The sequence below is a fragment of the Populus alba genome, chromosome 15 (assembly GCF_005239225.2).
Source record: "Populus alba chromosome 15, ASM523922v2, whole genome shotgun sequence".
NCBI classification, from domain to species: Eukaryota; Viridiplantae; Streptophyta; class Magnoliopsida; order Malpighiales; family Salicaceae; genus Populus; species Populus alba.
Window position 1 is genome coordinate 13,152,923 of NC_133298.1, and position 71,129 is coordinate 13,224,051.

General features: G+C 32.9%; 8 protein-coding genes across 9 annotated transcripts in view; 5 read left to right on the forward strand and 3 right to left on the reverse strand.

The window, feature by feature from the left end:
- The first annotated feature begins 51 nt into the window (after positions 1-51).
- Positions 52-4,081, forward strand: LOC118033481 (protein NUCLEAR FUSION DEFECTIVE 4). 2 transcript variants are annotated; one of them, XM_035038487.2, is made up of 3 exons: positions 52-674; positions 2,398-3,637; positions 3,766-4,081. In XM_035038487.2, exons 1-2 carry the CDS (start codon positions 201-203, stop codon positions 3,565-3,567), a joined length of 1,644 nt encoding a protein of 547 aa, XP_034894378.1. In that variant the 5' UTR covers positions 52-200; the 3' UTR covers positions 3,568-3,637; positions 3,766-4,081. The 2 variants fall into 2 exon arrangements, with proteins under 2 accessions (XP_034894378.1, XP_034894376.1); XM_035038485.2 differs by having other exon boundaries at positions 54-674; positions 3,777-4,081.
- Positions 4,082-12,649: 8,568 nt separating this feature from the next.
- Positions 12,650-17,591, forward strand: LOC118033480 (HIPL1 protein). Its single transcript, XM_035038484.2, has 7 exons — positions 12,650-13,124; positions 13,234-13,391; positions 14,152-14,955; positions 15,033-15,252; positions 15,715-15,893; positions 16,443-16,684; positions 16,957-17,591. Exons 1-7 carry the CDS (start codon positions 13,028-13,030, stop codon positions 17,351-17,353), a joined length of 2,097 nt encoding a protein of 698 aa, XP_034894375.1. The 5' UTR covers positions 12,650-13,027; the 3' UTR covers positions 17,354-17,591.
- A 7,067-nt stretch (positions 17,592-24,658) lies between these two features.
- LOC118033478 (DDT domain-containing protein DDR4) lies at positions 24,659-33,783 on the forward strand. Its single transcript, XM_035038482.2, has 12 exons — positions 24,659-25,623; positions 25,702-25,812; positions 28,145-28,231; positions 28,337-28,374; positions 28,484-28,565; positions 29,729-29,835; positions 30,034-30,193; positions 31,427-31,519; positions 31,684-31,807; positions 32,233-32,275; positions 32,397-32,585; positions 32,665-33,783. Exons 1-12 carry the CDS (start codon positions 25,255-25,257, stop codon positions 33,407-33,409), a joined length of 2,148 nt encoding a protein of 715 aa, XP_034894373.1. The 5' UTR covers positions 24,659-25,254; the 3' UTR covers positions 33,410-33,783.
- Positions 33,784-34,066: 283 nt separating this feature from the next.
- On the reverse strand, positions 34,067-35,928 carry LOC118033479 (AAA-ATPase ASD, mitochondrial). Its single transcript, XM_035038483.2, has one exon. It carries the CDS (start codon positions 35,680-35,682, stop codon positions 34,171-34,173), a length of 1,512 nt encoding a protein of 503 aa, XP_034894374.1. The 5' UTR covers positions 35,683-35,928; the 3' UTR covers positions 34,067-34,170.
- A 1,509-nt stretch (positions 35,929-37,437) lies between these two features.
- LOC118033477 (transcription initiation factor IIB) lies at positions 37,438-42,304 on the reverse strand. Its single transcript, XM_035038481.2, has 7 exons — positions 41,685-42,304; positions 41,225-41,249; positions 39,999-40,128; positions 39,755-39,885; positions 39,502-39,590; positions 37,915-37,991; positions 37,438-37,848 (listed from the first exon to the last, which is right to left on the reverse strand). The coding sequence occupies exons 1-7, from the start codon at positions 42,104-42,106 to the stop codon at positions 37,718-37,720; spliced, it is 1,005 nt and encodes a 334-aa protein (XP_034894372.1). The 5' UTR covers positions 42,107-42,304; the 3' UTR covers positions 37,438-37,717.
- A 7,926-nt stretch (positions 42,305-50,230) lies between these two features.
- Positions 50,231-54,151, reverse strand: LOC118033476 (hydroxyproline O-galactosyltransferase GALT6). The gene is made up of 7 exons (XM_035038480.2): positions 53,071-54,151; positions 52,402-52,640; positions 52,028-52,318; positions 51,798-51,926; positions 51,540-51,713; positions 50,941-51,048; positions 50,231-50,852 (listed from the first exon to the last, which is right to left on the reverse strand). Exons 1-7 carry the CDS (start codon positions 53,942-53,944, stop codon positions 50,643-50,645), a joined length of 2,025 nt encoding a protein of 674 aa, XP_034894371.1. The 5' UTR covers positions 53,945-54,151; the 3' UTR covers positions 50,231-50,642.
- A 10,720-nt stretch (positions 54,152-64,871) lies between these two features.
- On the forward strand, positions 64,872-66,822 carry LOC118033475 (transcription factor MYB53). The gene is made up of 3 exons (XM_035038478.1): positions 64,872-65,004; positions 65,123-65,252; positions 65,934-66,822. Exons 1-3 carry the CDS (start codon positions 64,872-64,874, stop codon positions 66,820-66,822), a joined length of 1,152 nt encoding a protein of 383 aa, XP_034894369.1.
- Positions 66,823-70,687: 3,865 nt separating this feature from the next.
- LOC118033474 (uncharacterized) overlaps positions 70,688-71,129 on the forward strand; it is a 1,510-nt gene continuing 1,068 nt past the window's right edge. The window contains exon 1 of the mRNA XM_035038477.2: positions 70,688-71,129. This exon is cut by the window's right edge and continues 456 nt beyond it. Coding sequence (XP_034894368.1) covers positions 70,782-71,129 — 348 coding nt within the window. The 5' untranslated portion in view covers positions 70,688-70,781.

Genomic DNA, 71,129 nt, shown 5'->3' on the forward strand with positions numbered 1-71,129 from the left:
TTTTTTTTTTTTTTTTTTTAGTTTGGTATAATAAAAAAAAATATTTTTAAAATTAAAAAACAAACTTTTCCAAGTAAATAGGTAAACAGCTTGTTTTTTAGATTTGATGATCATCAGCTTTTAAAAGAAAAGCTTGCTAACACAGCCTCACATAGATATAGAAAAGCTTTAAACTCAGTGAGAAGAAGAAGAAGAAGAAGATGAAGATGGAAATTGTAAACACAAAATGGATAGCCACGGTTGCAAGCATATGGATTCAAAGCAGCGTTGGTGCGTCCTACACCTTCGGTATCTACTCTTCCATCCTCAAATCCTCTCAAGGCTACGACCAATCAACTCTTGACACCGTCTCCGTCTTCAAAGACATCGGTGCCAACGCAGGCATCCTCTCCGGTCTCCTTTACTCCGCTTTCACTATGCAAAATAACCGAAGAAGATTGGGTGTGTTTGCTGGACCGTGTGTTGTCCTCTTGGCCGGGGCAATCCAGAGCTTCTTGGGGTATTTCGTGATATGGGCATCTGTTGTTGGGTTGATTCGCCGGCTTCCGGTGGCGGTGATGTGTTTCTTCACGTGGATGGCTGCTCACGCGCAGACGTTTTCTAATACGACGAATGTGGTGAGTGGAGTTCACAATTTCGGAGATTATGGTGGGACCATCGTCGGGATCATGAAGGTTTGTCTCTTATTACCATTTTCTTGCTTCTTCTCCTGTTTTTTCGTTTTGACTGCGTTTTGGGTTTTGTTTTTTATGTTCTTTTTTGTTTGCTTATTAATCATTTTTATTTTCTTGTTTGTTAATTCAATTAATAATACAGGATTTATGTTTTTATTTTATCTATCTATCTATTCTATCTATTTTACTTATATTCTTATTTTTATTTTTAGTTAGTGGAGTAGATGGGTTAATATTTTATTTTTTGTTTTTATTGACATAGAAGGTTATTGATATATTTAATTAAATGTTTGTCTAAATTTTTTAATTTATAATTAAATTCTAAAAAATATATTTTAAAAATTTATATATTTTTTTTTTTATATAAAAAATTATTAACCGACAGTGAAATGCTGTTCAATCAACTAGTAACATATAGTAAAAATAACCTTAGGAGCTAGAAAATGGTGCTCACATTTATTTGTTTACGGGTGTCCGTCGCTTTCCCTTGATGTACTTTGATTGATTCATGGCTGCATTCACTACACGCCAACATTAGCCGATGGAATCAATTTTAATTAAAATCTAGCGATGATAATGCTACTTTTTTATATTTTATTTTATAAAAATAACAATTTGAATGAAGATATGAATAAAGATTTTTTAAGAAATCAAGGACATAATTGATATTAAAAAAATGTTTAACCGGTTTAACTTGTCTCAATTAAAGCATTTTATATTTCAATAGTTTTTAAAATAAAAATAAAAATAAGTGTCAACTCAAGAGTTGTTTGTATGAATTATCATTTTTCATTATAACAATCCCGCACTTGAAATTTTCTTTTGCCTTTATTTTTTTTTCTTTTTAGAGAAACACTTAAAACTTCTTAAATCATATATGAACACAACAACAAATGATGAATGTACAAGGAAAAAGGCACCTTAAATCAAAAGGGATAAAACTATTACCTAGATAAGAGAGAATCATGCATAACTTTGAGGGGTTGGAGTTTAATGGATCAGATTTTGAATTTTTTTTAAATATTATAATTTTAAAATTATTAAAAATTTATATAGTTATTAATTTTAAAGTGTCAGAAAATTAGTTGAAATATACACATATAGACGGTTAAAAAAAATAAAAAGGAGGAGGGAATGATGCTTGCTTGCTTTTTTTTCTTTCTTTCTTTCACATCACATCATTTAAAGATGCTAACTTGCACTGCATTGCATTTATTCTTTACGCCAAGCAATATCTGGACTCGTTTTCATGACACGTTGTGACGTGTCCATATGGCAAAAACGATCAAGGAATACATCTGCTCTTCTGATTTTTTCGTTAGGATTTGGTCCGTGGCTCAATATCATGAGACTTGACTTGCTCATATTCTAATACTTAGTTTCCTTTTGAATTTACCCCTATTTTAAATCTCGATAGATCTATTAAATCTCGATTATTTAACTTATTAGAGTAATTTTAATGTATTAATACATTTTCAATTGAAAATGTTTTTTATAAAATCACACACTGTGCATAGGAACTTGCTGTCCTCTAAACTTGCTGGACGACGACATTGTATGTAAGATTCAAGTGTGTGGTTTTCTATGCTCCCGAATGTGTTGTCCTCTTCGATGTAATATTCCTGAATCTGCATTTGCAGATTACTCTCTTTTTCAATGTTGTGCTCGAAGCATGCCATGCTCTACTGTTTCATGTAATTTACCATTTAAACTTCCTGTCCAGGGCTTTCTTGGTTTGAGTGGAGCAATACTAATCCAATTCTACCAAACAGTGTGCAATGGTGATCCTGGCACTTTCCTTCTTCTTCTTGCGCTGACGCCAGCTCTAGTCTCGCTCTTGTTTATGAGTTTGGTACGAAACTATGACACAAATACAAAAGACGACAAGAAGTACTTGAATGCTTTCTCTGCAGTTTCTCTGATTATTGCAGCTTATCTCACAATCATCATAATTCTGGAAAACATCATTAGTCTGTCATCGTTGGCGCGCATAATTACGTTCACAGTCTTGCTGCTTCTAGTTGCCTCACCTCTTGGAATTGCAGTCAGAGCCCATCGAGAGGACGCTGATAGGTACGCACAAGCGTTACTGGAACAGAGGGGTAGCAAAGTGATATCTTCTGAGATCTGTAAAGCAGAGGATTCTATAGAATATCATGAACTTCCTAGTGAAGAAGGTCAACCAAAGGCTGTTTCTGACGACGAAAGGCTGTCAGATGAAGGAAACATAAATCTCTTGCAAGCCTTATGTAGAGTGAACTTCTGGTTGTTATTTATCGCCATGTTTTGTGGCTTAGGTTCTGGACTTGCTATGATAAACAACATCAGTCAAATAGGAGAATCTCTGGGTTACACAGCCACTGAAAGAAATTCTTTGGTTTCATTGCTGAGTATATGGAACTTTCTTGGCCGTTTTGGAGCTGGCTTTGTGTCGGATATTTTCTTGCACAGAGGTGGTTGGGCAAGACCACTGTTTGTCGCTGTTACTCTAGCAATCATGACCATTGGCCATGTAATTGTTGCTGTTGGTTTTTCCAAGAACTTGTACCTGGGTTCGGTACTGGTTGGTGTTGCTTACGGTTCACTGTGGTCATTGATGCCTACCATAACTTCTGAGATATTTGGGGTGGGGCACATGGGGACTATATTCAACACCATTGCCATAGCAAGTCCCGTTGGATCTTATACGTTCTCTGTAAGAGTCATCGGGTTCATTTACGATAAATTAGGAAGCGGTGAAGATAATACATGCTTCGGCAGTCGATGCTTCATGTTATCTTTTATGATCATGGCATCTGTTGCTTTCTTTGGAGTTCTTGTTGCTCTCCTATTGTTCTTTCGGACCAGGAGGTTCTATAAGTTGGTCGTGTTCAGGCGTCTGCAAAATTTGTAGAGACCTTAAGAGGTGAAGGTGGAAGGTTTTGTGAGCCAGAATGTATGTTACAGGCAATTTTCTTGTTCAGGTTGGTGTGCATGCCAATGTGCAGTCCGTTTAATATTTTGGTTTCTTATTTATTTTTATTTTATTTTTGAGTGTTTGATTTCTTTCTTTCCTTTCTTACCTTTTTTTTATGGTTCTTGGTTGATTGAGCATGATTTCAGGAGCATCATTCTACTGATGAAACTCATATGTGATACGATCAAATCAGAGAAATTTTCAGCTTAATGTCAAAGATAAGAGGACAACCAGATCTCCCTGTAATCACAACAGCATCAGCATAATCACACGTATATGATCATCATTCCAGCTTAATTAATGTCCTGATTGCTGTATGATTCTCTATCGTATTATAGCTGTTTAATTTCTATCGTATAGCTATTTTGATCTCAAATGCTTTGTATTTATTCAAGTTCTGCAAGGATAAAAATCATGCCTTTTGGCCTTAATATTATACTTTATTTGTTCACTTTCTTTTCTGTTCATGGAATCAGAGCCTTGCTATCTTATAATAGCCTATCTTTTCCTTACTCCAATCTCCCTCCTCTTATGCAAATCCAAAAAGTAACAAACCTAGAATTCACAATAAAAAAAAAGTTATAAAGTTAAAATGAGATTGATAGAAAAATAATTATTTAAATACAAAAAGTGAAGTTATTGGATAAAAAGATCTTAATTTATTGATTATAAAGAATCAAGAACCAAAAATATAAAAATAAATACTATAAAAATAGTTATCTTTAATAAGTTTTGAAGAGTTTGATAAAGAATTAAAAGTATGAGCAACTTTGTACATACACAATATATTTATACTAAATATGTATATGGCATATATATATATATATATATATAAACTAAATAACTCTATTTATACTAAGATAAAATGTTTTGAACAGGGCTGAAAAACAACAATAGAATTCTAAATAAAAATAAAATAAATATTTTTATCTTGTTAGCCCATAACAATTAATCTAACTCTATAGGAAATAAACATTTAGAATCTTCTAGAAAAATTCAGCATGATCCAATTATCAAAACAAAATTATGCTGTTAACATAAAACTTTATCTTAAAAAAAAATAAGCCCAAAATCATCTCTAATATCATTGAATGATGAATAAACCTTCCCAAAAAGGAAACCCACAAAATAAATGGAAACACAAGTTGTTACCGCTTCTCCCCATGTTGTTAAGGCTGCAAAATCTCTAACGTTCTTGAATAATAAACAAACCTTGCCAAAAAAACAATTTATAAAAATAAAAGAAAGCACAAATTGTTATCGCCTCTTCTTATGTTACTAAAGCTACGAAATGCTTTCAACCAAATAAGGATCTCCTTTCTTTGCATGAATTACATTAATTAAAGCTTGTTCATCCTTTGTTAAAGTCTATAAGCTAGATTTAGCCTAAATATCCTGAATAAACCCATTAAGTGCCTCTTCATTCTTTTTAGCCGTTGACCTTTTAATTAGTCCAATCAACTCCTGTAATGGGTCTTGTGGTAATGCTTATTGATTGTCATCATTCCTCATCTTTGCAAAAGAATTAGTCAAATTAACAATAGAAATACCATTAATAGGTAATACATCCACATAATCATGCAACAAAAAATCAACGACACTATTTTTCATAATCTTGTTAGTATAAAAAACTACAACACTCTTTCTTGTATAAAAGCTTTCATGCTTCTTTGTTTTTCCTTAAACACTTTTTCTTTTCTTTTCTTGACAAGTGGCTTATCTTTTTTTTTTTCTCTCATGTTGACCACTCTATTTTTGTAAGTTAACTCTATTGAAATATCCTAAAAATTCAAATTCCTAATTGGAATAACTTCACTCCCATGTATGGAAACAAGCACACGAACTTCTTAGCCATGGATTCCATCGAAGCTTATATCCTTGATTATTGGAACAACTTTTGGATCATAACCTTCACCAAGGTGTTCATTGTAGTCTATTTTGATAACAATTACAACTTGTACATCATCAAATGTCAGGTTCCTATAGGTTATATATTAAACATATCCATTTTTTCTAGGGGCAATCTTGATCTGAATTGCACACCTTAAGCTCCATACGAGGAGGTTCTCCACATTAATATTTGATACCCCACTTGAGGTCTCATTGCTAATTTATATGTTGATGCTGACCATAAAATGAACTACAAGATTACATATGAGAATATTAATTAAAGGTTGTCCATATGCAATTCCATACCGATCCCATTTACCTTTTATTGCAATTGCATCATCCCCTACACTTATGTAACGGTCTTCAATTACAATATCCTTGCACAAATTAAGACCAATTCCATCGGTATTTAGGGATTTAAATATGGGAGCCTTAATTTTTACATCCATAATTGTTATATTCTTGCAGTCATACAGATGAAGTGTCCAAAATGAGAAATTATGTAGAGTTAAGTTTGTAAACATAATGTCACGTGACCATATTATCTACAGAAAGACCCTCTTAGTGTTATTAAATAGATTTTAGGGACACTTCCTTCACCATGTTTGACCTTATCCATTTATAGTACCATTGTATCCTGTTATAATAACATCTCTAAGGTTTTTTTAACCATGAATTAAACTTCTATACTAAGGTCTAAGATGCTCTCTTCTATATCCATATGAAGGCAATAAAGGTATTAAAGGCTAATACTTCTCATCCTTGCTAATTTTTTAGATACAAACAATTAAAAAAACAACACACAAACAAGTAACAACCTAAGAAAACTAAAATCAAATTGATAGAAATTCGATCCAATAATTACCTAAACTAAAAAAATCAAAGTAATTTAATCAAAAACCCCAATCCTTTAATCATAAAGAATCAAGAACTAGAAATTCAAGTATGAATGTCACAAATATAGTTAATTTTTACTTCCCTATATTAATTCAACCGCTAAAATCTATAAGGTTTATGATGCTTTGTAGTATTCAAATTAAATTTCCTAACAAGTGTAGTATAACTACTATATACATATATTATGTGTATGAAAAACTTTTTTTGTTGTTCCATCATCATATTTAACCTGAGCATTCAATGCTTGCCTAATCACAAGCGATCCACCCTCAACTAGATACTTTACATCATCATCATCACCAACATCTTTAAGTGGGGAAAGCATCTTGTCATTATTGCTATCACATTCATATTCAATTCTTTTTATAATGATGTAATATCATAACCCTCTTGTTTGGATATGGAGACGTTATGTGAGTTATTCTCAAACATTGAAAACATATAATATCATGATTATAAGGTGTTTGGGTATTAGACTTATCTTTAGTATTAGTGAAATGAATTTTAAACTTGCGATGTACTGCCATTCATTTTAAGTTGTCTTTCCACCTTTGTAGTTATGTTCAATATATCTTTTAACTTCATATAGTGCTGCAATTCCACTATATTCGCTATCGTGCAATTCAAACCATTCAAGAACCTGACTATAGTAGCTTCTTTATCCCCACTATATTAGCCTAAATCATAGTTACTTTCATCTCTTTATGGTAGTCCTTTACACTTTTAGAACCATGAGTTAGGCTTTGCAATTTCTAATATAAATCCCGTTAATAGTGACTTGGAAAAAATCTCTACCTTATAATTTCCTTCATCTTATCCCATATGTTAATAGTTCTCTAATGATTTCTCCTCTTACTCAAAATAAGTTGATCCCACCAAACTATAACATAATCAGTAAATTTAACTATAAAAAATTTTATCCTTTTCTTTTTCGAGTACTTGTGACAATCAAATATCAACTCCATCTTATTCTTTTATTCTAAATAAGCTTTAGGATCATCTCTCCTATCATAACCTAATTTTTGACAACATAAATTCACAAAAAAAAAATGAAACGAATGAAGAAAAATTAAGATTTAGGTCAAGACAAAACAAATTGGAAGTCTTGAGGATTTAATCAGGGTGGAATTATAAGTTTGGAAGCTAATTTTAGTTAAAAAAAAAAAAGAAAGATTTGATAAAATTGGAGACTTAATTAAATTTTCAATTAGTTTAATTAATGAAATCATGAGCTTGATTGAAGATTTGAGAAGATTGTGGACTTAATTAAACTTTGAATTAGTTTAATTGGTGAAACTATGAGCTTAATTGAAAGAATTGAGAAGGCCGAGAAGATTGAGAACTTAATTAAACTTTGAATTAGTTTAATTAATGAAATTATGAGTTTAATTGAAAGAATTGACAAGTTTAGAGACTTAATTAAACTTTGATTTGATTTAATTAATGATATCAGGAGTTTAATTAAAGAATTGATAAGTTTGAAAACTTAATTGAGCTTACAATCAGTTTAATTAATGAAATCAAGGGTTTAATTAAAAAATATTAAAATTCATAGCTAATTTAGGTCCAAAATGCATGAAATTAAAGTACAAGGATCCTTTTATAAAAGGCACCGCAATACAGGGGTCCAACTATAATTTGCCTAGGGGCCGGATTAAAAGCATATCGAGACGTGGAGGACCAAATTGAAAATGGCCATTCCTACCCAAAGTGACGCCGTTTCAGAGTCACTGTACGTCTTCTTCTTCGTCTTAGACAGGAGAAAGTTCGCCTGCTGAAAAATTCAGGCCAGGCGTTCGCCGCCCTCAGTCCAGGTCTTGACCAAATGGTTTTCTATTCAGTCCCATTCCAGCCAACTTTCCTCCACCACCGTGAGGCACCAGGGAGCTGAAGAAACCGCCACCAACAGTCCAGCAATGGCCAGACTGTTGGTGTCCAGATCCAACAAGAACATAAAGACCCAAATTTCTTATCTCCACACAGGGATCAGAATCCTGGGGAGATAAGGATAAATCCACACCAGAAACGCTTATAAAAGGCGGGAAAAAAAGAAAGAAAGGGGGAGAACAAATGAGAGAGCACTAGACGAGAGAGAGAGAAAGAGAGAGAGCGAAAAAGGGGCAGAAAGACGAGATAAAAACAAACAGAGGGCAAGAAACCGAAAGCAGAAGGAGAACCCCAGCAACGAGCATCAGCACCATTCTTTCGTGCAAAGCTCTAGCAAGAACTCCAGCAGCAGGTAAGCTTTCGTCTTTCCCTCCCTTGCAATTTAATTACATAGCTACTGTGGCAGGCGTGCGTGGAAAATTCACGCACGCTTGCAGATAGTCACCGGATTACGGGTTGAACTAATAATTGGGCCAGGCTGGATTGGCTGGATCGGCTCATGCCAGTCCATACAGCTAGACTGTATCAAGCTCATAAAAAAAAATACTTTACTGTTGGGCTAGGTTTGGGTCTAGGCCCAGCCAACTCAAATTGTTTTTTTTAAAGATATGTTTGGCAAAACACTTTCTTCTGTCTTACCCATATACTTTATTACCTTTTTATCTTGATATCTAGCCAAATAAACCCTTGAAAAATTCAAAAAAAATTTGAAGAACTTCTTTGATTTATTTATGGACCCTACGTGTTTTGTTTTGTTTTTTTCTCTTTCCTAGGTTACTCTTTAAAACTTCATGCTTTTACTTGTTTTGATATCCCCATGAATAAATATTCACTTCTAAGCATGTAAATACTTGTCAAATTATTTTTCTTTTAAAAAATATTTGATCACTCAATTTGTGTGTCACTCCATAATCAATTTTAAAATTTATTTCTTCCTTTATTAAAAATGTATTTGGCAAGCAATTCTTCTCTCTATACTCAATCTTCACCGGTTCCTCTCTTTATTTGCTAAACACCTCTCTCACAAATAACTACCATGGACTTCGCACTTTTCAATTCAAAAAGAACTTATCCTTCACACACCTTTATCAATTATACTTCGACATCTTATTGCTCTAAAATCAATAAAACCACATTTTAACCACCTATATTAAGTAATGTTTTTGCTTTGTCTCTGCTCTAGCTGCCACCGATTCCACTTTAACTCATGAAATAATTCTCTCCCTTATCATTCTTTATATTTGTTTCCTTTATCTCATCCCTCTTATATTGCTAAGAAAGCATAAAACAATATTTTGAAATCTAGAAAACTTCTCTCTCTCTCTCTCCATCAATACCTTCTATTCACCCTAATCAAATTTTTTTAAAAAAAGAGGAGAGAGAAAAATATTGATTTTTCACATTCAAGAAACAAACAAAACTCAATCTTAATGTTCATAGGTTAATCTTTCTAGGAGGAGATCCATTAGGGTGTTTGGAAATTTTATCTTGCTAAAAATATAGAAAGTTTGAAAATATACATTTTTCATTTTGATTTTTATTTTTTTGACTGATTGAAGGGTCTTTTGGGGTTAGAAATTGTTTTAATGTGGGTTTAATAATATTCATCAGGGTTTTTCAAGTGAAAAAAATATTGAAAATGAGTTCTTAGGGTTTTAAAACTTGAACCCCGACTTTTCAACAATTAGAGGTTATTGGAATCTAAACTAGTAGTTGACACTTTGTTCGCCAACATGGACAACATGTATATTTGTTTTTAAGAAAAATAGAGTAAATAATGAGTTAATCGTCCTTAAAAAAAAATAAAAATCCAAGCACACATATTTGACCTCCAAGACCTAGTTGTTTGGCCTCTTTCTATAGCCCTAGCCCTTGAGGTCCTTTTATTTTCATAAATTATTGCTTTCAAATTTTGATTGAAATGCACTTTAAATAAAATAATTAAAATAATAGCTAAATTATTAGTCTTTTTTCCATGGTTTTTGAATAACACTATAGATTTTCATGTTAATATGAGCAATTATATTTTTAATTATTATATATACCAAATATATGGAATTTTTTTTTTTAAGAATATGCTTTTTATAATTATTTCAAAATTTTAAAACTTTTATGAACCTTTATTTTAATTTTCATTTCTTTTTTTCTCATAAAAAGATATGTTATATTAAAAAAGATCGTTAAACAAAATGTATCTTTTTCTTTGAAATCTAAATTCGTACAAATATCTACTTTAAATTGTAAAAAAAACTAAATAAAAAGATATATTGAAAACTGACCCTCGGCATCACATTGATAAATAACTAAGTCATATATATATATATATATATGTGCGCGCGCGCACGTGATTTACAAATATAAAAAATAAAAATTGTATAATAGTTTTTATGGTATATAATGTAATCTATACATTAAATAACATTGTAGATATATAATCTTGTAAAATATTTTTATATATATAAAACCCATGTATTTTTTGGATTTCTAAAATTCCAAAATAAAATTTTGTACACCAAAAAAATCTAATTAGTTAAATGTGTTTTCTAAAATTTGTATATGTGTTTTTTTTTTTTTTGTCTAAATATGTTTTTTTATTAACGAGGGTATTCAGGTTAACTTGCGCGCGCCTCGGTTAATCTTGTAAGCCCTAAAGTTAATGATCATGTAAGTTTTTAGTAATTATGAGTTTTGTAGGACTTGAATTAGTGATAAAATAAATTTAAAGTTTGATTAATTATTTAAGATTTTTTGGTTTAAATATTTTGATTTGAGTTTAGATGGATATAAAAATATTATGTTGAATTTTTCTGGTTGAGATTTATCAAAAGCCTTTAACTCCTTCCTTTCCTCCAATTGCTTTATTTCATCTCAGCCGTATGAACCTGTCTGATGCATGCTGTTGAGCCCTTGGCTAGTGGACACAACCAGTGATTTATACGCTGTTTATTATTATTTTTTAAAAAACATACTTTTTAAAAGAAAAAAAAAAAAAAAAAAAACATACTTTTTAAAAGAAAAACAAAAAAGAACACGTCTTGGTGATTAGTCTAGTTGCAAGACAAACCTCATTTCTTTGAATACAAAACATCCCCACTGCGCAAAACCCAGCTTCTTTTAAAGGTGTTTTATTTTTTTAAAAAAATAGACTGCTTCTTCTAATTTTTTATGATTTTCATATGTTAATATAAAAAAAAAATAAAAATAAAAAATATTTTAATAAATTTTCATTGTCTACGCAGTTAAAGCTACTTTTTGACTAAACAAGTTTTAAAAATTATTAGACCATGACCCATTTATTATTCAATTATTTCACGGCAGGTAATGTCGTCCAGCATTGATGATGAGCATGTGATGATACACTCCTCCCTTTTTTCTTTTATACACTCCTCCCATTTATTATTCAACAAGTGGGATGAGTGAGCATATCTCATTTATTAACCCATAATATTTCTTGTCTTTTCCTTTATTTATTTATTTATATGGGTGTTGGGGCAGTTTACACGCATCACGATTAATCCACGACCTACTGAACATCCTGCAAACCTAGTGAGTATATAAGACACCGTACGACCTACTGAACATTCTGCAAACCTAGTGAGCATATAAGACACCATGGGGTTATAAACATGTATAATAAAATTTGAATCTTGATGCAGAAAAAGGGAACAAGCCCATTTCACCACTAAACCAAGACCTCAAGTGCCTTTATAGTAGACTCATTGCACATGCAAGGACTTATTTTATGGCATCATTGCACATGCATAGTGGACTCTTTCCTTGTTGGCTTCTCTTTTGAACGGTTTTATTTTATTTCTTCATACAAATAATTAATGGTTAGCTAGGAAATTAGATCTGTGACTTTACCCTTATTTGTTTTTATTTTTTAAAAGTAATTTTAAAAAATTAAAATTTTTATTATTTTTTTACTTTGAATTAATACTTTTTTGGTATTTTTAAATTATTTTGATATACTAATGTCAATAATAATTTTTTTTTTTAAAATAAAATATTTTACTATATTTTCAAATAAAAATTATTTTTAAAAAATGATTCTTTTACAAGCGACAAAGAGGACTTTGTTGGCTTCTCTTTTTGGACAGACATTGAACTCAACAAGAAGTACATTAGTATTAATTAGTCCGCAAGACATGGCAATGCTGAATCTTATTTACACTCTTGTTTTTTATTTAATTTTTTTTTATAAAGTTAAATTTTTTATTTTTATTTTAAATTAATTTTTTATATATATTTTTAAATTATTTTAATATATTTTTAAATAAAAATTATTTTAAAAAATAATTGCTAAAAAACAGTATAAAACACTCCGGTATCATGGCCATTTTAAAGATAAGGTAGACAGGGAGTCAACCGTGTAAACCCGCTCAATTACTTATGAAATATTGAGTCCGTGAAGCTGCTTAGACAATGTCAAAAGCTCCTCAATTGGGAACTCTAGTGCACGATCAACGAGAGATGAATTAACAACTAATTTGAGAAGGAAAAAAAAACATGACAAGGATTTCCCTTCTGGAAGCTGACTTTAAGGACAATGAAAGGCAGAGCAGTTTGTAGTGGGCAGAGCGTTGAGAACCCAGAAAAGCTTTTTGTCCCTCTAAATTATGTCAACACAAGACTTTTGCTTCCTAAGATGTTCCTGGAATAGATAAGAAGGGAGAAGCTTGTAGTGTGGCGATCTGTTTTCCTCTCTTTTCTGTTTGTTGTGATGGGAGCAGTTACTGCTATTTCCTTCCTGTTCTTGAGCTTGCTGCTGCTGCTGCTTCCTGATCCTTCTTTATCTCTTCCCTTGTGCACTGATTCAAGTGAGTTTTGGTCCTGTAGTGTTTAGTTATTTCAGTTTGTACTTGGAAACTTTATTGGCTTGTTTGTCATTTTCTTTGTCTTTTTGTTGATTTTTTTTGCGGGTTATAGGGGCGCCCTTTACCTTGAACACCACTCTGAGTTTTTGTCCTTACAATGGGAGCAGCTGCTGCAATTCCACACATGATTTACAGTTACAGAAGCAATTTCAAGCCATGAACATCTCTGATGCTGCCTGTGCCTCACTTTTGAAATCCATCCTTTGTGCTGTAAGGCTTTTGTTTCACTTTTAATTTCGGTAGAGGCTGTGTGTGTATCGGGGCATTTGTTACTTGATAATGACTTCACATGCTATCTCGGGGCTTGTTTCGTTTGTGTTTTCATTTTCTATCCACCTTGTTTTCATATATAAAGTCTTGTATGTTTATGTATTGAATTTGTATTGGACGCTGTTTGCTGGATTTGTTTCCGTATGAATTGCTGATAATCCACAGGATTGCTCTCTTACCTGAACCCAGATAGGTTTGTGCATGGTTGTTGGTTAGAAGAGTGTTAGCAGCTTCAATCTTTATGGTTTTTCTTGGCATAAACTAATTGTCAGAGCACTCTCTTTTAATGGGCCATGCATTAAAATGTCCAAAATCAATCTATCCTACTTCCGATTATGACCACTGACGATTTCATACTGTTAAGGATTCCGACACAAGCTCCTTGTCATGGTTGCAAAAGAGATGCATAGATAGCCCCCACATATTTTGCTTATGGACTCAAATGCCACTTGGAGGACAAAACAAAAATGAACTTCTCCGGAAGCTCTCCCAGTCAATTTGTGATCTATTTCATAACGCCCTGTTATATCTTTTGCACATAACAATGCTCTGGACTTCTCATTTTCATTTTAGAGACAGCATAGATCTTGCTCATTCATGGTGAAGTGTTTCTTCTAATTCCAATCTAGATGGTCTCCACACAATTATCTAATTTGAAGAACTCTTACATTGTGATTGATTTTGCTATCATGGTTTACAGAGATGCGATCCATATTCAGCCGAGTTATTTACTGTGAGCTCTGTACCAAGGCCAGTTGCTGTTCTCTGCAATTCTACTGTTTCAGCAAATTCATCGCAGTCTAGCCAAGCAGCAAAGGACTTCTGCTCTAATGTATGGGATACATGTCAAAATGCAAATGTATTGAATTCCCCCTTCGCACCTTCCTTAAGAGGTCAACCTGGATTGCCAGCAAATTCTAGTTTCAACAAATTGAATGTTGTCTGGCAGTCAAAAGCCGACTTCTGCAATGCATTTGGTGGAGCATCTACGGATGAATCAGTATGTTATGCTGGTGAACCCGTTACACTCAATAATAACACTGAAACACCAAGTGACGATCCACATGGCTTGTGCCTTGAGAAAATTGGGAATGGATCTTACCTCAGTATGGTTGCGCATCCAGATGGATCTAACCGTGCTTTCTTCTCGAGCCAACAGGGTAAGATTTGGTTGGCGACTATTCCTGAACAAGGATCAGGGGAGACATTGGGCTTTGACGAGTCCAGTCCTTTTATTGATCTAACAGATGAAGTGTATTTTAATACTGAATTTGGAATGATGGGGATGGCATTTCATCCAAACTTTGCACAAAATGGTCGGTTCTTTGCATCGTTTAATTGTGATAAGGTGAAGTGGCCAGGATGTACCGGTAGATGTTCATGCAACTCAGATGTCAATTGTGATCCTTCAAAACTACCTCCTGACAATGGTGCCCAACCATGCCAATATCAAACTGTTATTGCAGAGTATACAGCTAATGACACCGCAAGCAAGGCTTCCTTGGTATACATCTTCTTACACAGGAATTTATATTCATATTTTTGGTCCATGATCATGACTGAGTTTTGATATTTTTCCAGGGAACAACTGCGAAACCCTTGGAAGTAAGAAGGATATTTACAATGGGCCTTCCATTTACATCTCATCATGGAGGACAGATTCTCTTTGGACCTAGTGATGGGTATTTATACTTCATGATGGGAGATGGGGGTGGTGCAGGTGGTGATCCTTACAATTTTTCACAAAACAAGAAATCATTGCTTGGAAAGATCATGCGGCTTGATGTTGATAACATACCAAGTGAGTGTCTGAAGAGAGCTACTTTTTTAACGACTTCCTTGAAGATTTGAGTTAATAACAATCTGATGCATCTCATACAATCCTTGCCATCAAAATTGCTTGTAATCCAATTTTCTCATCTCAGTTCGTGACCTTCATAAACTTTGAATTGTAAACTCATTGTTGCCTGGCTTGCCTCAGGGCAACTAGTAAGGTTAGAAGTGCAGGTAAAGCCCTTGGTCTTGTTTTTCCTTTTTGGAACGTAGAGAAATCTTGTAAAAAATTTCTTCTCTCATGCATCTGTTTGATCCATTCGGAAAGGATAAATGAAAAGACTTTGAGAATTTCAAAATTGAAGCTATGGAGTTCATAGAAATGAGGCTCCTGTTTTCTTTTCACCCTTTTCAGCAAAGTGGTGGATTGTGAGGCCGAGTTGCATTGCTGAAAGAATTAACTATCTTGTTTCTTTTCATGGACTTGCAGGTGCTGCAGAAATAGATAAACTTAATCTATGGGGAAACTACTCCATCCCCAAAGATAATCCATTTAGTGAAGATAGTGATTTGCAACCAGAAATATGGGCTTTAGGCGTAAGGAATCCCTGGCGCTGTAGCTTTGATTCAGAAAGACCTTCCTACTTCATGTGTGCAGATGTTGGCCAGGTTTGTGATGCATTTTTCTTCCAAAATATTTTGACAAACAGTTTATATATATAAAGTAATTTTCTTGAATCCGATGACTGCAATTTTCTTCTCTCTTTGCTTTCCTGTGCCCTGGCTGAAGTAGTAAGAGTGGCAGCAAAGGGTATTATTTCCATGAAGGTTATTCACCTTGCTGGAAAAGCTGAGGTCCCTTGTATATCAATTAAGCCTTCGAAATAATAATTTTTAAAAAAAAAAACATTGGATTTTCCTCCATGCTTTAAAAGAGAATTTAGAAACCCTGCATGCTAGCTTGTTCTTCAAGATAATCATTCTTTACCCCATCTCACGAGCAGCAAATGAAGCAGAAACAGCATCAGGTTTATATTGAACTTTGTTGCAAAAAGACTTCAAAATTCTTATGAAGAATGGTGCCATCAAAAGCAGAATGGGGTACAGCAATTCATACAAGAACATCCTTGAGATGAATTAGTAGGAACATCCTCTTCTGTGCCATAAATTTCTAAATTTGGTAAGGTGTTCTCACCTTTGCCTGGTCATGTTGTGTAGGATACATATGAAGAGGTGGATGTCATCACTAAGGGGGGGAACTATGGTTGGCGTGCTTACGAGGGACCCAATCTCTTTACTCCTCAACAGTCACCAGGAGGAAACACATCTTCAGAGTCCATTAGCCCAATTTTCCCAGTTATGGGATACTATCACTCTGACATAAACAAGAACGAAGGGTCGGCATCCATCACGGGTGGTTATTTCTATCGCTCTCAGATAGATCCATGCATGTATGGAAGGTATGTAAGGTTTGCAGGTTTTGTTCTGATATTTAGAAACCATAGTAATTGTTCTGATATTCTGAACAATTAGAAGAGCTATTTAAAAGTCATTCTCAGGGGATAGATACTGTTCGCTTTCAAAAAATCAATGGATACTGCTCCCTTTCAGAAACCAATCTGCCTCCACATCTTCCTGACAGGGAAATGAGCTCTCTAGGGGCCACCAACACGCTCCTTTCGATTGACGATGTTGTGGTTGCCTCCTTGCTAATTCACTATCGTTCTTTCAGGTACTTGTATGGAGATTTGTACGCCGGAGCCATGTGGGCAGGCACTGAAACACCAGAAAATAGTGGTAACTTTACCTCCAGAAAAATCCCCTTCAGCTGTGGGAGGGACTCTCCCATCCAGTGCACCTCTTTGCCGGGAAGTGCTCTGCCATCTTTGGGTTACATTTTCTCATTTGGGGAGGACAACCGCAAGGATAATTTTATCCTAGCCAGCAGCGGTGTTTACAGAGTCGTTCGTCCAAGTCGCTGCAATTACACTTGCTCGAAGGAAAATGTCACCGCCGTTGGAAGCCCAAGTCCTACTTCACCACCTTCAAACGCAGGCCAGTTACATGGTTCCTTTATCCTAGCCCTGTTCTCTTCTTTGCTGCTGCTTTTGTTGGGTGTTATCTTCTAGCTGATCGAGACTGATGTATGGTTCAAACTCAGTCGTTTTTCACGAAATATTTAGGGAGGAAATGCGGGATTACTCTGTGCTTAATTGTGTTTGCCACTTTGCCTATGATACAGTCAATTATACAAGCTGCTTTATTCTTGACCGTGAACCAACACACGAAAAAAAGAACATATTTTGCATGGAGATTTCTCATACGTAAAGAGACTTGAAAAGTTAAAAGTATTGTTAGTTTTTTTAATTATTTAGCTTATTTCAATCATTCTCTTAATATTTCTTCTTGTTTTCATCCCTTATCATGTTTAAAGAGTCCTTGCATTTTATTGTCTCTTCCAATCCAGTTCTTGGCTTTTTAATTTTTAATTATTTAACCAATTCCAACCCTTGTTTAAATTTCATCTCAATTGTGTTCCTAATTGTTTTTTTTTTCTCAAATTTTTTTTTTGAAGTGTGTGTATTTTTTTTTCTAAATTATTTAAAGGGGTTAAAAATTGAGTTATGATAATTGTAGTAAAGTATTGAGCAAGCAGTAAGAAAGAGAATAATCTCAAACACTCTAAAAGCTAATTAAGAAAAATAAATCTTTTGATAAGAGAAAAGACAATAAAATATATAAGATGAAAACCAATTATTTTCAACCTAGGATCTGTTGAAATAATCAATGGAGGTTCAATTAGAAAATCAATAAAAGCAGTATCAATCTTCAACCATTCACTTTGACACCATTTGATTCTATATACATTGCTAATCTAAGCTTATCTTCATAATTCCCTACATACCAACCATATAATTTCTCACAAAATCAATCATTCTTTAGCTAACAAACTTCAAACGACAAGGTTATCTCAAGCAACTAGTCTTGTAGAAATACTTGAAGATATCATGAAACATTACAACCTCTTTTACAACATTTTAAGAGGTGTTTAAAAGTCTTTTTAGCATTGGACAAATTGGTCTTGTCCTATTATCACACATATACGGCATCTCGATGATTGTTTTTTTTTTTTGGATCGAGATTTAGGTATAGAAAAGAACAAAAGAGTCATATCCTTTTATGATTTAAAAAGTCCGGGGTTGCTATTTAATATTTTGATCACTAGAAACATTAACTAAATTTCAAAGTCTAGGTATTGGAACTAGTTGTATATAAGAAAGACAATATCATCCTAAAACACCTTATCTAAGGTAAACTGTATTGTTTATTTGTCTGATTTTTTTTCTAAGGCCTCGTTGTATTTTATTATCTATTGGTTAAAAAAATCTATATCAACAAAGTGAACTATGACTTTATAGGTCAAGTTTAGTCATTTTAAAGTTAAATAATATTTTATTATATTATTTTTTTAATTGTTTTAATATCAAGAATACATCTTATCTTATGTATAAGTTTATAATTCTTAAATATTAAAAGTAGAGAGAGAGAGAGAATGCGAATTTAATTTATTATGTAGTTAATTTTCTTCTTTTTTATTATTGAAAATACATCTTATATATAAAGTTCATAAATCCTAAAAATATTAAATATAAAATTTTTTTTTTTTTGGTAGTTCTGAAATTTAAGCCAAGTTTCATGAGCTTAATAAAATTTGTTATTAAATCCATAATACATGTAAAATACAAAAAAATATTTTTTTTGGTAATTTTCATAAATGCTAAGTCATGCAATAAATTATTTTTTTTTTATCTTTTTTTTATATATATTTTTTTTTATTAAAAAAAAAACATGATTTTGTTTTTACAGAAACTTGGCCAGGTTTGGAAAATAATTTTTAATAAATCATCATGTTTTTTTATTATGAAAAAAGCCCAAGTTGTAAAGTCCAAAATAATAGAAAAAGAAAGCTCTGCACATGAAGACAAACAAGACCCAAAGACCGAAAAGACCCAAAGACAGAAAGGAAAACATAGCCCATATGCAATCGTGACCCAAGCTAACACAAAAATCCAAACAGGCTTAAAGAAAAAGAAATCAAACACACAAGCAGCGCAAGCATATCAAAGCAAATAAATCAGTGCTCGATGCTTTTCAACAAAAGAAAACTTCTCTGTGACTGTGGGCTCAGAATCCAAGTTATACAAAAGGTAAGGGCTCAAATACGCATGCTTGCGAATTAAGATAAAAAAAAAAAAAAAAAAAACGAAGAACCCAGTTTATTCCTCAAAATTCATGTCCATGGCCTCAACACAACAACAGTGAAACTCGACAGTCCTAGGTTCTCTCCTCACTCACTAAACCTGATTGCTTAACATATATTCTAGCCGCATGTAAGAAACATTGGTTATTTTAAAAGCAAAAGATCATGAGCAGCCAACTATTGCCCATTTCTACACTAACACGATGTCATTTACCTGGAGAAAGAATGGAGATCTGACTTCAACTAAGGAGCACGATATCATCATAACAGCAAGTAGTTCATAAAAATAAATCCCAGCCCTTTCCTATTGAGCTAGAGCATATATGAAAAAAAACTGCTCGATGAGATTTTCAGGCATAAACAAAAGGAGACATGGCTAAAAAATACCACATTATCATGAAGATTGAGATTCTGTCCTGGATAAAAGAGATTCTTGATAGAGGAAGTATTGAAGAACTGTATACCAACAGTGATAAACTTGCTTCTTTGGGCTTGCTTTCCAAAATGTTACAGACCGTGTCCTCTCGCTAAAGTTGAAGACTTTATGCATGCTAGACCCCTTCTGCCTGGAAAGACCAATGGCTTTGAAACCTTTGACTTCGGACACCAAGAGGAAAAAAGATTAGGACGGAAAGCACCGAGGAAGGATAAAGTTAGGGAGTCCATCGTGGATAAGGGAGAGCAGTACTGGCGTTACTATATTTAACAGTTTTAATGCTTAATTTTCTCTCGATATTTATTCTGTTAATTTATTAGTGTGAATTTTGCTAAGTGATTCACAAATGAAAATAGTCTGTAATTTGTAATTTCATTTCTACCGGCATTTATGATGGTAAAAAAAAAACCGATAATTTTACAGATAAAAAATACTTGTAAAAAACAAAATATTTATTATAATATACTGACAAAATTATTCTTTCAGTAATTAGCAATGGTATTTGGAGTAATTGTATTACAACTCTCTGTAAAATACCGACGAAATAATTTCATTGATGATTTGACAGTTGAAATGGTATGTGCAGTAAAGTTTTTTCAACTCTCTAGAATATACCGATCGACTTTGTCCGTCGGTAACTCCATCTGTAATAATTAAAAAATATTTTTAAAAAAAAATCTATTGAAAAAAAATTATATAAAAAAAATTATATTAAATTCAAATATGTAAATAAATTATCTTAATATAAAAGCCAAATATTCATTACAAATTTATATGTTCAAATAAAATTAAACTAGAACAATGACAACGCTGGAGGAGGAGGAGGAGATGTTGGTCGTTCTCGGGACCATATGATCAAAAGAAGGCACACACATACCACATATTTGTGATCTCATATCTATGAACATTCAGCGGAGTTCTTCATAATCTGTAGAGACTCGTTTATATTTTTCAGTGAGATGGGTTGTATGTTGTTGTAAGGCCTCGAAGTCCTGATACTGGGTGCTCGATATCGATTGCGAGCTCCTAACAATTAAGATACTATGAGTCGTCTACAAGTTTTTGGCCGTAATGTTAGAGAGTCAGTATACCCGATTTCTATCGGGTTCACCAAACGATCCTGCCTCATCCACAAATCCAAATCGAAATCTAGGTGGGTCAACGAATCGTCCTCGTATCTCTCCCTCAACCCGCTATTATATGTCTTTTGAAATTCAATTCAAGAAAATAATAACTTACAAAAGAAAATTGTTAAACGTACATACCACAAAGTGTTGAGCGTGGTTGTTAACGAAATATTGCACCTTTTTTGGCGGTCTTCACTTTGCACATGCGTCTCCACAAAAGCTTCATTGGGATTGGTTCACGTTTAAGAGTCACAACCTATAAGAAAAAAATATTGCAAATTAAATATATTATAAATAACAACAAATTAATTAAAGATATATGTGATTAAAATTAATCTTACCATCTGCTTCACATGTGAAACAAACGGAACGGAGCCGCCGGAGTGCATGGTAACCGAACTGCCACGTCATTCCAGCCCGATGAAGCGTTTTCTCTAGCATATTTTTTAGAGTTTTTTGCGCCTCATACAAAAAATCACGCAACCTACATGATACAAACATATTCTATATAAGTTAATGACAAATGAAATTTTAATATATAAATTGTTTTAAAAAAATATCGTATTGTTTTCGATGTTACCTCATTGCAATGTGATCTCTCAAACCCTCCTCATAACATTATCATTTTCTTTATCCCACTAAAATTTAGCATTGCATTAAAAATATATATAAAAAAATAAATCAATAATTTCATTAAAGTAAAGGAATTAACATAAAAAATAGGTAAAATTTTAAGTTAACATTAACTTTAAATCTTGTAAACCATGCATCAACATGAGGTTTCCAATCAAGATATTTAGAACCTTGACTCCATTGAAACAATGAAACTTTCATCAATGATTTAAACGCTGATGTTATTACTCAAGCGGCTTCAATGTTTGTGAACATGAAAATTGATAAAATTAATGAAATATTAGTTATTTATAAATTGTTAAACACAAACCAACTCAAAGCAAAACAAACTTACATTGGAAGGTCTTCCTTTCAATGCGTCTTGTACTTGCGGGTGAATGGATCCCTTTATGAAGGGACACCGTCTCTACATTATGGAATTGTATGCGAGGAGGCAATGTCTTAAGTCAACGCAGGTGCCTCTTCTTGATCGGCACCTAATGACACGTTGTTATCATTGATGCTAGAAAAACTAGTTACGATCATGTGCTCATGACATGCAGTTGAATTTACCCTATGCATCTACACATATTTAATGAATATTTGCATAATCCATTTTGATTTTTTTTTTTAAAAAAATTAGCAGCACCTCCTTTATACTGGAAACTACCCAGATTCAATCCTGCAAATATATGCCACAAACTAGTTGATTTTATTTTATTTCTACCAATAATTTTGGATTATTTAATTTCATCTCATTTTCAACATGATAATGTTTTTAATCCTAAATTGACAAGAATTGTTTGTAATTAAATTTAATCCTATATATTCAATTAACATTTATACTACAAATTTGATAATAACAATTAAAATTCAACAAAACAATAAAATATTATTGCAATGTAGACAATAAAATAGAAAAAAAAAAATAAAACTTAATCCTCTATATTAAGTTAACATTTATACTATAAATTTAACAATAACAATTGAAGCTCAACAAAATAATAAAACATTATCGCAATGTAGACAATAAAATAGAAAAAATATAAAAACAAATATAGGCTTTAAGAATGAAAAATGCTTACGTTAATGACGTGTTTACTTTCAAAATTTATCTATATGCGATACAAAAAAATATAAAAAAATAATTAAAATATATTGTTAATATATCAACAAAAAGAAGGAAAATAAGAAGAAAATACATCAAAAGATTTACCATATATACCTGTTAATTGTGTTAAGAGAAAACACCTTAAATTCTACATAGAGACTTGAGACAAGGGAAAGGATTGAGAGAGTGAGACTAAAAGTGAGAGTTTGTGAGAATGAGAGAAAAATGAAGTTCTGGTGGTCTTGTTGAGTTTTATATTATGTTTTTATCGAGGGAATCATTGATGAAATATTAAATATTATTATTTTTAATTATTCTATTGGTGATTTCCTCGGTAAATTCACATTGAAAATTTCATTTCGCTCTAAAATTTTCAAAAACCCTCTAGAATTTGTAAGATTCATCCATGATTCTGTTGGCAAAAATATAAATAGTATACACAGTCAGAGATGTATTAATTAAAAGCGCATTGAAATTTGCAGCCGGCTGGTAATTTTCTCGATAAAGATGTACTGGAATGCATTAATTTATTCCCTGGCTTCCGCACGTGACACTTTAGAATTTCAAACTAATCCTTCACCTTTTTTTATTCCCTTCAGATTTCATCTATTTTGTTTTGGTTAGTATTTATTTTATTTGAAATGGTTTATAAAATTATATATAATTTTTTAATTTATCATTCTTTGATTTTTTTTTTCATCTATAAGATTTGGTCTTCATTTTTTTTATTGCTATTTGTTTTATTTTGACAAATTTTTTAGATGTAATTATTTTTTTTGTTCTATTATTCAACATTAAATTGATTAGTTGAGAACTTGGCTTCATTGTTTTTTCCAATTAGAGTACTTTCGATCTATAATAGCCAGATCATGAGTTTTTAACGTGTTGGCATTATTATTTTTTTATTTTTTTTACTTATTTTTTTTTAATTTCATCATTTGATATTTTCTTTTTAAGACATGGGCTTTGTGCTTCTTCTTCTTTTTTTCTTCTCTACTTGGCTATCTCGATTTCATAACCTGTACCACGAGTTTGGTAGTATTAAACCGAGTTCATTTGATCCTTATTACCTAGCTTATAGGTTTGTCGTGCTATCTTGAGTTAACTTAAGTCGTTTTGTTTTTTTACCCAATGTTTAATTGTATGAGGATGTGGTTGCATTATTTTTTCTTTTTGAAAAAAATATTTTTTTTTTAGGTTATCATGATTACTCTGTTTTTTAACTTGCTTCATTTGATATTGTTGTCTTCTTTCCTCATCAAATTAAAAAAAAAATCATTTTATTTGACCTAGCCGAGTTGATATCTCAAGTCATATATATATATATATATATATTTAAAAAAAACATGTTTGTTATATCAAAGCATCATTTTATTTATGGAAAACAAATAAGATCGGCCACTAACATTACACAGATCACATTTAGTAACTACACTAATCACTAATGGGATATTAATTAGATAAAATAGTATTGATGTTTAATGTCATAATTCTATATTTTTATATCGTATTTGATGTTACTATTTTTTAATGTTACTCAAAGAAAAAGGCCATTGGTTATGTGAGGTTCCTTGCCCTAATATACTAGAGATGTGATTTTGTGAGGTACAGCAAGAAACTTGAAGGGATAATTTTTCTTAAAAATGTTATGATTGTTTGAGTGGACTGAGAAAAATTCTCACCTGACCTTAGTTGACTAGGTACAAAGACAGAAAAACCCTTCCTGATTCTATGATTACCATCCCTAGACACAGGAGCTAATTCTTCCAAATTTCAATCTTGTGTTTTAACCATTTTCGACTACGATATCCAGCAGCAAAGAGCAGAGCAGGGGAGAAGAAAAAATAACCAAATAATTTTGAATATTTGTAAACCAATCTAAAATTATTTTTTTTAAAAAAACCAATCTGAGAAATCCAATAAAAAACCCACGAAAAAGCTCGCAAGTCGCAGGTAGCTAAACCCTAGCGAGCGAGGAAAGACCAAGACCTCGACGGATTCGAAGACTCCCAGAGAAGATAGAGGGAAAGACGAGGAGGCCAAGGTATGGTAATAAAAAAAAAAAAACACTAATCAATATTTGTTTAACTAATTAACCCAGGTTAAATGCAGTAAAAAAAAAACCCTAAGCAGAAGGAGGGCTTTTATTTTATTAAACCCAAATTGACCCCTGGGGTAAATAGTAATAAATAACCCAAAATTCCCAGGCTATTGTTTGCTCTCTCTCTCTCTCTCTCTGTTTTTCCATCCTTAATCACCTTAGCATCGTTCTTTCAATTCTAATAAAAAAATATTATTATAAAGAGCAAAAACACAGAGATAGTAAAAATAATAATTTTAATTTTAAGTATTGGATGATGGTTAGTACCCTTAGGCTCTCCCTCCCTCCCTCTCTTCTTTCTCTCTTTGCAAAAATTGAGGATCGTCTACATGTAATCCTACGTTAACTAACATAAACCCTCTCGATCTCCCTCTCCTTAACCATGTCTCGTGAACAACCCTCTCCTTCTCCGATCTCCCTAAACGAGGCCGACGCTCCTCTAAACGAGGCCGACGCACGAACCCAAACGCCGCCAGTTAACAGGAGCAACCGCCCGTCGCGAGCTTGTACAATACGGGCGGCGGCAAGGCTGCAGCAGCAGCAGCTGGCGGTGATCGAGCGGAAGCAGAAACCGAAGAAGCAGGAACAGCAACAGCTCTTAGATGAGTCTTCGGTGCAGCAGAATGAGCAATGCAGTGGTGGAAGTAGCAAGATCGTTACGCAGCTCGTGGCGCCTCCGGAGCCGGCACAGTTGCCGAGGTGGAGCCTACGGTCCATGTGGGAATTAGCTTCAGTACTCAATTTTTTAAATGTGAGTTGTTTTGTTTCTTGTTTTACTCCATTTCTTCGAGACGTCATCTTTATTCATTTCCTAAATTTAATGTTGCAGGTATTTAGGCATCTATTGAATATAACAGTTGAGTTTTCAGCTGAGGAGTTTGAGACAGCTTTGATCACACCTAATGATACTTTGGGGGATATACATATGCCTTTGTTAAAGGTTAGTGCTTTCTGTTTTTCAGCTTCAAGGTTTATGTCCTTAATTTAACATCTTATGCTTGGTTTGGATGGAAGCAACCAAGTTCTTGTTATCGCTTTTTGTGCATGTTTAGAAGCTTAAGTTATAGCAAAGGTTTTCACTTTGTTTATAAATGAAGTAAATTAGCTGACATTAAGCGGGAACTTAGTATATTATGCCTATTTTTTGTGTGTGTATGTGTGGAGAATTGGCTGAGGATCCAATGTTAGTAGCATCAAATCATTTGTGTTTTTTATTTTCTAGTGCTGCGAGAGTTGATTGTTGCATTAACAATTAGGGAGCTAGTTGTGGCTGATTGTATTCAGGAGACCATTTATGTGGCGTGAAAATTTGATGTCATGTTGCTTGTCTAATAGCTTCCAAAGTTGAGAGAAGGTTGAAATAGATGCACAATAGCATTTTTCTGAGAAATTAAATACCTCAAATAATAAATTATTTCTTAATGTGTCAATTGGAGTATCAAATGCTGCCTTCTTGTTTTTTCAGTTATGGAACTTCACCTTTAAGTTGTTAGATGCACGATGTTTAACAATTGCTTCTACTTGTTAGGGACTACTTGGGACCATATGTCTCACATTTTCAAGACTAGTATAGGCTGATCTGAAACAATTACATGTAGGAATTTCGGTATCACTGGTCACTAGAGATGTCACTGGAGTTCCTTGACATCTCGAATCCGTGGATATTTTGTACTGGGCTCTTCAAATCTGACATTTTGAAAGATTTGTCCTCGACGTTGAGAAATTTGCTATAGCTTCAAATTAGTTGCCTCCAGAAAGTCTCAGAACATGATATACAGTTGTAACCGTGGAAACACTCCTAAATGTGTGCTGGATAAATGGCTAGTCTTTGTGGCCTAACATAAAATCAGATTAGGGTTTTCTCAAGTATTATAGTAAAGTGATAAACCCGAGTAGTTATTGTTTTATGGTTATCCCCACAGGAGGATAAATTATTCTCCTAGTGGTTATTATGCTTTCTTTTATGTCTGCCAAATACTTCTTCAACAGAGAGAGAGGAAAAAAGTGATTAGCTATCATAATTTATAGAAGCAAATATGGAGCTTTGCATCATAAAGAGGTGCAAGATGACTTGGATCATTATTTTGGACAGGGAATAGCACTGGTGACCTATGTTTTTTCACGCAGGAACTTCTTATAAATTAGAACAGTGTTATCAATTTTTCTGCCTTGATTTGATATGATGTCACAAGTTCTGGAGTTCCAATACTGATATCATCACTTATTTTGATTAAATCATTTATTTGGAGGTTGCTTGATTCTCACTAGTGCATAATTGCTTTGCATGATTCTGAAGTACGCTGTAGCTTATTGGTTGCATAATGCATATGCTTCTAGTGTATTTCTTTAAGCTAATGTGTTTTCCCATTTTTTCCCCTCACCACTGTAGAATAAAATGCAGCATAAATAATTCCATCACCCATGCAGTTTTGAGCACTATATTAAGATGATCTTTTTGTAATGGGAGAGTACTGACATAAGTTCTATCATATAGTGTGATCCGTGTAATTTGTGAGAATTTTTTGATTCCTTTCAAAGTTATCTTCATCTGTGACTTCAGGATGGATTTCTGATTGGCTACACAATTCATTAGGGTTTCTTCAGTTTGAATTTGTGCATGAGAATTTCAAGAAAGAGGTTTTAAATCCTAGAATTAAAGCAAAGATTAATCTATATTTAACTTTTAGTTGGGAAGTGCTGCAGTTCACATGTTGCTATTTTGCATTGTACAATCACATACTTGAACTAATTGATATTTGCTGAAGATAGGGCGCCAAAGCAATGTGTTCCATATTCCTCAGCATCCTTTTCTTTTCTTTGTTTTATGTTGTATATCTACTATTTTCTAAATGATACTATCTTTATAACATGCTTTTCCCTCAATAATGGCATGTTTCCCCTGTAAGGTAATTCCTAGAATATGTTATCCCAAAAACCAGATTGATGGGATATCAACCTCCATTAAATGCTCTAAATTTCACCTTAAATGGTAAAATCTGATTATGTATTGGCAGAAAACTATCTGTGATATTTTGTATAGTCATCTTATTTGATAATGGAAACTTTTCATTAGGTGTGGTTTGATTATTTTGATAGATTATGCTTGGAAAAGCTAACCGCTACTGAAATCAAATTGCATTTTTATGCTGTATTTAAGTTAAGTGCAGCATGATCCTATTTATGCTCTCCCTGATGGAAAGCGAGCTCATATTGCATTGATGTGAGCTATTGCAACATTGATTACTCATTGCTTTTGATTTGTTTCTTTTTAGGCAATCCCTCCTATTACCAGAATGGCTCTCACACGAGATACCTGGATTACTGTTTTGTGCAGAAAATTAAGAGACTGGTGGCACTGGGTAACTAACTGTACCGTTTTTTAGTTGATATTTATGATATTGAATTAAGGAAGAGGGGGCTATTGTGAACATCATTTTTAAGATGAGTTTGGTCTCTTGTCGTAGGTTGCAGATGGGGAACTTCCCTTAGTTGCTTCACATGGGTTAGTTTTTCATTCGTGGATACTCTTAGATCACCTTTTTTCTTTTCATTTTTTTTTTATTTTTTTTTTTTTTTATGATTCTGATTGTATTTTGACTTTGATATTATAGGGTGGAGGTTGAAGTGTATAAAACACTTGATCCTGGGATCCGTGTGGTGATACTGAAAGCACTATGTGACATTCGTGTTGAGGTAACGCCAATAATGATTCTTGATTTGAAATAATTGCCTTGGGCTATAATGATGTTGGATTTTTGTTCACTCAAATGCCCATTGGATCTCATTTTAATGTTCAAATCAGCAATACATGTTGATTGTAGCTTTAAATTCATATTGTGATTAGTTGGATTGGATGGAAAACAGAGCATAATACCTTGATGGCTATTTGTTGGGACAGATAAATGAAAGTTTTGGAGAATTTGACGCATTCTAAGAACTTTTTCCTTTGTTTGTGCACAATGTAGACCACCAGTTCTTTTGGCATTTGTTTTGTTTTGCTGCCCTTTCAGCTTGAATCAAACAGGTCCCAATTCTTGTGTTTATTTGTCTTGTGCATAACTAAGCCCCTCATTTTTCTGTAGAGTGAAACACTATGGTAGGCATATTGCTCTGTATTCTTTGTTGGGACAGATAAATGAAAGTTTTTGAGAAGTTCTTTTGGCATTTGTTTTGTCTTGCTGCCCCTTCAGCTTGAATAAAAAAGTTCTCAATTCTTGTGTTTTTTTGTCTTGTGCATAACTGAGCCCCTCATTTTTCTGTAGAGTGAAACACTATAGTAGACATTTTGCTATGTGTTCTTTTCATCTATGTCAATATCATTGTTTCCTATTTGCATGTACTTCACTATTCTATATGTTACTTTTTATTGACCTATACTTTTTCATCACAAAGCTTTGGCAGCCTTGTAATCACAGAACAAGATTCCTCTTGTATGTATCTCACAGGATAATTTACATGCATTTCTTTATTATGTATTCTACACATAATTCTAGAAGCAGCTTGTGCTTGTTTCTAATCGTGTTAATCATCTCCAGATAGAAGTATTCTCTTATTGCCAAACCTTCCATCAATCACCCATTTATGGAATAGAATCTTGCATTTGAAGGCTTCCACAATTATTCTCCTTACATCAAACTGAATTAGTTTGTGAGTTGGCTATAGAATCTTGCATTTAAAGGCTTTTTGTTGGGATATTTTGCTAGAAATTAATTGATGTTGGGGTTTCTCATTTGTCCTTTTTTCTTTCTCGGGATCATATTTTGGTTCTTTATTTATTCTTTGAACATTTTGAACATCTTGGTTGCTTTGAACTTCTTTCTACTGTAAAGGAATTGAATCTGAGCAATCTTTTGCAGCAAGAAGATATTCGGAATTACATTGATAACTCCCTCAAGCATGGCATTCAACTTTCATTATTTCGCAAGGAACGTTCTGGGGGTGATTCACAAGGAATAAATTACTGGTAATGGAAATAATAAGCTTCTCATGAAGCATTCAATGTGTTTGCTTGTTAGGTTTGACAGTGATTGAAATGATCAGCAGTATATTTTTATGTGATAAATTGAGATTTTATCTCTTCTTTTTTCTCCCCTATTATTTTGTAGTTTTTTGTCCTTTGTGTAGTGTAAATTCTATAATTACAGCTTTATTGTTGATGCAGGTATGAAGATGATCCAATGATTGGTCAGAGGTTATACCGGGAAATAAGAAAAACCGAGGTGAAGCTTAAAGCAAAGGCAAAGGGATCTCAGATCATCCCTAATGTGACATACCTGTGGGAGACAGTTGCAACTAATTTCGAAGAATTTCAAGATGTTTCTGTAAGTTACCCTAATTGCATGATTTTGTGTATGTGCTTTGTTCAAATTTTGATGCAAGGTTGTCATGGTTTGTATTTCAATTTCCCCCCCTTTTATTCTTACCCAGCATTCATGTTGAATTCAAATTCATATTGCATTCCTTCCTTATCTTTTTGAATGTGTGATGTGCCTTGATCACAGTGGGCGGTATGCATTATTGGAAATTCCGATGAAACTAAATTATGGATGTTAAGATTGTGAGATATTAATCTAATAGAGGATTACTACTATAAAGAATGAAAGATAGTTATCCAATGATGCTGTGCACAAGTAATGTCAGGTTGTATGATTCTGGGCCTTGTGATGATAACTTAGTTATTATGATGCCCTCCCAGCTTCTTCTATTAAATTTGGCTATTTAAATGAAAGTGGAGTTACCAATCAATTTCTATCTTGATGGTGAGATTATATATTCCAAGATTTTACTTAAAAGTGTTTTCCTACATTTTGCCTATTGACATATTAGGTGAAAGTGGATGGGCATGAGATGTACTTTAGGTTGCAGGTAGTCTATTAGATGTTTGACGTGTGCATCCGAAGAATCATCTTAGTAATGGATCCTTTTAGTGGCAGGTTACATTGTGAGACTTCCTGTCTCATTCAAATGTAAAAAACATATCCAGTCAAGAGGTCTATCCAAACCCATTTTTTTGAACTATAATTTCATGAGAAATGCCCAGTTGTGGTGATGTTGTGAATGCATTCTCTATGAGCCTTGACCATCTCAAGTTCCATATTTTTTGGATCTCTCATTTGGTGCATTTATATTTCATACCATTCTTGTGCCCCACTTTCCATTTATGGTTTCAATCATAGCAATTTTATTTGTAACGAGTAGTTTCAATTTTGTGTAAGGGCTTGCCTTTTCTTTTGCAATTGTATGGTCAGCTGTCATTGCTGACAGTTCCTTTGATAGGTTTAAAAACCTTGAAAGGAAAATTAAAAAATAATTTGGTATGATACACTAAGAATCAACCTTGCTATCTCGAAGTAGCTTTTTACTGATCTCGGGAGTGCTGCTGTTGATAGTGCAAATGGTTGACAATTCTATACACTTATAGTTCCAGTGGTATTCCAACTGTGGAAAATACTTTTGGTCAACTTGGTGGTTTCCAAATGCCTCTGTATGGCCATTTGCTAAATACTTTTGTGGGGTATTGTTCTTCATTCATCCGTGTCCTTAAAATGCTGCAGGAGAAGCTCTATACTAGCAAAAATAGAACAGAGGCTTCGTTGGGGAAGAAATTAAAGAATGACATGCTTCCTGAGATTGAGAAGGTTTACAAGGTACTGGAAATTGCTTAGCGAGTAACATGGTTTACTTAATTGGATTTCATTAACCAAGAATTTCTTTCTTGCCTCAAATTATTCTTGATTGAAATCTGCTTTAAGTTATGTTATCCTAGAAAGAAATCATATTCAGATTTCCTTTTACACTTGTGTTTGCTTAGAGGAAAGAGAAGCTGCTGAAAAAGCAACACAGGCAGGCTCTACTTCTTGATAATTTCTTGAGCATGGATGGACATGCACCAGGACGTTCTCTCCGTGATAGGAAGCCTGTCACTTATACTTTTGGTAAGCGAAGAAAACTTATGATCGTGCAGTAGTAAGAGCAATAGTAGTTGTCGAGATTGATTACTCCCGACAGATGAATTTTTCCTATTGTTATTTCTCTCGATGTAGATGTTGCCTATAATGCCTAGTCCTTTATGTATACCATTCCAGGAGTTTTGTTTTTGGAACTTGAGGGATGTTGAAGAGAGAACTAATATTAACAATGGACAGTTAACTGGGAATCTATTTGTTTCAACTTAATCTCTCTTATGTTGTTTTTCTTGAAATCTTAGAATAAAAGTTGCATATATTACCCAGTTTTGCTGAACTTTCAGACAGTTGTGCTGATGAGCTTTTCTTAATAATGAGGATGTGCTTTTATTACAGTAATAATTGTTCTCATACAAAAATAGGCAATCTGATTGCTGTACCAACTATTTTTGCAGATGATTATGATCGGTCAATCAACGAGGCTATCAAAATAACAAAGTAAGTCCTTGACCATGTACATTCTTCATACAGATTTTTTCTTCCTATGCTAGGTGGAATTTGTTTTTATCTCTCTACTATGAAATATCAAGTTTTTCACTTTCTTTACTCTTTTTCTTAGGCGTAAACCACCGTCTCCAGAACCTTTTCACAGAAGAGAAGGTTTTGCTAAACCTGAAGCTTCTACAAATGGTGAATTGAGCGGTCCTTCACACACATCGCAACATGGCACTTTCAGTGCCGCATCTCCTGATTCTCTTGAATCTGATGACATGGATGAAGACCATAAATCTGAAATGTTGGATCGGGGGTAAGATAAGCTTGTCTTTCAAAACTAATCATGTTTCCTTGATCTTGCACATAACTTATCACTGCATAATGGCTTGCAGCAACAGGAGAAGACAGAGGCCTCAACGGTATTCAGCAACAGAGTTTGTTGAGGCAGTTTCAGATAATGAGGCAGGCTTTGACAGTGATGATGATATAGTTGGAGAAGCTGTCTATGATGATGAATACTTGAGGAAACGTAAGCAGAAGAGGCTGTCTAGCAGCTCTGAAGGGGATGAAGAGTATCGGTGGGATGATGAAAATGGCGAGGAGGAAGAAGAAGATGAAGAAGAGGATTCCTTAAGTAATAGTGAGGATAGTGAGGAGCCCCAAAAACTCAATAAAGTTCCAGGCCGTACACGCAGGGAGACAAAATTAAGGTCAGTTGATGAAATCCAGTCAGGTCTAAGACGCAGCAGAAGGAGCACTCGGAACCAGATTAATTACCGACAATATGAGCTGTCTGAGTCAGAAACAGAGTCAATGAAACGTGAGAAATCAAATGCATCAGATGAACACTCAGATGCAAGTGAGAATGCAGAGTATTCAGCTGGAAGTCAAAGTCAAGATTCTGATGGCAATGATGACAAACAAGATACAAAAGTCGATCAGCCTGTGGAAGGTGACAAAGTGACAGAACAAAAAGAGCAAAATCAGCCACCTGAGCAATCAAATAGCCCAGTCCAAGATGAAGTTGATGGTGTAAGGAAAAGACGTTTCCTCGATCTCAACGAACTTGCTCCAGGTTCTGGTTTTGATGATGGTCTGAACACAGTAATGAAAGATGAAGATAGAAATGATTTTTGAGGTTCCCTCTCCAGTGGCAAAAGAAGATTCGTTGTTTTCTCTGGGAAGCTCAATGTACAATAGTATAATGTTATAAATTTTGTGACAAGTCCGTGGAGGAAATTACCATCGGAGTTCTTCCATGGCCTAAGCGAAGCAACAACCTTGATGCAATTCATTTAGGATTTGCAGCAAGGAGCAACTTGATGCTGAGAGTTCCGTAGATTAGGTAGTCATTTTTTAGCATGTCTACATTCATAGAAGCCTACAACGGGTCAATGAGAATTCCTTGGGAGTTCTACATCTTATCCAATTAATGTACAATAACCTTAACTGATATTGTAACTGAAAAAAATTGGCTTTTAGATGTTCAGGCTTTGTAGTTTAATCGTTCACGATCATGGCTCTGATAAAATGATCAGGTCAGGGGACTGTTGTCTCTATGTGATGAATCATCCTCGCTTAAAAGGTAACTAATGTTTCGTTTGCCAATTTAACATTTTTCCTACTTTGTAATTATAGCCATTTTGTGATTGTAATGCTCAAAATTTTATTCCAGGTGTGTCGCACAGAGGTCTTGACTCAATTACTCTAAATCATGATGTTTGTAATTCTTCAATGATGCAACTGCATGAATAGAGTTTGCTTTCTAGACCCTAATGGACTTGTAGGTGCAGATTTTTGAATTTTCTGCTTCACTATAACCTCTGCAACCTTGGACCAGAAAACTTAAATGGGAATTAATACAACTCAATGGCACTGCTAATTCATAATTTGGTTTTTCAGTGACTATTTTCTTGTGGTTGGGCAGCGTCTTCCTTGGCACGGCCCTCTGCTGCCTTAGTAGCTGCTTGAGCGTTTAGTCTGGATGCGTCTTTGTCAGCCTTTTCTGTAGCAGCTTTTGCTTCTTTTGCTTCGTCAAGAGCTTGAATTAAGTGTGAGAGACACTTCTCTGCATCATCCAATGGGGACTTGGGCATGAGGCTCTCTGCAACATCTGCTGGCGTGATCTTGGTCTCCTTCATTAAGCTTTCGATTTTATCGAACAAAGGATGTGCTTCAAGTCTCAGGTAATTCCTTGAAAGCACTTTGAATGCCTCAAAACTGCAGTAAGAGAGCTCAATATGCTTGTCCATTCGTCCCCTTCTTATCAGAGCAGGATCAAGCTTCTCCACGTAATTAGTAGTAAACACAATAAGCCTCTCCCCTCCACTAGCAGACCATATCCCATCAATGAAATTCAACAACCCCGAAAGTGTCACTTTGCTGCTAGTCTCTTCTGTATGATGTTCTTTGCCAGTTTCTTTCTCTGACTTCTCCTTCTCCTCATCTGGAGATTTCTCTTCTTTCTTATTCCTTTGACCAGTCAGCTCAAGCGAGCAATCTATGTCTTCTATCACTATGATAGATTTACTAGTGGTCTCAATCAAAAGCTTTCTTAGCTCGGTATTGTCTTTCACAGCAGTGAGCTCGAGATCATAAACATCATAGTTTAACAAGTTGGCCATTGCAGCAATCATGGTAGACTTTCCAGTCCCTGGTGGACCGTAAAGAAGATACCCTCGTTTCCACGCCTTTCCAATTCTGGCATAGAAATCCTTGCTCTTGCTGAAAGTCACCAGATCTTCTATGATCTCCTGCTTCTTTGCAGGCTCCATGGCTAATGTCTCGAATGTGGCAGGATGCTCGAACACTATATGGTTCCACATGGTCTGCTTGTAGATTTGCCACTTGTTTCCTGAACCATTTGTGTAAAGCTTCCTCTGTCTGTTTCTCACCCTAATTTCTTTCCCTTGCTGCATCACATGCTTCAAGTAAACCTCACTTATGACCCCCCTGTAGCGCTTATGAAACGTGAGCCTATAATACCTTCTCTCTTGCTGAGGATACATGGATTGTAATGGTGGCATCACTTTGCTTGAAACCCACCAAACTTGGATACCCTGAAATTCGTCTTTCACTCTCTCATACTCATCCATACTAAGCACCAAGTTGCTGCAATCCTTTGCCATCTCCGCCTTAAGTCTCTTAGCACACTTGGATGAGTTGATGCTAAGATATGCCTCAACAGCAGCATAGGCTTCACTTCTCTTGAGGCGATCTCCAGCGTACTCGTGGATTGATATCTTGATGTAAGGATAGAAAAAGCTCGTGATTCTTTGTGTATACTTGCCAAAGTAGAGACGAACCTCGTAGGGGCAGTATTGGTGAATAATAGCCCAAACGAACATGAAACTGCCAATGGTTGAGCCCATTGTTGCCCACATCTCGGTCATTGTTTGAGGTACAATCATGGTTTTTTGTTCTCCAGGCTAATGGCAAAGCACTGATGTGTTTCTAAGGACTTAATGCAAGGCTCTTCTTGAAGGGGTTGCATTCGCTTCTACAAAAATGAGTGCCTGACGAGGATAGCAAAAAAAGGTATGTAAAGAAAGAGAAATATAGTAATGGCCAGTGGGTCATGTTTTGTCAACAAAGCATTTGACACCTATATCTTGCGTGTTGATTAGTGGATAGTGGTCCCAAAAGAAGAAAACCACACCGGCAAGAGATTATTTGATAAAATGTGCTATGCTCTTTGTTTTTCTCGTATAGTGTTACTACATCATTTGCAAAGAGGGAAACTTTAAGGAACGTGTCATACTAGGGATTTTAATTTCATAGAAAATGGACAGTTGTGAACCTCCTTTCTAGCCTAACTATAGTGCTTTCCTTTTCATATTTGATCAGTTTGATTAATCTATGGCTAATACATAGTAAAAGTCCATGCAAGCCTTGTCAGTTTCCATGTAAAGCGAGAGGAAGTAGAAAAGAGTGCAAGAAACTGGCAAGTTTCAGTTCAGTTTCGGACCACTTGTGCCTTCATATGACGTGAATTCATGCACGATTCTCATTTGTCTTTCTATTGAAGGAACAGTAGCTTCTTACAATAGCTAGTGATCAATCCTCATCAGAAAGGCTGTAATCAGTTATCCATACTTCTCCATGATTCAAGAAGAGTAAGGTTACTGTCAATTTCATGAGAATAGGGCTTCATAAATTAATTATTAGGGGGCTAGAGTGAATTAGACTTGCTGACACAGATTTTATATATAGAAACTTGCTTCTCGGTTTTTCTTTGATCAGTCTCTTCTCATAAATTTTCATTTTTATTTTATTTTATGGATAGTAGCTGGTACATTCTGGCTTTTTCTTCCATAACTTGAAGTAACCACGAAAGTGGTGCCTTCATTTTTATTTTGGCCATAGGATTCGGCTAGGTGATATTATAATTGTAAAATATACTAAAACATCTGAGGTAAAACACAGTAACCTTTTTTTTTTGTCCTCAAATTTTCTTTTTTTAATTTCAGCCTTCTTATGTCAACAGTCTTACAAATATATGCAATTTATTACAACTCTTATTAAAAATTACATCCATATTAACTATTTATAAGTTTTTCTTTTTCTGAAAATACAAATGTTATTTCTGTATAGTCGGCGGATGAGTATCTGTCACTCAGGAAGCATAGTCGGCGGATGAGTATCTGTGGGGACTAACAAAGCATATAACTTTGCTTCGGAAGGTTGTTTGCCACTTTCCAAAATCTCTCTGTCCATGCATAAATTAAGTAAAAGCAGCACCTTTCCTCCTCCATCCCTTTTTAATTCCTGGAAACAGAGGAAAAGATAGAGTCGATTTTTCACCCTAACTCAATTGTCTTTTACGTTGGTGACAAAAAGGAAAAGGAATGTGGCGGTGTTCTGTTTATTATTAAGGGGCGGTGCTGCCTTCAACCGCAAGCAAATATAGATTCCCTCGTCAAGACTTGTGTGCTTGCTGCTATAGAATTCAGAGTGTCCCTACGTTTCATAGTTTTGACACATAAACCCTTGCTTTGGGTTAACAGCAGAATTATGTATCAGACAAAGTAGTGATCGGAACCAATCAGAAAGGTTATAGTTGAAGATGATGAATTGGCATGGAACTAGTCAATAGATTTGACCAGCCGCCGTGCTGGTGGTTCCTGCTCATTAGTGCAGGGGTCAACACCTTACAAAAAAGACGATGAAAGATAAACGCCATGAACAACTACAACAAATGAACCATTCCTTGTCATGTAAACTAGCTAAACACGATTGGTGCTAGCCTGCAATTCTAGACAAGTCTACATAATGGAAAAAAGGCCTACTTTATATGTACATGATCAATACTTTAAATAGTTACGGAACCAAATACTGCCATGCCCTAAGGAAAACTAGATCACTGTCTTAAGGATGCTGCAATGGAAGTGTGATAATCTGACTAGAAAAATGGAATATATACCAAATGACTAATTCTAGGCATCTCTACGCGTGCAGATTCTTGATATCCTCTTCCTTGGCAAACCAGCTGGGTATTATCTGAGACAAATGAGGAGAAAGATCCTTGTACGAGTTCTTGATGGTACCTTCAGCCACTCGAGTTACAACTGAAATATCTGCAAACATGGAGCATTAGTAATCCCTTGGTCAAAGGAAACTACGTGGGTTAGTTGTTTTCTCACCTTTAAGAGGCTTCTTATCATCTGATAGTTGAATTATGATGTAAATAACAGCTGCTGCAATTGATATTGGGCTCCTCCTGCGAAAACGCAAAGAAAATTGTTAAAAACCAAACAAACATCAGATTGTTTTCCATTGCTCTCCTTCAGTTTAGTTACTAACATCAATATTGTTTATTGTTATAAACACAAGTAATTTTTTAGAATCCCTTGCAAGGTATGCTGCATCAGATTTAGCTGTCAAAGACTAGAAATAAAGGGAGGGAGTGATGCAGAGAGGAAGTTCCAAGATCCAAAAAAAAAAAAAACACTAAATTTGACTAGCTTATTATTCTGAAAACCATTCCCCTCCAGTCTACTTCATCCAGGAAAAACAGTGTATTTTAGTGAGTGCTTAACATGCCATGATCCAAATTAGTGGTGGAGCCAGAATTTTTCTCTTAGACTCACGAAATGGGCATTTCAGAACCAATGATATATAAATTTGCAAAACTCAGGTCTTCAAGGACAAAATATGGGTGCAACGTTCAAGGAGCACAGAATTCTCCCTTTCTTTATTTCAGAACAAGTTCATTCGTCAGGTTTAACTCACCAAAAGTGATCTTTTAACATTTGCGAACGATTTGAAAGTTACCAATCATTGAATAAGATTTTCGAGCTAACGAAATTTTTAACTGGACATTTTTACTCCCACAACAAGAGCCTGGTAATTTTTTCTTTAAGAACATCACCTTACATAACTTGACTTTGACCCAACAAGATGAGATGTGGCCCTCTCATGTAGCACATGTAACTCAAGCATTTTATGGGGCTGGGCAGACCTGCGCTCCCCTTTGTTACCCCTTCCTCTGCTTATGATCCAAATCCATAAAAAGATTTACACAAACAACGGAAATATGCACTTTGATTATGGATTTGAAAACAGCTATACCCAAAAGGATAATTGGGAGAGTTCACTGGCACCCTCAAAGTTGCAAGGCCAAGAATTTTCCATTGTAACAATCAAAGAAGGAAGAGGAGGAAGGAAGAAAGAAAGAGTTATTAAAAAAAGGAACAACGAAAAGCAAAGGAAAGACAAGACAACATATGAATAGAGGACTCGGTGATTAAGAAATTCAAACAGACATGCTGACGTAGACAATTAAGAACAAGGAGCATAAAGAGTAGTTTTGATAACACAAAGGAAATGGTTTTGACCACCACTGTCCAAAATTTCCCAATTAGGAAACCTTTTCTTTCTCCATCTTTTCACCTGGATAAGGTTTTGAGTAATTGGAGACAAACAGGCAGGTGGAAAAAGCATACACATAGTTGTTATGTTTAGCAAGTGAAAAGGACAGTTTTTTAGCTTCCAAGCATGCTGATTAACCCAAGAGAAGCTACGTGCATCATTCACACGCTTTGCACAAGGTCTGTGCGTATTGGGAGCTACAAGTCATATAAATCAACACTGTTTAGAATATAAATTTGATGAAATATTTTCAACAAACAGTGCAATACATGTGCACACATAAACAAATACCAGAAGCAGACCAAGCTATAATTACACTTCAACACTGCTGACCAAGATAAAAGAACACAGGAACTAACCTTATGTCAAGCTCCTCAGACTTCTGGACAGCTTCATGGGCAGCTTTAACTGCTTGATTCGCCATTCCCAGATTGGAACAAAAGCGTCTCTGCACGGAGAAGATGAAAATCATAAAATGGTTCTAGTTAGCACATCATAACCGATGTGAAGATCAAAAAATAACCAGCATGCCTGAAGTTGAGGAAACTAAAATACAAGAGAGTAGGGGTGAATTGGGGGAATTAAGATGAAACACTTCAACAACAAACTCACCAGATAGTCTGCGGCATGTATGGTTCCCATTTCCATTGAATGACCCATCTCTACCTCCAGATGCTTCACAATAAACTCTTTTGCTCGTCCAATTTCTTTCTTTGTGGCTCCATTGACAACAGAACAAATCTCTAAAAGAAACACAAGCGTAGGATCTCTTATGCACATAGGAAGATAACCAAGTAGTTTTTCTAACTCTTTCTTCTTTTAATTTCTTTCTTTTAAAGAAAAGCACTGTCAGTACCTTTTACAGTCCGGGCCTTGTTCTCTTGTCGACATGCAATATAGAGACAAGCAGCTAAAATGGCATCTTGATTTCGTCCTTTAAGAGGTTTTTGATCCTCTACCTTCTTATATATTTCATTAGCTCGATCCTTCAAAAATAATAATCAGAAACCAATATCAGAAAAGGCTTTGGGTGCAAGATTCAAAAAAGGAGCAGGACAGACCATCACTAAAGATTCTGTGAATATCCAGGATATCAAACCAGATGAAAGAAACAGGAGAAGCAAAATTATTTATCAAATTCATACTTATTGTGCATAATACATTAGCAAACATAATCGAAATACAAACAACTACAAAAGGGATGCAGATTCTCTACAGGTCAAATAGCAGCTGATGAAGAAACACTGTATCTAAATCAATACCACTGAACCTCATACTACTTCTACTTAGCCTTTACTGACAAAATTAATTCAGTTTTCCCTATGAGCAGGAACATCAATGAACAATATGAGGAAATAGGTAGTGAATTCAAGAAAAGAAATCCCCATGGAAAGTGTAGAGTTTAACTGAGAATGATAACACTATACAGTTTAAACAAATTGTAATTATATCACTAGGCAGGGCTTGAGTTGCAAACAGCTAGTCAGTAAGGGAAGGCATTAGATTGTTAAAGCTAGACTTTATCATATGACAACGATTGTTACGAGAGAGAACCATCTAGTAGTTGCTAGTTCAAGAAACACTAACTTGTCCTAATGGCCCTATTTCCTATATCACACACTAAAATTTGAAAACTTAAGAATTCATTGAGTGGCATCTACAGTCAACAAAATTTAATGGCCTATTCCTCAAACTTGTCTTCATCCTCAAAGTGCTCAATATGCTTGAGTGCTGGCCATTCAGTCCACATGCCAGTTCCCATTGGATTCCGCATTTGATAATTGTTTTCTAACCTCTGTTTTTCATGAAGAGAAAACACAGCTTTTCTAACCTTTTTCTTTCCTGTCATTAATGCACTTTGATAATTGTTCTATATCAAAATTGAGTCAAATCAACTCTTGTATGCATCAGTTCAACAAGATCACATCAAGTTTCAGCTCACCAAAACATAACTTACAAAGCTTCCATAGGTAAGTCACATGTGCCATAATTGCAGTAGAAATTAAAAATTAAAAGAGAAACAAATAAACAAAAAGAAGTTAAGAAATCATGAAGGATTCGAAGCAAGTAACCGACACACACCTTTATGGTTGTAACCAGCCCCAACCTGAAACATACATTTGTTACATTAGTTCTCTGTGCAAATCTAACGAAGACATCAAAATTCCATTTCTTTTTTTAAAAAAAAGGAAGAAAAAAACCCTTATGGAATCAGAAACTCTCTTCTTTTATTTTATTTTTCCATAGTGGTGCCTAATAAAATTCCAAAGCCAACATGAATTAAGCATGCATTTTCCTAATCTACAAACAATGGCTAATAACCGAATCCAGAGTTGACAGACATCATCTTTAAACACAAAATTAAATCATTGTGTGTTCATTTAACAGAAAAGATGACAACTTTCTTTGTTTTTTTTCTTTTTTCCTCCCACAAATTCTGTTTTATCAAACAACAGAAAATAACATTAAAACCCCCCTTTTCTAAACAAATGACAAGCAAAGCAGGAAACTTTTTTCCCATAGAAAATAAAAAAGAAAGAACCTGTCGGCCATGGCAGCAATAGACTTGAAAGCCTGAATACGGTTTCTATCAGGATTGGCGCCACGGCTCTGCCATTTCCCAAGAGAGCAGGACAAAAGCTCGTTGGACCCACCATTTGTTTTAGAAATGGTAGTGGAAAGACCACCGTCGGCAAGAAGAGGGTTAAGTGGGCCACCAACACGGTTAGGGTCATGATCAGAGGACTCGTTAGAGAAAGTTCGCCACTCTGATGTCTCGTCCACAGAATGGGCTTCCAAAATTAAACCACATTCAGAGCAGATGGTGTCTCCTGCCGAGTGGTCGAACACTATCTCTGTCAGTCGCTTGCAGTCCGGGCAGTATGAGTCTTCCATTTTCTCTCGTCTTCTTTCTGTTTTTTTTTTTTTTTGTTGTCGTTGTTTAATTTGATAATAAAATATCATTACCTACTGCTACTGCTGCTGCTGCTATGGATTTTGTGTTACACACACACGCACCAGGTTTTTGTGTTGTGTTTTTTTTTTTTTTTATTTAGGAATCTGTTAAGGAATTCAAAATATCAAGATTGAATTGTGAATTTGCCAGGTTAGGCTTGACTTTTGTAGGAAGAATAAAGGCTTTTTTCTGGTGAAAGTATTAATGATTTTCTTCTGTTTTGGATCTACTTGACATTTATTGTTTATTTATGACTTAATTTGGAATTCAGAGATATCAGTTCAGTCAGTGTCATCACTCCACGCTGGTTGTTGTTTATACACACGTCCGTACGTAACTGGGTTTGGACTTCGATGATTAACTGTCGTTTTCAAGCCACTCTCATGTGTTTTGAGCCACCTCTTCACCCTTCACTGTGTTCATTGAAACGGGACGAAATTCACCAGCGACAGCAAATGAATCTAAGAGTTTAGTTTCATTTTATCCCTTTAAATTATATCATAACTATCCTCCAGCCCCTCATCAATTTGTCAGCAAGGCTCTGTTTTACACCGAGGTAAAATGAAATTCACCAGTCGAGAGAGTAGTCGATGAAGAATAAATCTTTAGAAAGAAATCAATAAATTCTTGTGCTTTAGGACAAGTTGAATCATCCATGTGTCCCAACAATTATCTTATCTCTACTCTATTTAAATGGGATGATGAGATCAGCCAGTCTGTGTACAAGGAAAATCCCATGGCCAACTTTAACTTCTCTCAATCAAAAGATCAATGATCTTACATATATGGTGGTTGGGATCTGCAGGAACAGTTGTTTTGTGCCCGACAAAGACCTGTCATCGGGATGTTTCACCTGGTGTTGGTCCTAATGCTACCGAGGAGAGTGATGAAGAAGAAGAAGAAGATCTAATTCCTGGAGTGACCCAAGCGACTTTAGGCTTGTCATTCATCTTCAAGTGCTGCCATTTCATGCATTTCTTTAATTTTCTTTTATATTTGAACTTGCGGATTTAATGTTTACTATTGTGGATTTATTGCCTATCCTTTCTTTCTTTTACATGACAAGGGGGGAGAAAAATGTGGCTGTGCATGCATATTTTTTTGGGGTTAACGTGGTTGTGATATGCATGTGTTCAATCCTCATGTTATCATGGCAAGTTAGTATTTGTGTTGAACTCAAGCATGTCATACACTTTTACATGTATTTTATATTTAATGTTGACTTGTGATATTGTCTATGGCATGTGATTAATATACATGTAATTAATATTGTATGTTAGCATGCTATATAATTTTTATTTTTTCATATCTTTATATACACGTGTGTAAGATACACATTGCTTTTTGATAGGGGGGAGTATTATTGTATAAAATCATATTTATCTCCTTAATATGCATATTGATTGTCATAGTAAAAAGGGGAAGATTGTTAGTTCAAAGTTCTATCCCATCTATGATTTAATTATTTTGATAATAACAATATATTAAAATACTTGTTGTGGATATCAAAGTTTTAAATTTTGTAAGAATTGTTTTATATCAAATTAAAGTAATATGAATTCTTTCGATGCAAACTTAACTTGAAAAATTTATAAAATTTAATTTGACATCACAAAAATAATTTTTATTCAAAAATAGTTTTATTGCTGAAATTAATACATGGTAAAAATATCTCATAAGAAAATATTTCATTAAATATTTTGGTACTATCACTCAAATTTTTTTTAAGTTGATAGCATAAATTTGATCAATGATTTCTTGTGTTTGATCACACTAAAAATTTTTTGTTCATTTTTAACTAAGTGTAAACTTGTAATTTAAAATATTTATACTTGATTTATTTTATACTCAAGAGTTAACTTATTTTAAACTCAATTATTAACTTATTTTACACTCAAGACTCTTTTAACAACTCTTTTTTCTTTTACCCCTAGCTATTTCTAACATGGAGGAACACCTTAAAAATTCAAAATATTTAACTTCATTCTTCTTAGTATATGTAGCGGTTAAGTGCTCATTTTTCACTTATAAATACCATTTGTACACTTCATGTGATGTTTCGCAAACTCTCTAATCTAAAACCTTTTGTTATTTTCATAATCTTCTCAAAGATTTAAACTATCTTTTTGAATCAATTATATATCTTTCACATTCTTGAGCTATATTACATTCCATAAAGACTTGAGCTTAATCTATTATAATCTTTTTTTTATTGTAAGGTGTGAAAAATCACGTTGTGAGAGATAATTCATTGTAAAAGTGACATTTGAACCACTTGAAAAATATTTGGCTGTGAGATATTGAAAGGTTAAAATCTTAATTCTTAAAAAAGATTATGAGTGGAAAGTTTTCTAATCTTGAATCCATAAATTATTAGTATATTCGGTAAGGTATCACATGTGAAGAAAACTATAAGTTGATAATGAATACATAAATGGTGGTTCAAGGAGTGATGTAATGCCCAATAATTTTTAATGCAACTTTATCTTTTCCCATAAACATATACATGTAAAATGGGATGATTATACACACACGCGCGTGTGGAAGCCCTCCTAATTAACACACAAAACATAAACTGTAAACCATGCATGCATATCAAATATGCAAAGGGTTTTCTATTTAAAATAAGAAATTTATTAAATTTAACAAAAATTTGGCAAAATCTTCTTTGCATGGACTCTTATCTAAAATTTTATCTCGTATTAATACAACAACAACAATAACAATATAAACTATATTCGATTCACACAACTAGTCCTTACCACGCAAATAATTTCATCAATTTCAAGTATTCACTATATTTATAGATAAGCAAAGTTTATATTATTTTATGAGATATATAAAAACATTTTTCTATAATATAGTCCAGAATAATTAATAATCCATCCTTTTACTTTCTTACAAACTTCAAAATATTAAAACTTAACATATACATCAAGTTTAATTACATGACATGATATGGTAATTATCAAATTATTCTGATGATAAAATGACTATGAAAGTTTAAAATACAATATCAAGGTCATGGTGAAGATAGAATATATCTGTAACACATGGATAACATGAAAATATAGGGTAAGCATATATGCATCCATTACTACTAATATCCTTACTACAACCCTAGAAATAAACACATCATCATTAGTCTTTTTTTTACCATATTTAAATCCATGCCAAGTTTTCAATTTATTACATTCCCTTCATAAACCAATAAACTACCCTTTCCTTCATTATACACATTAGTTTATCACCGTTATGAATACCATAAAAATCTCATTAACTATATGTTCATTAATTCATTTTAAATAATCATAACTCGAGCCTTAAGTTAATTGTATTTCTCGATTCATTTCAATACTTCTAACTATAATTTATAACATGTATGCATTCATTAATCTATTTCAACAATTATAGCTCGTGCTTTACACCAACCTTATTTGTAAATCCATTTCAATAATTCTAATTTGTGTTTTAGTCCAATTAGGGATTCATTAATCGTATATCATACTCATAGCTCATACTTTAATGAAATTATATATTCATTGTCTTATTCAATACCCTTAACTCATGCTTTAATTCAACTTTTTGATTCATTTATCCATTTTCTTATTTATTGCTTATGCTTTAAGATAACCGTATTTTTTACCCAATTCCATACCCTCAAGCCCTAATTTAATTATGAGATTCTCTAATCCACTTTAATAGAAATAGCTCTTTCTTGGATTCATCCACATACATGGATATGATTTAATACCTATTAACCATGCTTTAATTTCTATTTTTTACTTACATAATCATTAATCCATTTAAATGATCATGGGTTATATTTTAAGATGTTTGAATTCATTTAATCAATTCAGTATCCATAGTTCCATACCCTTAACTCAAGGCTTAACTTAATCAATGGGTTCATTAACCCAATACCATAATCGTGACTTTTACTTTAAGATGATTGTATTCATCAAATCAATTTTAATACTTATTACTTTTTCTTTAATTTCTCTTTTTTACTTATAGTCATTAATTCATTTAAATAATCATAAGTTGTTTTTTAAGATGATTGTATTTATCTAATCAATTCAATATCCATACCCTTAACCTAAGCCTTAACTTAATCATGGGGTTCATTAACCCAATTTCATAAGCATGGCTTTTGCTTTAAGATGATCATATTCATCAAAAAAATTTTAATACTTATTACTCGTGCTTTAATTCACCTTTTTTACTTATTGAGTCATTAATCCATTTCAATGATCATAAGTCGTGTTTTAAGATGATTGTATTCATTAACTATATTCAATATTCATACCCTTAACTTAATCATGTGGGTTATTAATCCAATTTCATAATCATAGCTCTTGTTTTAAGATTATCGTATCTATTAAATCATTTGGGTACTCATTATGCATGTTTTATGTAAACTATACATTATTGATGTATTTTATTTCTTAGGGTTTGTGCTTGTGTTGGCCAACAACTATTGATCAATTTTGATAATTATAGTTCACGTTTTACATCAACCATATACATTGATTCATTTCAATACTTGTAATCTCATGCTATAAGACATTCTTTAACTCTTGCCATTACGACTAGCTTAATTTTACACAATATAACCCCACTAGTATGGACGGCTTTAATTTACACAAATAGTCTTCGTCAGTATAACCAACTTAATTTACACAATTAACATTTATCCATATGGCCATCTTTAATTTTTTTAATCAGTCTTTGTCCATACATTCAACTTCAACTTTAATTTATACAATTAGTCTTCATTCATACGACTTTGATTTATACAATTAGCCTCCATCCATACAACTAACTTTAATTTATATAATTAGTTTGTGCTAGTGTGGCCACCTTTCTTTTAAAACAATTTTTCATAATCCATTTTAAAACTCATTGCACATGTACAAAAAAAATTAACATGAACATTTCTATAAATAAAAGGTGAGGTGACTAGCACCTTCTTGGTACTTCAGTAGTATGTGTTTCCTCAACTACTAATCTAACCTTGAATGTCCCTTCTAATTTTTCATGGAAACATCCTAATAAGAATCATAAAGCAACACCACGCAATTTGTTACATGTGTCAATTAGACCTATTATAAGGTCAAGTGCTAACGGCATTTAATTGGTTAATTGAAGATATTTGGGCCTTATTTCTCATAAGACATATCAATTCAACTTATTTTCCTACTTATACGCAGATTGAACTTATTTTTGTTATTGTTACCTACTTTTGACCCCTATAAAAAATCAAGAAAAAAATAAAAAAAAAATAAAATCCAAAATACAAGAGGATATACATTAAAAAAGCCTAGAATATTACCCAAGTTGGTGCTGAAAAACCAAAATGACAAGTGGACAAGGGGACCAAAAGTGTAAGAAAAAATAAAGGACTAAAGTGAATTTGATTTGCTTGGTCACCAAGCAATTAGAAGGGAAGAGACAAATATTTTTTCCTATAAAATGGAGAAGGAATCTCACAACGAAGGGGGAAAACAAAATAAAATAAAATAAAGGAGGTCAAAAAAAAAAAAAAAACTCTTTCTCACATTCTCTCCCCTTATACACTAAAAGACCTAGCCTCATTATACCTAAACCTAGCCGCCAACTATGTAAGAAAAAAACTACACATCCACAGACCTATTTCCTTCATCTCTTGACCTCTACACCATTATCAACACATATTAGCCTTCACACTGTTACCAGCAACTTCTCTCACATCCCCCACATAAAGTTTGCATTTTGAGACAAAAACTCGTAGCTAAAGATTATTCTCTTTATAGCCCTTTATTTTTTTTACTATGAAAAGACCAAATCCAGAAGCACACACCTTTTCACAACAGTGTTGACCTTTATCCTCTTCACCATAGCTCAAAACCATCGTGAGTAGCCTCCCAATGTGCAAACCTCTACCTCATGATTTTCTCCTCTCATCTATCCATCTAAAGCCACCACAAATCAACTCACCATCACCGTCAACCACATTCCTCCACCAACAAGCACCAGTTACTCAACATCACAACAACCTTTGATAATAGCAGATTTGACAACACTAGCTTTAGTAGCATCACCACTATGAATACCACCACCAACGACTTCTTCTCTCTTTTCAACCGTGAATCGATGACCCATCAACAGCCTCCGAAATAGCCCTCCCCTCACATGATTCTCCAATTGTGGTAGTAGCGGAAATGACCATTTGAAAAAAAAAAAAAATAGTGAGAGAGAAGCATATCTAAAAAAAGGAAAAGAAAGAAAAAGAACCAAAGTTTATTGTGTTTATTTCTTATTTTTTTGGGTTCCTCTTTGTTACACCGCTGACATAAGAGTGAAGATAAGAGAAAGAGTTGCCTGATCAATACCATCATGCGCCTCCCAAAACATCAAAGCAACACCTGCATGCGCCACTAGTGGCAGCGGTGCATGAGACCTATATGTCGCTACTATTCCGACAATCCAGAATCTTCTAGTGTGCTTCCTGAGTTTCCAACAATCTCTCCAAATTTTTTCAACCCTTAGGAGGATCATTTTGCAAAATTTTGAATTTTTAGTGTGTGTTCTAAATTATTGTTAGAATTTGATTTTTTGGTGGTTTCTAAACATGTGTAATTTTTTGGTGTGTAATTTGCATTTTATTTTGTTTTGTTTTAAATAATTGTAAAAAAAAAAGAGAGGAAAGAGAAATTTAATTAATCCAATGTTTTAATTGCATATGACAAAAAAAAAATGATTTCTACTTGTTGCATATGACCCAATCCTTACAAAAATTGAATTTTTTTTTATAAAAAAGAGAGAAAAAAATGTTTTAGAATTGTTTTATAACTTTTTTTTGTAGTTCTTTGTATTTTTTTGGAATTTACAACAAGTTTGAATAATTCCTTAGGGATTTGGTCAATATTTAAATAACCTTAAGTTTTATTGTATTTTTCAAAAAAATTGTCAATGGTAAGATTGTGGTTTTTTTATATATATTTTTAGTCATAAATGAGACTTTAGTCATTAAAATTATTAGAATGAAAAATCTATATATAATGACACAGTTTTTGTAGAATGAAAAATCTTATATATAAATGAGACTTTTATTTTTGTAGATTTTTATTTTGGCGCCAAAATAAAGGATGAAAAGTGTAAACAAGTTATCAAAGTTCAGGAGAGAAAGTGTAATTTCTCGAACCATGAAGGGAAAGTGAAAAACAAACTAACGCTTAATGTAATTATTCTTATTTTATATTTATTAAATTACCTAATTACTCTTAACCCAACTTAATTATGGCCCCAAAACATCATGATGAAATATACAAAATATCATGAACACCATTTTTTAATAATTTTTGTTTTTAAATGCATATTAGTCTTTTTATTGTATTAAAAAAGTGAAAAGACTAAGAAGTCTTGTATGCAAGTTTAATTATTTTTGTTTTTAAAAATAATTAAATTATTTTATAATGCTAAAAAAATATAAGAAGACTGATTTGTCTCTAATTAATAGAATAATAACTAATAGATCCTAGTGAAATATCATTGTACCTTTAATGGCTAGCTCATTATTTTTGTTTTGAAATGACAAACATCATTACACTATAACAAAACATAATATTCTAAATGTGTGTATATAATAAAATACTAATGCTTTTTTTTTTTTGTAATAATGCTGCATTAATAAATAAAAAATTGATTTAGAATGGAAATATGCATTTTCCCTATGTATTTTAAATGACTAGATTTTTAGTGATTGTTAGTGATTTTTATTGAAAAAACACACTACTAATGAAAAAAAAGCATGCCATTGTTTTTTTTTTTTTTAATTAGAACTAGAATTTTTCTTGATGATATTATTAATTGTTTTAGAAATAATTATATATTTCCTTACACAGTTAAAAAAAAAAAAAAAGGTTTCTTTATGCCATGCCAAAAAAATAAACCGTTTATAACCCCAACACCAAAAAAGAAAAAAGAAAAAAAAGATCGGGTAATAATCAGCCTTTTTCCACTACAATCCCACAGGGAATTCTTCATTATTTACTAAGGGAATTTGGAAATGTGAATGGACAAATCTGGCATGGCAACGCCATGAAAATAAGAGATACAATCCGCCGAGTTAAGAATGACGAGCACAAATATGAAAATAAAAACTCTGAATGAATAAATAACACATTCCATGTTCCACTAACATTTCTAACGTTAAGAGAACTGTGATTTCTATTAGAAATGTTTCCTGCACAATACAACCCACCTTCATCTCCAACCTCAAACCTAAATGCCATGTAACGAGGAAAAGAAAAGAATAGAGAACAAAAGAAAAGAAAAAAAAAAGATGAACAAATTTTAAACGGGCATTTCTATAGCCAATGTACCAGTTGGCTAACCCCCCTCACAGAATATACAATGCTATGACTGCAAAATTTGCCCCCTGTATTCGTCGTAACTTGAATTCTCAGGACTGTCATCCATGTTCGCGTCCTCGCTGTCACCAAATCTACTGACCATCCTCCCCTGTTCCAGCACTCGGAACCTCAACTGACGTCCTGATCATCATCTCATGTTGCAGCACTGAGGCCTTCCCTGCTTTTGTAATTTTTCCCAAAGGCAGATCATTTGCTTGGGGGACTGGTAATGAGCCGTGTAATAACCTTCGATACATCCAAACTGGCAGAACTTCAAGCTGTGCACATACTCCACAGGTCTTGAGCTATTGAACTGCTCCACCCACATTCCCATGCTCACATCTTCCATCTTGAACAACTGCAGAAAGTGGAAGTGTTGGTCAGTTAAAATAGACGGGAGGCTCAGAGGGAGAGGAGAAAATAAAAGGCAAAATTCAATTACTTACCCTTAATTTATGATTCTCAAACTCAGAAACAATGAAGCGCCCGATGTCAGAAGACAAAATGTAGCCTGGCCCGTTTGCATAGGGTGGATAATCTTCTTCTGGCCATTCCTGAAACCACCACCAAATGAGAAAAGATGGCAAGACAATCTTAATATTTGAGTTCCTTCACAGATTCCTTGACATTAAATGAGCATGGCCTATGGAAAACATGCATGAGGAGACATATACCAGATAGATAAAAGATACAGATTGAAGATCAACATGCGTTGTATCAATCTCTTAGATTCTTCTCTCACAGAGCAAATTACTTTCTAGATCTAATGTAGACTTCTTTTTTTTCTTCTTTTCCCCCCATTTTGGGGAGGTTTTTGGGGTTGGGAGAGCTAGGCAGTAGAAGAACATAAACATCATATCATCTATTTCTAGCAAACAATACACATAGGAATCGTTACCTTCCACACACAAGACTTCTAGAATGAATGCGATGCTATGCAACCAAGTAACATTTACCAGTGGTCTTTCACATAAAGCTATATATACTGATCGAAAGCAAACTTAAGGTAAGAAATAGATTGGACAATTAATAAGTTCAGTCCTACCTCATATGTCACTGCCCATTTACCATATCGCAGGGGCTTATGGTAGTAATTTATGTTTCCAATGTACAAGCTCCTACCAGCAGGAATTTCATTTACTTCATCAATAATGGAATCCACTCTCACAAATGTATCATCATCACCCTTCATGATATATTTTGCCCGCACTGTGCGGACCTGTAAACAACCAAAGCCCTTTTTTAAATTACTATACCCAGAAATAACTTTAGTTTCAAAATCTCGAAATAGCTCATTACTCACCCCATATTCGCAGATGGCAACAGTTTTCAACACCACAAGATCATAGTTATCCATGTAAGGCACTATAACAATATCACCAAAAAATTCAGCCTCTTTCTTTAACTCCAAATTCACTTCTTTTCGAGCATGCTGTCCAAACATCAATTCAGGAAGGTAAGTCACTTCAACTCAAAATCATTTTGTTAAGCAGTAACAATCAAAAAGCAGATTCCACAAGAGTCTTCACATACCAGTGCTACAAAGAAACGAGCTACCACATTTGAAGATTTAATAAGCCTATGCTGCATCCACGACTTCCTCACAGCCATTCGCTCAGAAAAATGATTACCTGCAGATAGAACACCAATAAAAAGTTCCACTGGCCCCACAGAAAGAGGTGGTGCTTTCCATCTGATAGACATCTCTAGATGCCTTTGAGGAGAAAAGCTAGGGTGATTCGAGGGCAATGAAGCAGCAAATACAGAGTGCACATCTATGTCCCCAGTAACAGCTAGCCCCGTTGCATCCTCAAGAGTATACCCCTGTCAACATTACCATGAAATGTTACAAAAACTCCACCCTACCCGTCCATCATGAGATTAATAAGCTGTAGTATGTTACTCACAGTTCGATAAGGAAAAGAGGTGGCATGCCTCCCATCAACATTAATATGATAACCCTCCAAACCAGCACTTAGAGTTAGGACAAACAGCTTCTCCTCTGCAAAAGGATATGGCCAGTCAAAAGACACCTTTTTTGTTCGACCTATTAACCGGTTCAACCACCAAGTTGCTTTGGACTCCTCTGATTTATCATCATCATCATCATCACGGACCCACTTCTCGCACTTAACTTGACCATCAACTGCAGTCAAGTAAAAGAATTACTCGATTTGGTGGAAACACAAGAAGATATGGATGAACTCCCATAAAAAAAATTACTTGAAAGTAGAGCTAAAATTTTACACTCCTCCATAGCAATTTCAATATGTGACTTGGGAAGAGGAGAGGATGAAATCTTGCATGCACTATTGTCTGTTTTTAACCTAGCAGCTAAATATACACTTAATATCAATATTCTAATTCTTATACGCAAACATAATACTAAGCAGATAGAACTTAAAGATCCTTCAAAAGAACCAAACCTCCCACCTAAAAAGCCTTACAAACAACAACCCAACAACTTACATTTACTAGTCTACCAAACCAGGAAGTAGTATAAATTCCCCCAAAAAAAGAGCCAAGATAACAGAAGAAATCACCAAAAGAAACACTATTGAATAAAAAAAACTCACCAGTCTCCTCATCAGCCTTAGAACCCCACCCCTCGCAGCGCAAAGCAGTCCCCCACTGCATTCTGTAACAAGTATTCTGCTCAATTACAGGCTTCAAACTCCAGTCACCTTTCAACCTGGGATTAAAATGAAGAATCCTAGGAGGGTCCTCAGCCTCCACAGTCTTCAATCCCAGCAATTCCATCATAAACTGCGAAACCATCACCGTCTCGCCTGCCTCCTTCACCAAGGCAATCTTGGGGTCCTTCTCGGCATGTGCTGCTCTCGGCTTACCCACCACCGTTATATGTGACCCCAAAGTGAGCCCACAAGGCAACTCCACCATCCTCATTCGCTTCAAAAACTCGGACCCAGATAGCGAAACCGAATTGGGACACGGTTCGGATTTATTCTCGGGCTTTTTAACCTCCAAAACTTGCATTTTTCCGGATTCCATTTCATCCCATATCTTCAACCCCTCTTCCCAAGCAGTCTTCGCAGCTCTATGGAGGCTCACCGAGCCATCTTTCTTAGTGGGGTCAAACGTTTTAGGTTCAAAACCCAAAGTGGACAAGATTTTGTTGGGTTTCGTGGTTGAACGAGCGAGTTGAGAGCGCATAGCCTGGGCGGAATTATGAGAAACCCAGTTCATAGGTCGAGTTGGGGCATCTTTATCATGCAAATCTTGTTCGCTTTCAAGGCGAGAAAAGCGAGTAAGGGTGGTCGAGGTAGCGGTGGTGGTTTCAGAAGTGAAACGAGAGTCGAAAACAAAAGGGATTTCAAGAGTGACAAGAAGCAAGTAGAAAACAGCTACAGCAATCACGATTTGAATGGATCTTTGCTTGCTTAAGGACACAAACGTGTCCAATTTCGTATCAGATTTGCCCCTCTTCATCTCCTCCAAATTTCAGAAAGAAAAGAAAAATGGGGGTTGATCAACAGGACAAGAGAAGAAAAGAGATGCTAGTTTCTATATAAATATTCAGAGACAGGTGATCGAAATCATCATCATCATCGCACTTGGATGAGAAACGCGGTGAGACATGACAAGGTGTGGCGTTTGGTCGGTTTTTGAAACTTATGCAAAGGAAAGAGTGTCGTGTTGTGGTTCACAAGAGCGAGAGGTACATAGAAGAGAATTGCTATTTATTTACCGAAGAATTCCATAGCCTTTACAATTTCGAAAAAACTATGGTGGTTTATCAATCGTATTTAAGTTATTGAATATTTTTAATTTATTTTTTTCTGCGTTGGTTTGGAGTATAAATAGAATTGTGAAAAGAGTAATTAATTTATTTTTTATGAATCGTATTTAAGTTATTGAATTTATTTTTGCTAACGTATGTAATTCGAGTAACTTAGGATACTAGTTTGTTCATTCAAGAGAAATACTACGGAAACTCTCAAAAAAATGTATAATTAATATTCCTGAATTTATTACATCATGAAGCACTGCAAATATTAATTGAGTACCCGATGACTAGATTTTATTTATAATTATTATGGTAATATAAGCTTAGAATTTTGAAACAATTTTACCGATTTTCAACTGTCAGTTTGATAATAATTATCAAATATATTGTTAATACGTAGTTTTGATACTCTATTATCTGATTATTTTTTATTTGGTTTGAGTTTTATAAAAAAAAATTATACTAAATTAAAAAAAAAATCAAACTGAAATCGGTTTAAACTAATTGATTTTCGATTCAGTTTTTTAAGATAAAAACCGATTTCAAACTGGTTTAGTTTAATTTTTTATTTTTAAGTTTAGTTTTTTTCAATTCTGATTTGGATTTTTTTTTTTAATTTAGGTTGCTCTTTTATTATCAATTTTTTTTTTTTTTTGTAGCTTTCTTCTTCACATCCTTTATTGTGTTATTATTTGTATTTATTTTTCAGGGACATTTTTGTTTACCAAAAGTAAATTTCTTTCTTAAAATATCATAACAACTTATCTCGGAAACGGCATTAAAAACCGAAGAATAATTAAAGAGTGATAGCATGTAGAAGAACTAATAATTAGAAACATCAAAAATAAGAAATATAAGCATACGTTTTTTTTAAAAAAAAAAAAAAAAAAGAAAGAAAAGACAAAACGGCAACGGACCAGGAGGGGAAAAAGTAGTTTTCATTTGGTGAAACCGGCCTCCTATAATGGAAGTGCGGGTTGTGTTGTATAGAGAAAGCCACGCGAAAGTGGGGATGGTAGCGGCAGTTTTATTGCATTTTTTTTTATATATTATATATATATATATATATATATATATAGAGAGAGAGAGAGAGAGAGAGAGAGAGAGAGAGAGAGGAATCTTTATATAGGCGGAAGCCTGCGTTTAAAGTTTAAATTGGCTCCTCTGGTGCAGGGTTAGGTGTCCACCACAGGTAACACCAAGATTGGACAGGTGGGTCTTTCATGCGGCTGCGGCTGCGGCTGCGGATGCTCAACCAGCTGTTGTGTATTTTAGCGTTGGGGTTGGTAGTTTTTATTATTTTGATTGTACTAGAATATAGTAATAATTATTTTTAAAATTAGTTTATTTAAAAATATATATTTTTTTATTTTTTTAATATCAAAAATTAAAATAATTTAATAATATTAAAAAATTAATTTTAAATAAAAAAATAAAAATTTAATTTTGTTTAAAAAATATTTTTGAAATACGAAAACAAAAAAAGTATTAATTAATTAAAAAGTTAATAAAATATTTTTAATTGTTGTTTTGGAAAAAGATTTTTAAAAATACTCGTTTGATTAAAATTACTATGAGAAGGGTTTGAAAATACTTATGAAATAAATGAAAAATAGGTGTTAATAAATAAAAAATATAATTTTTATTTTTATAAAATCAAGGTTTCAAAGGTTATAAGGATTTATTGCAAAAAAAAATAAAAGCTATTTAGTTAACTAAACAGTTTTTTCTATATAGTTTGATAAAAAAATAAAAGCATAAGCTATCATGATACTAAATAGAATGTAAATATATTCGATAATACATTCCAAGATGTTTTTAAATAAAAATATTTTATATATTTTTATTTTTAATATTAACAAATAAAACCATAAAAAAAAAATATAAAATCACATCAACACAATTTAAAAAACATTATATATGTAACCGCACTAAGGCAATGTTTAGAAACACAGTTCAACCTGTATTCCCAAAACATTTGAAAGTTTTTTTTTTTTTTGCTAAAATTGAGTGCAGTTTATACTTTCTAAATCATTTTGATGTGCTGATATTAAAAATAATTTTTTAAAAAAAAAAAAATATCATTGGCATATTATTTCGGCATGAAAAGTTATTTTAAAAGCAACCGCTACCACACTGGCAAACACGCTCTAACAAACTGAGAAGCGTATATCCTCAGGTGTGCTAGCAACTTTCCCTACACGCCTCTTGATGCTCCCACTTTACATCTTCTTTGTCCTTATGGAGCTTTATTTTATGATTTTCAAGCAGTTGTTAAAGACCTTTTTTTTTAACTAACTTTTTAAAAATTATTTTTTGGTATTTAAATTCATTTTAATGTGCTAATGTTAAAAATAATTTTTTAAAAAAATATATATTATTTTAATACATTTCTAAACTTAAAAATATTATAAAAAAACAACTTTTATCACAATCCCAACAAAATATCATTTTAGACAAACTTGAGGAAAGTTCTTTGCAGTTTGGATATAGTAAGGTTTAATTTAACAAAGATGCATTTTTAAATTCTTAAATTGGTCAAGTTATTTAATAAAAATTTACATAAAATTAATTCTTTTCTATAATATTAATAATTACTTTATGAATAATTATATATAAATTAATATGTAGAATTATTTTAAAAATATTAAATGAGAAATAAATATTTATTTTATTACTTTTTATTAACAATTTTTATACAGTTTTCTCACATTAATTTTTATTTTTATGTTTTTTCATATAGTTGCGTAAAAGTCTTAAAGGCATGTTTATTATATATATATATATTAAAACTTGCTGGTTTGAATTGGATTTTTCAGTATTTATATCTTATTTATTGGCCATCAAGTAATGTAACCATTCAAAAGAACTCATTCATTCATGTTGTTTTAGGTTGTCATCCATCATATTAGTATTAAATTGTGATTCCAATAGTCTATACTTAGAGTGTATTTAAAAGCAAATTATTTTTTATTTCAAATTACAATAAAATAATATTTTATTATTAATTTTTAATTTAAAGTTATTTAAAAAAAAAAAAAAAAAGGATCGGGCCGCACAAACCAGTACTTAATGACAGAGCTATATATCTCACTACTGTGTATGTAGTGGGGATGCTTCCAAATAAAAGAGTGGTGTGAAGTGGATGTAGGGTTCCTTCCCTACTACAGTGTGTGGAATGCCTATCTATAATATTCTTTCATCTTCGTAACCAAAAAAAAAAAAAAAATTAACTTTGCCATGATAGTTAAGAAGTTTGTTTTCGTTCTGTTTTTTTTTTTTTTTTTTTTTTTAAGGTTCAAATCTCATAGCCAGTAATCAAAGAGATTTATAGCTACATCTTTAAAATTGTTAATAAATAAATTTAGTCGTAGTTAATATAAAAGCTGGCTAAGGAATATTATTTCAAAAAAAGTATTCAAAGAAATCAAGAATCCATGATAAAAGCAATGATCAAGATTGCATTTAGAATAATGAATTGGAATAACGAGAAAAGGAATAATTAGAGAGTTATTTTTTTAGATTAATATAAGTGTTTGGGTTAGTTTATGTGCATTTTTATTGATTTTATAAACCCTGAAGTTAACAACTATGTAAGTTTTCAGTGACTCAGAAGTTTGTACGATTTAAATTAATGATCTCTAAAATATAAATTCAGAACCTGATTAATTGATTTATATCTTTTAGGATTAATTGGAAAGTTAAATTAAATTACTAGGTGATTGCTTCTTTATTATATTTTTAAGAGTTTAGAAAAGCTAGCATCTTTGGTTAAGAAAGAAACCCTTTCCCATTAGTTGAAAAGCTACGAAATTCAACATTTAAGAAAAGTAGGCCATGCTATGCATAAGTTTATTTGGTCCATCACTAAAATGGTGCAGCCTCTCCGCCTACACAAGTTGCACTTTAATTTCTTTGAATGAACAAATTGAGCCATTAAAAACAAAAAAACTGTGTCACTATATGCTCTTGTAGGGTAATTCCTTAAATGGCAAAAATGGTTGTATTGAAATGTGTTTGGTAAAAAAGCAGCCCCCACCCCTCGTTCTCTCTATTCTTTCTTTACAAATACATCTTAGATCTAAAAATAGCATGTAACAAAGGGATGATAAAATAACCTCATCCAGATAAATATAATTTAATTGATTAAATTTTAAATTTACTATCTAAAAATTACCCGTCTGAATGCTATAAACCTCAAAGTCATTAAAAATTTACTTGATCGTTAACTTAAAGATCTCAAGAAAGTTTTCAAAATTCGATCAATGAGAATCTCTAAGTTTATCTCTGGTTAAATTTTTTTATAAGAAACTGATTTAAATTATCACTTTTTTTTAGCTTTATAACAAAATCTTAATATGTGAATTAATAATTTAACCTTTATATATATTATTACAGAACGCATAAAAAGCAATCTGACTTTTACTTTGTAAGTAAAATTGTTTACCAAACAAATATGAATATGATGAGAGAAATGATGACTATTTAAAAACCATTCAACATGATGTTTTTTTATGGAATGATTTTAATGTGACACTCATCATGCAAGTGATACGCGATGTAAATATAGTTTATTTGTGTCTAAAAATATTGTCATCACATTTGCACGGCTGTTCTCGTGGGGAGGACTTTCGCATGCGAACATATGAAGAATCATACCAACATTTAATGTGACATTTAAAATCATGGAGTTATCACTTATCGTTGCCTTCCTTAGAGGCAAATTTGAATTTATATGTGTAGCCTCTATAGTCTACTCTCATCGCAATTCAACTTGGATTGGCCTTAGTTAAGGTCAAAATCAAGCATTAATTAAGATGATGTCAATTGTCCATTCCTTTCTCTACTCCATAATGCCATTATAATATTTATTACTACTTTTTATTACCCGTCAATATAAATAAACGTAATTGAAAATGTACTTAACACATCAAAATAATTTAAAAATATTAAAAATATATTATTTTAAAATAAATAAAAAAAACTAAAAAAATTATCTAGGAATGAGTCATCAAACACCCTTTAAATCTATAATAATTTATCCACAGAAAGAAGTATCCGTTGGGAGTATCATTGGATGGACCAGGGAAAAGGGGCCGTCGTTTGGCCTCATTTAGCTGTCTCTTGCCCTGGAAAGTGAAATTTAAAATCTGAAGAGGAAAGTTGGATTAGCTGTGTGACACATGTTTTACGCTGTCTTCCTAAAGAACAAGTGCAAAATCTTATTATTGAAACAATGATTCTTGCTCCTGATGTGCATTTTCTCTATAATTTGGTAGTGCAATTGTGCTCCCTCTAGAGAGAGAAGAGCAATGATTCTTGTTCTAATATTATATTGGAGGAGTCCTCATTGAACCTTACAGTTCATATACTCTGTCTGCTGGTTCAACGATCATTCGAGCATGGCGTTGGAGACTGGAAGATCACAACCAGAGTTTTGCAATACTTACCATGGTTGTATTTAAACACTGATTTTATCAGAAAAATATTTACTAATAGAATTATGGACGGTAATTGATTGTTAAAAAAACTATCATTGGTGATTTCTATTATCATGTTGTTTATTTCATCGGTAATGTAATCACCGATGAATTTATATATGTAAAAAGCACGCCAAACAAAAAACTTTACCCGATATTATTTCGTCGATAATTTCATTGATTAGTATATAGTATACCACCAATAAAAAAGACTGTTTGTAATTCTATTGGTGATTGAATTTATATTATTGACAGAATTTACCTGTTAGTGATTTAAATATCATCAATGATAATTCTTGTAATTTTTTTTTTATTCTTTGGAACTTTTCGAGGGACTTGTTCGTTGGTGATTCTGTATGTGATTCAAATTTTGTCGATTATTCCTTCAATTTGTATTTAATATTTTTAAAAAAATTAAAATAAACAAAACAAAAAAAGTAAAATAAAAAACTAAATATTTGTTACCAGTTGTAGATCACATTAAAACTAGAAAACTTCTCCTTATCATATTGAAAATCAAATACAATGCCATCATATTACAAGATCACGTCATGCATTTCTTCTTTTGACTGACAATGCAACATCACTTTCAACTCTACCTATAAAGAATTTTTTTTTTTTTTTTTATACTTGTGATCAATTTGCAAGAAACTCCAGTGACAATACAAAAAAAAAAAAACATTTCACCATCATTTATTAAGGTGAAGACATTATTAATTTCCATATAGTATGAATATGCTAATTTTTTATACATGCTTCAAATATAAATCATCTTATATGCAAGAAAATCATTGATAGTCCACATAAAAACTGCCCTCATTTAAAAATTTTGTTTTCTCGAGACATCATATATGAAAGTCCTAAATGACCACAACTGCTTCAACTCATCAATCAACAGTAAAAAACAAAAATCTATATTCCTACTTGAATTATTAGGATAGGATATAACTATAGATAAGAACGTGAACTCCAGCCTCATACGCATTCCTCGTGTATTAATTAATAACGTGAACTAAACAAATTATCAGTACCCAACTAATTAGCTATAATTGGTTTAACTCAAACTTATTTAATCTATTTCAATAGTACATTTAAATAATTATCAAATTTATCCAAAAATTCAAATTCCTTCAAATTTACTAAAAGTTTCAATTTAACAATAAAATTGATAAAATGTGAAACGTACCCATTACATAAGTCAATATTTATTTCATTATAAAACATCTAAGTAACAAAATCAAATTCAATTTCACCAAATGACAAACAAATACAATTTCTTAAAATATCAAATAAACCCTAACATATACAAATCATATATTCATACAACAAATTTCTATGGGAAAAAGCTATAAAATAAGTAAACACACAAACAAACTACATATACTACATCAAAATACCAAAAAAAAATTAACACTTTAAAAATAGATTACAACAAAAAATATATAGTTTTGCTTACTTGATATGGCAAATCTAAAATATAAATAAATAAAACTAGAACAAAGATGCTGACAGATTGATTGTTGAGGTGGCTAGATTTATGATAATAAGAGCTTGATTTGTGACTAAATATGAGGATGTTGTGTGTTGTTTTCTATAAAATAAAAAGGAAGAAGAAGAATAAATGCGAGAACATGAGGGATTGTCTGTCAAGTTATAACTTACATATTACCGACAAACATATTTCCTCTATAATTCTGCATGTAATAATAACATAATATATTTTTTTTATTTCTTCATTTCCAATTGTATTTCCTTTAGTATTTGCTTAATGATTGAAAATTTTCTTTGATGTATATTAAGGAAAATAGTGAAGAAATATTCAATCGGTAAATATTACTATAATTTTCCAACATGTTTTTTTCCATTAGTATTTCTTTTTGTATTTAATAATTTTAAGGCAGTGTATTTTTCTATTGAATCTTAAATAATTTGGAAGGACAATTCTCTTCATATTTTTTAAGAGAGTATATTATATGTCCAAACTAATTGAAAATAGGCTATGAATGTAACTGTGGCTCTAACTTGTACGTGCAGATTTATCCCAACGTTTGTATTCACACGGATTACCTTTGTGAGAACTTCAGTACATCTCTCTACTTAGCTCTGTGTTCTTGAAGTATCAAAGAGTACAGGAAGGATGGACATGGATGCAGCGTGATGCAGCTACAACGATATAAAATTTTCTAGAAATTAAGGATATGATAATTAAGTAGTGACATGTTATTTTTTAAATTATTTTTTTAAAGTCTTATTTTAGGCTGCTGCCGGCTAAAATAAGTAGGTGAAAACCAATCATTTGTAGATGCTTGAAATTAAAAAGTTGCTTTCCATATAATCTCAAGTAAATAATAAATTATATATATAATTTATCTGTAAAGTGAATAACTTTTATATATATATATAACAGAATTTATTTCCGCGTCAATATCATATACATAATGATTTTATAAATCGCATATATGAAAAATAAATCACTTGCTACATAATATATTATATAGTTTCTTTTCTAGGTATCTATCTAACTGACAGACTATCTTTTTTTTATATATATATATATATAAAACACACACACCCCATCCTTAAGAAAGAGAGTTTGTAAATTGTGAGCCCGTGAGATTAGTCGAGGTGCGCGCAAGCTGGCCCGGACACCCACGTTAAATAAAAAAAAAAAAAAAAGAGTTTGTAAATTGTGCTTTATATAAGTTAGGAAACTGACCTTTGTTATACCAAAAGCATGGGACTCTTCAAATCTAGAATTCTAAAGCAGAACATGGACTCTTCCATTTATTTCTGCTTTGATTTCTGCCATCTTTTATGTTTTGAGTGAGACATTTTGCTACGTTTTAGTATAAAATAACCACGTGCATCTTTTTGTTAATTATGATTAAATATAGGGTTGAATTTATATACTAGCAACGACATATATTTTGTATTTTCATGTATGCAAAATACAATATAAAATAAATGCTTTCTTTATATAGTGTAGAAGTCCCTTAAATTTCGACATGTAGATTTTTTCTCAAGGTAAATGATATATTTACTATATAATAATAAAGTTCTCAACATATAGCTTAAGTGTAATAAAAATAAAATTGAATATTCTTGTGCTAAAATATAAAAGTTTAAAGTCACGTATTAAATTATAATAATGGATTGATGATTTTGTAGTTGATTTTCTATTAGAATAGCTTCTATTAAAAATAAGACATTTGAATTATATGACTGTGAAGGAATTGTAGGGCTATCTCAAAAACACATTGTTTACTCATGTAAAACACCCAGTTGACTAAGGCTCCGTTTGTTTGTTGGAAAATAGTTTTTTTTTAGAAAATGAATTCCGAGAAAAGTGAATTTCGGAAAAGTGAATTCCGAGAAAGTATTTTTCAATGTTTGGTAGTGTAATGGAAAATGAGTTAGAAAACATTTTCCAGTGTTTGGTTATGTCATGGAAAATGAGCTAGAAAATAACTTATTAATATTTTATTTTTCTTAAGTTTATTAAAATAATGAGGAACAAATCTTACAAATTAAAAAGTTGAATGAGAATGAAATTGAAAAAAATATTTTCATAAATTATCTCAAATAAAATAAATAATAATCAAAATAATAGAGATCAAATCTAAAAAATAAAAGATGAAGAAATTAAAATAATAATAATCAACATTTCATAAATTATTTCAAATAAAATAAGTAACAGTCAAAAGAATGAGGATCAAATTTGATAGATAAAAAATTTCAATAAAAATATGATAAGGAAAATGCAAATAACAATTATAAAAATAAAATTTTAAAAGATGAAATTGAAAAATAAATATTCAAAACAAAATATATATATATATAGCAATCAAAAGTTTGAGGATTAAATTTGATATAATCAGAAAATAATGATATTTTTAAATTTTTCACAACTTCCGGAAAGTGTTTTCCCCTCAAATTTTTCAGGAAAACTCTTTCCTGAAAACCAAGCCAAATTTTTTTTTTACTGGAAAGTGTTTTTCCATTGACCAACTTTCCTATTGACAAACAAACACAAGAAAGTTTGGAAAGTGATTTCCCGAAAATTACTTTTCAGAAAACAAACATAGCTAAAGGGAAAACACTTTCCTGAAAATCAAGTCAAATTTTTTTTTGACTGAAATTGATTGGAAAGTGTTTTCCGTTAACCAACTTTCTTAATGACAAACAAATACAGGAAAGTTTGGAAAATAGTTTTCCAGAAACTACTTTCCGGAAAACAAAGATGACCTAAATTGTTATTTTCCTATCAGTATCGCAATGGGGAAGGGAAGAGAGATTATTTTGGTCTACGATGAAGTGCGTGTAACAATTTTTATTTATTTTTTTAATTATAGATATTTGGATTAACTTACATGTATTTTAACTAATTTTTTATATTTTAAAATTAAAAATCAAATAAATTTCTATTCATCTTAAAATTTATAATATTCAAATTAATAATCTTCAAAAAAATAAACTCATAATCTGATTAACCTAAACATTGAGCAGAGTAATTTTAGTTTCATCTTTACTCTCCATTCATAGGCAACGGGAGAGGTGGTTCCAGCAGCCATATATCAATTTATGCTTATTTTGTTGTTGCATATCCCATCTGATCAAATGGGTTCTCTATTCTCCTGGAGGCCAGCGTTTAGATACACAGATGATCCCTCCCTCCCTCCCTCCCTCTGTGTGTCACTGTGTGTGTGTGTGTTTATATATTTGAGGAATGCTAGCAACAGCACTAGCAAAGGCTTTCCTCTACGTCAATGAAGTAAGTGGGACAAACTGTGCTAGGTTAAAACAGATGAGAGATTGAGTAAGAACAAAATTGATATAGCTAAGACGTGGCCAAGTAACAGAGCAAGTGTTGAAAATGAATGTGATTGGCAATGGTAGCTAGCATTTCCCTATCTATATATATTTTCTTCACATTCCAAGATGCTTCACATCTTGAATATTTAGTTAAATGGGAGCTAGCTCCATGCTTTTGTTGCTTCCACACTTGTTGTGCCTTCAAACCCACATCCTTCCTCATCTCAACCTCTAAAAAAAAGGGAACATTTTGCTGTAAAAAAGCCTCAAGTTTGCATCACTACCATACCGAGATTAATCTTCTTTTTTGTTTGCGACTCTGCGTAAAACAGATAAGATGGTGAGACCTCCTTGCTGTGGCAAGTTGAATGTGAGAAGGGGTCTATGGACTGCAGATGAAGATGCAAAGATACTTGCTCATGTGGCCAAGCATGGAACAGGAAATTGGACTGTTGTTCCAAAGAAAGCAGGTTGATTTATATACGTTGTTGTTGTGATTTGGATTATAATTAACAGTGTTACTATAATTTGGCCAGGCATGGTACAGGAAATTATGGCTTAATTTCCATAAATGAGCATGCTTTGCAGGACTTCAAAGATGTGGGAAGAGTTGCAGACTTAGGTGGACTAATTACCTGAGCCCTGATCTCAAGCATGACAACTTCACACCCCAAGAAGAGGAAATGATTATCAGGCTGCATGCAGCCATAGGTAGCAGGTGAGTTTTACTTATCACCAGTTTTCTCCTGTATTTTTCCTTTTCTCCATTGATCAACGCAGGTTTGCAACCTAAAGATTTACTAATTATAGAGAAAACTATCATTCTAAACTGATAATTAGTTCCAATATGAAGCAAGCTTTATGTTCATTTCCCCTAGATTTGTTTGAAACTATAAAGTTATCGATTGTCTCCATTTTATAGCCATTTTTCAGCTGATTATTAGTTACAAGCCCAGATTTTACTGGCTTCTATCCTGATATTCTTACCAAAATCTCATTCATTTTATCTCAGGGAAATGTTTGGGGAACAACTTTGTTAGCAAATAGCAACAAAGCCAAACATTTTGTGGTATACATTGGTAAAAAAATTAATTCAAGCATTCGTTAAATGTTAACATAAAATACTATTTTGAGAATTAGCACTTCCATGCTACAAATTGTGAAAGCAATACTGCATAGGATCACAGCTGAGATTGTGTCTTTGTATCGTGTTTTAACCGATATGTTTGTACTACGTACACGTTAATTAGGTGCAAATGTTCTCAGATCAGAGATCCCAAAATATAATTTATAATATTCTTAGACAACTACCAATGGTGCATGCAAGAGATACAACAGTTTTCTGTTAACAGTGCAAGAATAATGACAGCTCTCTCTCTCATGTTTTATACTGTTACAGGTGGTCTATCATAGCCCAGCAACTTCCAGGAAGAACAGACAATGATGTGAAAAACTGCTGGAACGCCAGGCTAAGAAAGAAGCTCTCTGAAATGGGGATAGATCCTGTCACTCACAAGCCATTCTCTAAAATTTTAGCTGACTATGGAAACATTGGTGGCCTTGTAAGATCTGGAAGCAGAATTGGGTCGCTCAGCAGAGACCTCAAAAATGTTTTCGCTTTGAGACCAGAGCAATATAATTCAATCCTACCTGAAGGAATCTCGAACATCAATAGCCATTTGATGACCAGAATGGTACCACGTAAGATGGAACCAGTTCAAGAATGTTTCTTGAACAGGTTTAACAATGACAGCAATCACTCACTGGATCTTCTTGATCAGCTTCAAGCCATAAAACTGGTGACGGAGGCCTCCTCTAGTACTTGCGCTGAATATCAAACTATGCTAGTACCTAATTATAATATCCTTGATGAAGGCTCATTATCATCATCTTCTTGCTCCACCGAAGCTCAAGAAAATCTGCCAACAAGCTTTAGATGGTGCGACTTTCTTCTGGAAGATCAATTTCTCCCCAGTGATCCACAAGCAGAACAAGAAAACGCAGCAGAACTTTCATCCAAGGACTTGACGAACCAAACACAGAATGTTATTGTGACAAGCCAAGCCCAGAATCCGAATACGATGAAACCACAATGTGATCAAATTGTTGCTGAGGTTAGTGTCGGAGTCAACGGAGTGGATTTGGCAGTCCAAAACAACAGTGGTTTCGGCGACCAAGTTGCTCCATCGTCATCACAACACAGTTCATTTGTTGAAACTATCATAGATGGAGAAAACAAGATATTCTTGGATTTTCCTAACTTGCTAGAGGAACTATTCAACTACTGATCAATTAGTCAGTTGCTAAAATTCGAAGCCCCCCATGGTAGAAAATGCATGCTTCCTAGTTTCTTTTTATGTTAGTTTAAGCTCTGAACTAGATTTGTTGTCTGAATTTGCTGTAACCATTAACAAAAAGAGGGAATTGATGGATGGATGAAAAAAACGTTTGTTGTTAGTATGAGTGTCTAAAAGTTCATGAAATAATGGTAGATGAATCCTAGTATTTCAAACATGTTAAATAATATTCTATTTTTATATTAATCTAAGTTACTTTTAAGAAGTTTTCGACTTAGATACACAAAACTACAAGGGTATGGAGGACTAGATCATTGGTAAAGCAAGAGTAGAGAATTTACACATAAAAAAAATAAAATAGAAAAGTCGATCAAACCAAATATGAACATTTGAGGTACTAATATAGTAAGAGTAATATTAAGCGAACCCAGTGAGAAATAGCTTTTATTCTAATCTAAAGAGTGAGATCGAGAAAGAGAGAGTGTTAAATTAAAAAAGTATAAAATTATACATCTAGAAATGATTATTCATTTCTTTTAAAATCTATATAAAATAATATATATATTTTTTATAAATTCTATAAAAAAATCAATTTTACTCAAATTTCTAACTTCACAATAAAAATTGACAAAATATGATTGGTATCTTTTAAAAAAACCCATCATTTCTTTAATTATAACACACCCAATTTATAAAATCAAACTTAATGTCAAAAACAAAATTTAGTTTCTCCCAAATCCCAAGCAAACCATGTCATACATTAATACAATAAATTTCACTAGGAAAAAACCATAAAACAATTTAATATAAAAGTAAACTACAATACTGTAAAAAATCTCAATAAATTAACCTAAAACATAAATGAGTTATAAAAAAATAGGTGTGTTTATTTACTTTGTGTTTCGAAGTTTTACAAAAAAATCCAATGATGAATGTTGACACTATTAATATAGATATAGATTAGCACTAGTGGGTTAGGGTAGCCAAATTTATGAGAAAATAGGGGTTGTTGGTATTTTTTTGGCAAAAAAAAAGAAAAGAAAAGGAAAATGAAGAAGAAGATGATGATGATGAATAGGGTTAGGAAATCGGTGGTTATAGCTTATTTACATTTTTTAATGGAAATATTTCATTAGAAATTGAGATTGAATGTTGTTATGGTATATAAATCAACAACAAGTCAAATTTAAATTTGATGAATTATGTGACGATTCCTTTTATGCCATATTAAGGTTTTATGTAGTGTTATGAAAGTTAAGGATTTTGAGAATTAATGGTTGATTTTGAAATTGTGTGGTTTAATGATGTTTAAGGTCATGTAAACAGATTAAGTAATAAGTGCATGAAGTAAATTGAAAAGGAAAATATTATCCTTTTAATATTTTAGGATTTCAGCAAATAAATGAAGGAATTATTGTTGTGAAATTTTGGTTGTAATGTATTAATGTGACCAATTGATGATTGGGTAATGGATTTATTGTGGAAAAACAAATATACCCCTACTTCCCCATTTATATGAACACATCCGACCAAAATAGAAAATTTTAGGGAAGGATTAATTGATAAAAATTGATGTTGATTACTAATATGTTATTATTGTTGAGTTGTTTAAATGTTGGTACATACTTTGTTGTTTGAATTTTCAAAAAAAAATTCCACCCGTATACCGTATACAATGGACGTTTTGTCCCAAAAGAGAGAAAATTTTGGATTTTACTTGGTGGATTTTAATTGTGAAATGTTGGGTATAGGAATCATGCTAGATTGATTATTGACTTCTGGTCATGAGATAGTTAACTAAAATTTAAAAGAAATTTGTATTATATTTAAATTAAAAAAATAATAATTGAGGTAGTTAATTTAATGAAACAAATTGTGCTTGATAGATAAGATATCGTATGAGAAATTGATAGTGTGTTGTTGATACAAGAGCGGTTGTCGATGGAGCACCGATATCATGTACAAATTTCAGGTAGATGCTCGATACCTTGCTATTTAAATTCTATTTAAAATTGTTTAGATACATGTTAAATAAGTTTTTCTTAAAGTCCAATTGTATAATTATTTTGTTTGTGCATTAGCCAATTTTTCTTGTTTGATGGCCTGGTGTGAAGTGGTCAATTTGCTCTATATGATGGCATGGGTGCCTTGTTCTAAGCAATTGGATGAATGGATTCCTTAGTTTTTAAAAATGTGTCTAGATTTGGCTGGTAAGTGTTAAAACCTAGATTACGAGTTGTTAATTAAGATTGGGCCGTAAGAATTCTTCTCGTTCGTGAAGGAATTGAATTAAGTTATTGATAACTTAATTATAAATGAGAATAATAATTCAATTAAATTAGTATCTGTTATGTTGTTATTTTATTTATCATGCAAATTAATTTACCTTAGTGCATGACTTATTAGATATAAAACCTTACTTTTTGTATAAGATTAATACATGTAATTATGATAATATTAACATGTAATTTTAAAGATGAATATATTTTACAATTATATTGCATTCTTTTGTTATGTCTTAAGGTAATTTATTTAAATCGTTAAAGTCATGCGATAAAGGAATTTAAATACCACGATAGATTTAATTTAGTTATATTATCATGCTGAATTTAATTTAATTACATATATTTTATGTGAAGAAGCATTAAATTTATTATGTTATTTTAATTATTTGAATGAGGAATTAGTTTTATACGTGATTGATGTGGTTTGTTTTAAAAACAAATTATTTTTACATGTGGGATTATTAAAAATTCCGGGATGTTACGACGGCGTCCAGCAAACCCTCCTTCAAATGATGTCCCCTCCTCTCCTTCCCCGGCAGCATCTGGCGGTAGTTGAGCTTTTAAAGATTCCAGGCATCGAAGTCCATGGAATTAGAAGCTTCAGAAGAACATGATTTGATACAAGCTGCTCTGTACATTTGTAAGTTTATGGGCACTCTAGTCATTTCCCAACTTGGTAGGGCCCATTCCTAGGCCTTCGGCCATAATTGATGAAGGTTTTCTTCCATGTCTGCATTTCAAACTCTTCATCATCATTACAGTAAGGGAGTTTAACAACTATGTGATTAAAGATTATGAAATGATGGGTTTGGTCTTTTTAAAATATTTTAATTTTTTATTTTAAATTTAATATATTTTTATATTTTTAAAAAAATAAAAATAAAAAAATATTTTAAAAAATAATAACATAGAAAATCAAAATAAATTTTTTAAGATTAGACGGAAGAATGGAAGATATTTATTAATAACAAATACAGTGAGATTAAAGCTGTATTTGATTTTGTGTTTTAAAAATATTTTTGAAAAAAATTTAAAATTATTTTATTTTTTATTTATTTTAAATTAATTTTTTTTTTATGTTTTTAGATAATTTTATAATAATAATATTAAAAAATAATTTTTAAAAAATAAAGGAATAGAAATGAGACTCCCCCCACCACACGTAATATAAATTGTGGTAAACAAAGCTATTGACAACTCAGTCCAAACAGGATTGATTGGTCAACGGTCAACGGTCAACGGTCAACAGCTCCATCTCCTCCATCCCCGGCTCATGTTAGAAAAAGACAATACCAGATCTGGCTCACGGCATGTCCCCATCCAATGAACCCCCGGTGCTCAACAAACACTTAATTCTAACCATAACTTAATGAAATTAATTAATTTGTCTTCTAGCCTGTTTGTTATTACATGTTACTAGTTATCTATGACGCAGTAGGGACTAACGTATTATTTTTGATAAAATATAGGGACTAAAGTATTATTTTTGATAAAACATAGGGACTAAATTATATTCCATCACTGATTCAGTAGAACAACAATCAAATAGAGAATCCTCCTCCCCACCACCCTTTTTTCTCATTTCCTTATCCCCAAACAACCCCCAAAACAAAAGGAGACACCCTGCACCACCGTTCCACCAAATAAAACAGAGAATAACATAACATGGCACACAGCACCAACCACAGGCGCATCTTAGCATCATCCCTAGACTTCGACTCCCCCGTTAATCACCATCCATCATCAACATCCATGGATCCCACTCTCAAAAGCAAAAGGCACCCCAAACCCACAAATCCAGATCCCATTGTACCCACTTCCGAACTTCTTTTCATGTCAAAATCAGGCCTCAATCTTAAAACAACCCAAAAACCCACCAAGCACCTACCCTCACCGCAGCCTAATTGCTTAGATATCCACTCGCAAGCCAAAGCCATGACTGTCTCTGCTGATTTTGATGCTTGCAGGTTCTCAATCATCAAACCGAAGCACCAGCAGCCCAAGAAGAAGGTT

Coding starts and splice junctions, on each gene's coding strand:
- LOC118033481 (XM_035038487.2), top strand. CDS start 201: ATGAAGATGGAAATTGTAAACACAAAATGGATAGCCACGGTTGCAAGC. Junction 675..2,397: donor CCATCGTCGGGATCATGAAG/GTTTGTCTCTTA, acceptor CTTCCTGTCCAG/GGCTTTCTTGGTTTGAGTGG.
- LOC118033480 (XM_035038484.2), top strand. CDS start 13,028: ATGGGAGCAGTTACTGCTATTTCCTTCCTGTTCTTGAGCTTGCTGCTG. Junction 13,125..13,233: donor TCCCTTGTGCACTGATTCAA/GTGAGTTTTGGT, acceptor TGCGGGTTATAG/GGGCGCCCTTTACCTTGAAC. Junction 15,894..16,442: donor TGTGTGCAGATGTTGGCCAG/GTTTGTGATGCA, acceptor CATGTTGTGTAG/GATACATATGAAGAGGTGGA.
- LOC118033478 (XM_035038482.2), top strand. CDS start 25,255: ATGTCTCGTGAACAACCCTCTCCTTCTCCGATCTCCCTAAACGAGGCC. Junction 28,375..28,483: donor CCCTTAGTTGCTTCACATGG/GTTAGTTTTTCA, acceptor TTGATATTATAG/GGTGGAGGTTGAAGTGTATA. Junction 31,808..32,232: donor GCCTGTCACTTATACTTTTG/GTAAGCGAAGAA, acceptor CTATTTTTGCAG/ATGATTATGATCGGTCAATC.
- LOC118033479 (XM_035038483.2), bottom strand. CDS start 35,682: ATGATTGTACCTCAAACAATGACCGAGATGTGGGCAACAATGGGCTCA.
- LOC118033477 (XM_035038481.2), bottom strand. CDS start 42,106: ATGATATTTTATTATCAAATTAAACAACGACAACAAAAAAAAAAAAAA. Junction 39,886..39,998: donor CAAGGCCCGGACTGTAAAAG/GTACTGACAGTG, acceptor TGTTTCTTTTAG/AGATTTGTTCTGTTGTCAAT. Junction 39,591..39,754: donor TACATGCCGCAGACTATCTG/GTGAGTTTGTTG, acceptor TTCTCCGTGCAG/AGACGCTTTTGTTCCAATCT.
- LOC118033476 (XM_035038480.2), bottom strand. CDS start 53,944: ATGAAGAGGGGCAAATCTGATACGAAATTGGACACGTTTGTGTCCTTA. Junction 52,641..53,070: donor TAAGGCTGATGAGGAGACTG/GTGAGTTTTTTT, acceptor ACTTGACTGCAG/TTGATGGTCAAGTTAAGTGC. Junction 50,853..50,940: donor TTGAGAATCATAAATTAAGG/GTAAGTAATTGA, acceptor CACTTTCTGCAG/TTGTTCAAGATGGAAGATGT.
- LOC118033475 (XM_035038478.1), top strand. CDS start 64,872: ATGGTGAGACCTCCTTGCTGTGGCAAGTTGAATGTGAGAAGGGGTCTA. Junction 65,005..65,122: donor TGTTGTTCCAAAGAAAGCAG/GTTGATTTATAT, acceptor CATGCTTTGCAG/GACTTCAAAGATGTGGGAAG. Junction 65,253..65,933: donor CATGCAGCCATAGGTAGCAG/GTGAGTTTTACT, acceptor ATACTGTTACAG/GTGGTCTATCATAGCCCAGC.